This window comes from Oryctolagus cuniculus, chromosome 16, assembly GCF_051225735.1.
Source record: "Oryctolagus cuniculus isolate XC-2025 breed Fujian yellow rabbit chromosome 16, ASM5122573v1, whole genome shotgun sequence".
NCBI classification, from domain to species: Eukaryota; Metazoa; Chordata; class Mammalia; order Lagomorpha; family Leporidae; genus Oryctolagus; species Oryctolagus cuniculus.
Window position 1 is genome coordinate 68033846 of NC_142882.1, and position 72089 is coordinate 68105934.

Below are 72089 nucleotides of genomic sequence, written 5' to 3' on the forward strand. Positions count from 1 at the left end.
GATTAAACCCTCAGGTTCTGTTATAGTCAGATTTCCTAGCACTCTTCTCTGGGTACTTGGTCTTCTGACCCCCAAAGAGATAGGGGAGTGTGCAGGGTTGCCACAATTATTTGACCCCAGAATTTGTTTTTCTCAGGGAACACCTAAAGTGGCCAAGATACCACAAAGCATATTTTGAGGAATTCTGCATTAGTAGATATCTCAGTCTGTTTGGATTTCTCTAACAAAATATCTTAGATGAGTAACTTATTAAGAGCAGTAATTTACCTGTTGGAGTTCTAGAGACTGAGAGGTAGTCCATGATAAAGCTGCCGTGTGTCCATGGCTGGTGAGGATTCACATCCTCAAAAACGATGCCTTCCAGCTGTATCCTCACATGGCAAAAGGGGCAAGGCAACACTCCAATGCCTCTTTTACAAGGGTGCTGATCTCATTCATGATGGTTAACATCTCATGAACTGGTCAACATTCAAAGCCCTCATATTCTAATACCATCACCTTGGTGATTAGGATTCAACATATGAATTTGGGTCAGAGGTGGCAGGTGGGGGCAGAAACATTCAGACCATAGGAAGATAAACATACTCAGAAGGCCAGAGGGCTGTCCTTACTCAGCTAAAACTAGCTTGCACCTACAGTATTGTAGTTATTTTAAGAGGAATATGTCATAAGATGATAAATGCAGTCCCTGAAGTGGGATAGATGCAGAACTACGAGAAGAGCCTACCCGTGGTTTCTTTCTACTCACATATTGCCATCTCATTAGCATTTGAGAGTTTTCAGACACATATTCAAGACCCTCAGTTGTTCAGATGAGTTGAATAAAAGGAAAAAATGCACATAGGTGAGAGTGTGTGGTATGATATAAAGCCTAAAATCAAGACCCAAAATTATGTGCTCTCTTACCATCTGGTGAAAGAGCACTTAGTCTAACTGCAAGTTCCCTTCCCACTCTGTTCCTAGGAATGAAGTCCCATAGACAAACAATGCTCCTTCTTGGCAGGGACCTGACACGGGACACAGCTCCTACTATATCCTGAGTACCAATCAGTGGAGTTCAGGTTCCTGCCAGGCTAATCACGTCCTCCCAGGAGCCAGAGGGTACACACCCTCTGGGCGCTACAAAGCTTGCCTCCCACAGCTCCCACCCGCCACCTTGTGTGTCCCTGCAGGGGTAGGGTCTTCCTCTTCTGAGCTGCAAGGTGTATGTGAGTAATAAACTCTGTCTCATCTGTTCAGGACCGGTGTCTGGAGTGCTACCATGATCAGAGACTCTCTCTTCACCATACAGTGGGCTGTACAGTATATAGCTAATAGTTAACACTCTGAATAAGAAGGCATGGAGAATTTTTACAATAAACCCATTTTGAGAACTTTAAATGCACATCTGGCTTCCTTCATGGACTGGCTTACTACATTAACCTGAAGAACACTGGGCAGCTTTTTCCCAACCAGAAGGATGTAGTGACTACAGTGGTTTAAAATACATGTTTCAAGGTCAGATTGAATGGGATTGCATCTCAGCTCTGTCAGGTATTGGGTACGTGAACTTTGAAAAGTTATTTCAACTCTCTGTACAACGGGAAAAACCTGTCAGGGTCTGAGTCTGTGTCTTCCCCAGCCCCGTCCTAATTTATGTGACAGTATTCAGATGTAGGGCAGTTGGGAGTGATTAGATCATGCAGGGGGAGCTGCATGACTGGGGTTAGCCTCCTTATAAAAATGTATGGGGGGCTGGCACTGTGACTCAGTAGGTTGATCTTCCACCTGCAGTGCCAGCATCCCATATGGATGCCAGTTCAAGTCCTTGCTGCTCCACTTCCAATCCAGCTCTCTGCTATAGCCTGGGAAAGTAGTAGAAGATGACCAGGTCCTCGGGCCTCTGTGGGAGAGCTCCTGGCTCCTGGCTTCGGATCGGCCCAGCTCCAGCCACTGCAGCCATTTGGGGAATGAAGCAGCGGATGGAAGACCTTTCTCTCTGTCTCTCCCTCTCACTGTCTGTAACTCTACCTCTTAAATAAATTAATTTTAAAAATCTAAAAAAAATGTATTTGGGAATGTTTGCCTTCTCTCTCTCTTCCCCCATCATGTGCAGGCACAAAAGTAGACAACTTTCTGTGAATCAGGAAGAGGATTCTCACCAAACAGTAGGTCTGCTAATTTTTTCTTTTAAGATCTACTTTATTGAAAAGTCAGAGTGATAGAGAGGGGGTGAGTCAGAAGTAAGAGATCTTCCATCTCCTGATTCATGCCCAAAATTTCTGCAGACAGAAGCCAGCAGCCTGGAATTCCATCAAGGTCTTCGTATGGGTGCCAGGGTCCCAATTACTCAGGTCATCATCTGCTACCTTCCCAGGTACATTAGCAGGAAGCTGGACTGCAAGCAGAGTAGCTGGAATCTGAACCAGTTCTCTGATATGAGATGCAGGCATTCCAAGTGGTGGCCTAACCCCCATGGCACGATGCCCACCCCCAGATCCAGAACCTTGATCCTGTACTTCCCAGAATCTAGAACTGTGAGAACTAAATGTGTGTTATTTAAGCTACCTGGTCTATGGCATTTTTATTATCATAGCCCAAACTGACTAGCACAATACCACATCACAGAGTTATTATGAAGACTAAATAATGCCATACAAAACACCCAGCAAGTTACCAGCACATAGTAAAGGCTCAATAAATGTTAGCTAGATGATGTTTGTATTTTTTCATTAAAAATTCTCCTTTTAGAAAAGTAAATATAAGAGGTAACCATGAAACCATTTATTTATCTTAAATCCATATGTGAATTATTTCATAAAATCCTCTCCATTTGTTAACAAACATGGTGCTAAACATGGATTTGGAAGGAAGTGATAGATAAGGAGGAATATTATGTCCATGCATGAAAACAGAGCCCACCTGGCTAGTACACACAGTACCTTCTGAGAACAGTACATTGCTCCAGGTCTGACCTAATGCACTCACTCCTGTTGTGAGAGTTGTTGAAGAACAATGGCTTCGCTGACCTCTCCAGGGTCCATTGTGCAAATGGCAGCAATGAGGGCAGAGGATAAGAAAGTACTCTTAGGTACTAGCAACAAGAACTGGAGAAATTATGTTAGTAAAGAGTGAGGAGTACTAATTAGAGAGAAATCTAGCCTAAACTAACTCTAAGGAAGTTTCTAAAACAGGAGAACATGCTAGAAGCAGAGAGTTGCGCAGGTACAGAGGGGAGACATCAAGCAGCAGCTGTGCGTATTCTAGAATGGAGGTCATGGAAACACCTGAGCACGCTGGCGTTGAGGAGGCTTCAAGACAGGGAAACACTAAACACAAGACTGAGAAAGAATAACCTTGAAAAGTAGCCAAAGTAGAGAAGTTTCTTTTTTTAAAGAATTCCCATCCCATGCGAATGGAGAGAAGCTTCCTTAAGAAAGAAACCAACATTATCACTTCTAAGAGAAATAGAATATAAAACTGGATAGACCTGAGGAAGTACTATTAACTCAAACTCCTGTGAATTAATGGCAAAGAATTGCTGACATTACTTGCAAATCTGACAAAGCTCTAGGTTGCTTGCTTCAAAGTTCTCTTCTCTATCCAATGTACAGGACATCTGTATTGGTAAAGGAACTCTTCATTCAATGGTCAATGATAGTATCAAATACATAGAACTATAAAGTCTCAATGGTCATTAGAATTTTCTATCTCACTCTAACAGAAACGAGGCATATAGAAACAGCATTTTAATTTAAAACAGTCACAGTGAGGAAGGCCAAGCCCTATACTTCTGAACTGTTGCTTTGCTGTGTTCTGTTTGATGTTAACAACCATCTAGGCAGAGGCCGGGCTATTTCATTGTAAATGCCACTTGACATATGTGTTTTCTATAACATATTCAGGATAAGACAATGGACACTAGCACATTTTCAGGTCATGGGCATGCTGTAACAATAAACTTTAAAGCTTTATAGTTTCTTCTGTTTTATTGTTATTTTAGCTTTTAAGTATTCATTTGTGTGTTTTTAAAAATTATGACACTATTAAAAGAAATTATTTCTTTTTTATTTTATTTATATAAGAACAAATTTCATGTATTTCATATATATAGTTTCAAGAGCATAATACTTCCCATCCCACCCATCCTCTCTCCCTCACTCACTCCTATTCTCCCTCCTCCTTTTCTGATTGTTTTTTTAATTTTACAGTGATATATTTTCAATTTACTTTATAATTACAAGCTTAGTTCTCCACTAAATAAAGAATTCAACAAGTAGTAAGCAGAAAAACCACTGTTCCTCAAGAGTATGGACAAGTGCTATAAACAATAATCAATCTTAAGATGTCAACTTCACTCACATACATTACTTTTCTGTACTCTGTATATTAGTTACTACGAATCAGGGAAAATGTGATATTTGTCTTTTGGGAACTTGCTTATTTCAATAAGCATAATGATATCCAGTCGCATCCATTTTGTTGTAAAAGACAGGATTTCATTCCTTTTTATGGCTGAGTAGTTTGCCGTTATGAATCTATACCACAATTTCTTTATCTGTCCATCAGTTAATGGACATCTGGGTTGATTCCATATCTTAGCTATTGTGAATTGAATTGCCATACACATGGGGAGAAGAGATCAGCCTTTCATATGCTGATTTCAGTTCTTCTGAGTAAATTCCCAAGAGTGGGATGGCTGGGTCTTATGATAGATCTATTTTCAGATTTCTGAGAAATCTCCATTCTGCCTTCCATAATGGTTGTACTAGTTTACATTGCCACCAACAGTGTATTACAGTACATTTTTCCATGCATCCTTGTTAGCATTTGGTATTTTTGGATTTTTTTGGATGATAGCCACTCTAACTGGGATGAAGTGAAACTTCATTATAGTTTTTATTTGCATTTCCTTGATGGCTAGTGACCCTAAGCATCTTTTAATGTGTCTGTTGGCCATCTGTATTTCATCTTTTTTTTTAAAAAAAAAAGAAAGATTTATTTATTTATTTGAAAGGCAGAGTTACACACAGAGAGAAGGAGAGGCAGAGAGAGAGAGAGAGGTCTTTCATCTGCTGGTCCACTCCCCAGCTGGCTGCTAGAGCTGCACCAATCCAAAGCCAGGAGCCAGTAACTTCTTCCAAGTCTCCTATATGGGTGCAGGGGCCCAAGGACTTGGGCCATCTTCTACTGCTTTCCCAGGCCATAGCAGGGAGCTGAATTGGAAGTGATGCTGCCAAGACTCAAACCGGCATCCATATGGGATGCTGGCCCTGCAGGCAATGGCTTTATCTGCTATGCCACAGAGCAGGCCCCTGTGTTTCATCCTTTGAAAAATACCTGTTCATTTTCTTAGCCCATATCTTAACTGGATTGCTTGTTTTGTTGTTGTTGAGTTTCTTGAGCTCCTTATTATCCTGGATATTAATCCTGTATCAGATGTACAATTTGCAAATGTTTTCTCCGATTCTGTCAGTTCTCCAAGCACATTACACATATTAAAAGTGTTTGGAATCCCAACAGATCTCAAAATTTAGTGTATTAAGTACAATTTGTTCATTGAATTTAGACTAGTTCTTGGGAATTATATGCTGTGAATTTATAATCATGTCATGGGGCTTTCAACTAAAGCCTTGAGTTATGATATATTTTGTTAATAATTCACAGAGTGATGACTTGGAGTCTTGGAGGAACTGATTTATCATTCAGAAAGCAAAACTCAATCTGAATGGTAACTTGGCTATGACTACTCCCTAATCTGAAAATCTGTGATATTTTCTACACCATTTACCCTCTCACCTCCTTTATTATCTCAAGGACCAAGAGGAGTTGGGAAGTTATACTAGCTCCTCTCCCTACTCCATTTCTTCACTCAATAGACATCTCTCAAACACCTACTGAGTAGCTGCACTAGAATAGGCACTAGCATCACACCATTCACCCCTAACAAATATACTCTGACCTAGAGAATTTACCATTTAGTTGTAAATAAAAATACAGTGTGAGGGCTGCCCTACTAGAAATAGAAGAGTGATTTACACTATGTGGAAGAGCCAAGGAAGGTTGCCCTGATGGAATACAAAGAATTTCAATTGGATGGATGGGGGAGAAATTCTCCAATCAGAGAACAAGGGAAAAAGCATTAATTCCTAGCAGAGAAATCCACACAGGCAAGGTCCCAAGCAGGAAGGTTCTAGCATTTCAGAGTGGAAGGAGCACAAAGTTTTTGTGAGGAAGAACAGGGTGGAAGCCCTGGAAAAGAAGGTGGTGAATATATTGAAAAAGATTTGCATCAGATTTCCACCCAAGGATTTTAAGCAAGGAAGTGACAAGATTAGATTTGTCTTTTGGAAAGATAATATTTGCAGAAAGTTGAAATGGAGACTAACATAGTAGCAAGTAGAAATAGGAAGACAAAGAGGCTGTTGCAATATTTTAGATAAAAGAAATATTGCTGAACCAAGGCCTAGCAGGGGGGATGGAGAGGAGGGAATGTATTAGATAGTTGCAGGAGGTAGATTTATAGGACCTAATGAGATACTGGATGTGGGGGCTGATGGAGGGATTATAACTTTGGCAGATATGAAGATATGAATGCCCTTAAGTACATAAATACTACAAAGACAGTAGATTTGGGGAGAGCCAAAAAAGGCAAAGTGGGGAGAGTTTTATTGGACTTGTTGAGTTTCAAATGATAAACACTCACGTCTCATAGATATGTGTAATAAACAGAGGATCCGGGGCTGAAAACGAGTTACAAATAACGGATTGGGGGTAAATGGTGTGTTCTGCTGTGATCTGAATGTGTCCTCCCAAAATTCATATGTTGAAATCCTCATCCCCAGTGTGACAGTATGAGGAGGTAGGACACAGGGAAGGTGAATGAGATTTGTGTCATCCCTAATGTGTCTCTTCTAGAAGGGCGCTATATTCATTCTTTCTCTGCTCTCAGCAATGGGCTTAATGTCCTTATAAAGAGACCCCAGAAATCTCATTTTCTCCTCTGCCTTGCTGAAGTCACCTGAGAAGAAATTATCTATGGACCAGAAAGCACATCCTCACCAGACTCCAAATCTGCTGGACCTTGGGCATCCCAGCATTGTTTCCAAACGAACCATTTTGTGGTATTTTGTTATAGCAGCCAAAATGGACTAAGGCATAGCAGTTGTAACTGATATAGGAAATAAGTCACCCATCCTAAAATACACCTGCATGATGCTTGAAGAAGGTAAAGCCAAGAACGGAACTATAGTTAATTCCAAAGAGTGAGCCATCTGGCTTACAACCATTGATTAAACTTTTGGAATATATTAAAGTTCAATCATCTATACCATTGTTTACATACCACTGTTTAGGCCATCACTGATACTTGATACTTCTATTAATAAAAGTGATGACATTAATAGTAGTGAAATCTGATCTTAACAAGTTTATTGAAAACAACTCAATTACTTTCTTTTTATGATAGCCATAGTCTTAGTGTCTGTCAATTTCCAAATTATTTGTTAATGGCAGAATCAGTTAAACTCAGCCAAATGGTTACAGATAACTAGATGACATGTAAATGCAGACAGATATAACGTTAAGTTAAATAGAACTGTACATATTGAGATATAATTCAATATTTGTCTCCATCAGCAATTGCCTCTTCTAAGAACTTAATTTCTGCCTTCAGTCTTTGTGCTTTTAATCCTAAGGGAATTGCTAGGCAATAGCAAGTAACTTCCAGTTCATATTTGCTTTTCTTTTCGAGCTTTGCTTACCCAGTGAGAGCAACTCATGCTCTCTCCAGTACCTTTTAATTGTAAATAGGTGTAGGTGCTGTAGCAATGCCACTTTGATACGATGGGCAGAGAATGGCCATAGCAAAATTCTCAAGGGTATCTAAAGACTGAAGTTTGGAAGACCTTTTCAGCATCATACTTAGGTTAGACTCACACGAAATTTGAGTTAATTTAGGTCTTCTCAGTCAGTTGTTCAGCAACTTCCATTAACTGTGCCACTTTGGATGATTTTATTGCTATGACCCTGAACGGAAAATGGACAAGATTTTATTTTACTCCTTTTCTCTCTTTGCCCTACAGAGCAGTACGAGTTCATGCAATTACATATCCAAGCACACAGCCTAGGCAGATGTATATATGAGCCGTCACATAAAATCCCTACACATTTACACAGTGTATTTGGATAACATACACACATAATAAAGCTTTCCATAGATACTTTTTCATCCTATGTTCTCACTTCTAAGTGAAATGAAAATCAACGCAAGAGATCACTAGAATGTTTCACCCAGATGACATTATTGTCATGTGTGCTATACCATAATTCATACATTAATATGTAAAAATGACATTTTTTAATAAAATGTGTCACTTTAATTTAGAGCTGAAGCAGAAGACATAGGAAAATATTTTCCAATTCATTAGGCCACAGGCCCAAAGAAATAAATCCTTCTGATGAATCCTGTCATCACATTGTAATTCCAACACTTCAATATTCTGAAATTAACCAGACCCATGCCACCCTCTACTTCACTATTTCAGCCTAAAATGCTTCCAGAAAGTTCCCCAAGCACTAGCTGTGAAATTACATTGTGTACTAATGGGAGTCACTAGGCAGGGGGTAAAAGAGGGTTTTTTGCAGTATGTAACTGATTTCAGATAGGCGGTGAGCTCATGTATCAGCAAAATGACTTGTTTCCTTTTCACATTTTACATGGTGAAGCAGCCAAGGTAATTTTAGCAAGCAAGGATTTTACTGTTGCTCTTGCCGCTAAAGCCCTGAATGTCATTTTTTGAGGGGCTGTTCTCCACTGTGGTACCAGTCACAGGGTTTTATGGAAGATCTACATCCAATCCCCATCTGAGAAAAAAAGAAATCAGCTGGTTAGTTGGCTGCCGTGGTTCTATTGTCATTCCTCCACACTTCAGATTTCACATGCCTGTGGCCAGCAAAACGCTACAATAGGCTTTTGGAATTTTTTTCGTAGGCATTGATCTTTCAGAACCCACCTCCTAACTGTCTTCAAAAGACAGCGTCAGATCCTTAAAACCAAAGGGCCCTCAGCACTACTGTGTGTCAGAGGTTGCTCCCTATTGGCTTTGAGTATATTCCTTCAAAAATCTTCTGAGGAAAAGACTTGATAAGAAAATGAATTCACGTATGGAGCTTTGAGTTCTAGAGAAAGTAAAAGTCAGCACAAAGATACTTCCATCCTCTAAGTACTCTCAATATATTCCTCTTGAATGCATTCAGCAACATTTATTGAGCACCAACTAGATACTAGTTCTTCAGATATTTCTAAGAACAAAATGAAAATATTTGACCTCAAAAGTTTCCATGATGAAATAAATTGAAAAATTCTATGTTATAAGGCCCTTACCCTTGTTAAATCTTCTATGTGAAGATTTAATAGAGCTCTTAGCCTGCTAAAGAGTTTTATGAGGGGCTGGCAATGTAGCATAGCCTCTGCCTATGGCACTGGCACCCCATATGGGCATCAGCCTATGTCCCAGCTGCTCCTCTTCTGATCCCCAGCTTTCTACTTATGGCCTGTGAAAGCAGTGGAAAGTGGTCCAAGTGCTTGGGCCTTTGAACCCATATGGGAGATCTGGAGGAAGCTCCTGGCTCCTAGCTTCAGACTGCCTCAGCTCTAGCCATTGTGGCCATTTGGGGAATGAACCTGCAGATGGAAGACCTTTCTCTCTGTCTCTGCCTCTCAAATAAATAAATAAAATCTTTTCTTTAAAAAAAAAAAAAACACCCCAGAAGCACAGGCAGTCAAAGCCAAAATTAACATTTGGGATTCCATCAAATTGAGAAGTTTCTGTACTGCAAAAGAAACAGTCAGGAAAGTGAAGAGACAACCGACAGAATGGGAAAATATATTTGCAAACTATGCAACTGATAAAGGGTTGATAACCAGAATCTACAAAGAGATCAAGAAACTCCACAAGATCAAAACAAACAACCCACTTAAGAGATGGGCCAAGGACCTCAATAGACATTTTTCAACAGAGGAAATCCAAATGGCCAACAGACACATGAAAAAATGTTCAAGATCACTAGCAATCAGGGAAATGCAAATCAAAACCACAATGAGGTTTCACCTCACCCCGGTTAGAATGGCTCACATTCAGAAAGCTACCAACAATAGATGCTGGAGAGGATGTGGGGAAAAAGGGACACTAACCCACTGTTGGTGGGAATGCAACTGGCTAAGCCACTATGGAAGTCAGTCTGGAGATTCCTCAGAAACCTGAAGATAACCCTACCATTCAACCCAGCCATCCCACTCCTTGGAATTTACCCAAAGGAAATTAAATTGGCAAACAAAAAAGCTATCTGCACATTAATGTTTATTGCAGCTCAATTCACAATAGCTAAGACCTGGAACCAACCCAAATGCCCATCAACAGTAGACTGGATAAAGAAATTATGGGACATGTACTCTATAGAATACTATACAGCAGTCAAAAACAACGAAACCCAGTCATTTGCAACAAGATGGAGGAATTTGGAAAACATCATGCTGAGTGAATTAAGCCAGTCCCAAAGGGACAAATATCTATGTTCTCCCTGATTGGAGACAACTAACTGAGCACCAAAGGGGAAACCTGTTGAAGTGAAATGGACACTATGAGAAACAGCGACTTGATCAGCTCTTGTCCTGACTGTTGATGTACAATGTAATACTTTATCCATTTTAGTATTTTTTTGTTGTTCTAGTACCTTTGGTTGAACTCTGTAATTAACACACAATTATGCTTAGGTGTTTAAATTTTAACTGAAAAGTGATCCCTGTTAGGAATTTAGAAAACATTATGTTGAGTGAAATTAGCCAATCCCAAAGGGACAAATACCACTTGTTCTCCTTGATAGGTGACAACTAACTGAGCACCAAAAAGGAAACCTGTTAAAGTGAAACGAACACTATGAGAAACGGTGACTTGATCAGCCCTCACCCTGACTGTTGATGAGCAGCTTAATATGTTATCCCTCTTAGTATTTTTGTTTGTTTGTTCTACTTAATACTTTTGGTTGAATACTGTAATCAATACACAATTCTTCTTAAGTGCTGAAACTTAACTGAAAAGTGATCACTGTTAAATATAAGAGTGGGAATAAGAGAGGGAAGAGATGTGCAATTCGGGACATGCTCAAGCTGACTTACCTCAAACGGTAGAGTTAGAAACATACCAGGGGATTCCAATTCAATCCCATCGAGGTGTCATGTACCAATGCCATCTCACTAGTCCCAGTGATCAATTTCTGTTCACAATTGATCGTAATGATAGGACTAAGAACCAAAGGGATCACATAAACAAGAATAGTGTCTGCAAATACTAGCTGATAGAATCAAAAAGGGAGAGAATGATCCAACATGGGAAGTGAGATACACAGCAGACCCATAGAATGGCAAATGTCCTAACAGCACTCTGGCCTCATAATCAGCCCTTAAGGCATGCGGATCTGGCTGAAATGCCCATGAGAGTATTTCAGGCATGGAAAGCCAAGACACTCTGGGGAAAAAAAAAAACCTAAATGAAAGATCTCCACAAGTGAGATCCCAGTGGAAAGAATGGAGCCATCAAAGAAGGAGGTACCTTTCTCTGAAGGGAGGAGAGAACTTCCACTTTGACCATGGCCTTGTCTAAATATGATCAGAGTCAGTGAACTCAGGGGGCTTCCATAGCCTTGGCAGCTCATGACAAGAGCCTAGGGTGATTACTGAGGCCATAAACAAGAGTGTCAATTTGTTAAGTCAACAACAGGAGTCACTGTGCACTTACTCCTCATGTAGGATCTCTGTCCTTAATGTGCTGTACATTGAGATTTAATGCTATAACTAGTACTCAAACAGTATTTTTCACTTTATGTTTCTGTGTGGGAGCAAACTGTTGAAATCTTTACTTAATGTATGCTAAACTGATCTTCTGTATATAAAGAGAATCGAAAATGAATCTTGATGTGAATGGAAGGGGAGAGGGAGTGGATAAGGGGAGGGTTGCGGGTTGGAAGGACGTTATGGGGGGGAAGCCATTGTAATCCATATTCTGTATTTTGGAAATTTATATTCATTAAATAAAAGTTAAAAAAAAAATAAAAAAGAGTATTATGAAATTCCAAGAACAAAATTAAAACTCTATAGCTGTTCCCACATCTATTTTACTACAGAATATTTTTTGTTTTATGGGGAGAATCCATCAGAAGTAGGTTTTGGATCATACTGCTCTAGGTTAATAATATTTTCATTCCTATATAGCACATTCTAAGCTCTTAACCATGTTCATTTATTGACTAATCCTAAGTTTGAGCCCATCAACTCAGGGGCTAGGATGTTTTCTAATAGTATTTTTATTTAAGGATTGATTTATTTGTTTGAAAGGCAGAGTTACAGAGAGAAGAAGAAGAGATGGGGCGGGGGGAGATCATCCATCTGCCGGTTCACTCCCTTAATGGCTGAAATAATGGGGGCTATGCCAGGTTGAAGCCAGAGATAGGAAACTCCATCCAGGTCCCCTATACGGGTGGCAGGGGCTCATATATTTGAATCACCTTCTTCTGCTTTCTCAGGCACATAAACAGGGAGCTAGGTTGGAAGCAGAGCAGTCAGAACTCAAACTGGCACTCACATAGGATTCTGACATGACAGGTGGTGGTTTAACCCATTATGCCACAATACTGGCCCCTACTATTTTATTTAAAAGATGTGATTTGCCATGAATACTCATTGCATTTTGCATTTCACAATATTCACTAAAGTTGTCATTTACAGTTTTAATGATTTGGTAATATAAAAATGATAGATAGATGGTATCAGGTGCCACCTTAATACATGTAGTGGCCCTGTGCTGAGCACTTTCTGTGGGTGGCCAGATGCAAACTTAATCCAATAAGGCAGCAACTAATACTGTCTTCATCTCTTTAGAGGAGGAGAGCAAGACCCAGATAAACTGATGGCCCAAGGCCGCATAACTACACTGAAGCGGAGCTGAGGTTTTCTCACGCAGGCTGCCTCCAGATCCAGGGTCGGACTCCCCAGCGTGGAAAGTTACCTGTGGAGTCTTTGTCTTTGCTTCTTATCTGGACGATTTTAGAGGACCCTCTGGCCTTGCCCCATCTCCACAGTCAGTGACAGTAATCACCCTCTTCAGGGGGGATACATTCTAAGACCACCTGTGGACGTCTGAAACCACAGATAGTGTTCTTTTTGTGTACATACTTACAACTGATGAAGTTTATATTATAAGTTGCATGCAGTAAGAGATTAACAACAATAACTACTAATACAGTACAATAAAAGTTATTTAAAGCATATGAATCGTTTACTTCTGGAATTCCCACATAGTATTTTCATGATTAAAAGCGAAACCAGGGAAGAAGAAACACTTCCAATTGTTCTCATTTGCTCAGTCCTGTAGCTGTCCTTTAGAAAAAAGCCTTGCTCTGCTAATATGAATTTGTTGTGAATTCTTTTTTAAATTTTTAGAGAAAAGATGTTATGTATTTTTTTTCTGAAGGTGTCTACTGACTTTTCTTTTTTTTAAAAGATTTATTCATTTATTTGAAAGTCAGAGTTACACAAAGAGAGAAGCAGAGGCAGAGAGAGAGAGAGAGAGAGAGGTCTTCCATCCGCTGGTTCCCTCCCCAATTGGCTTCCATGGCCAGAGCTGCTGGAGCTGCGCTGATTCGAAGCCAGGAGCCAGGAGCTTATTCCTGGTCTCCCATGTGGGTACAGCGGCCCAAGGACTTGGGCCATCTTCTACTGCTTCCCCAGGCCACAGCAGAGAGCTGGATTGGAAGTGGAGCAGCTGAGACTTAAACCAGCACACAGATGGCACAACAGGCGGCAGCTTTACCCACTAAGTCACAGCGCCGGCCCCAATAATCATACTTTGCTCCCTCCCTTTCACCCTCAATCCCCCTCCTCCTTCCTTTCTTTTTTTCCTTTAATTTTTGCAAAAACATAATTTCAATTTACTTTATAATCACAGGCTCAACATACCATCATAATGTTCAACAAGTAAAAAAGCAGAAAGACCATAAGAAAGAAATTATTGTGATCTCTTTATAAGCATTGATAAATATTTTGTGTGTATCAGATAATTGTCTTACATAGATCCCCTCATCCTGGACTTCCTCAATTCCTTTGATTTATTTTATCTAAAGAAGTAGAGAGCATGGAGTAAAAGACGGTCATGGCTATTCATAATAGCCAAGAAATGAAACAGCAAGGAATTAGTTTGCTGTGCTGGATAGAGCAAAAATAATAATCACAGGGTTTGAATGTGGATTTAATATGGAAGAAAACAGGAATTGTCGAAGCTTTTGAGCATGAACGTCACCTTGGAAATACAGAAACGGAAGAAAACTAATCTAGCAATGGTGCACAGGTAGGTTGGAACCAAATTCTGAAGGTTTCTGGAATCATTTATAACTAGGATGGTGACGGCCTGGTCTGGAAGGATGGGGGAGAAAGAAAAGAGAAAAGGAACAAATGCAGGCCAAGCTTCATTAAAAAAAAATCTAAGGGAAAAAAAGAGCAGAAATAGGCAGGAACTAAGCAAATTACTCCTGAATAACCAAAGGATCAAGGAAGGAACTTAAAAATGCTCCTGAAACAAATGAAAATGGAAACACAAAATACAAAAGTCAATGGGATACAGCAAAAGCAGTACTAAGAGGGGAGTTCATAGCAACAAACACCTACATCAAAAGAGCAGAATGAACTCCAATAAACAATAAATAAACCAGGAACTAGGAACAAGAACAAGCCAGACCCAAAGTCAGTAGTAAGAAAGAAGTGATAAAAATGAGAGGAGAAATAAATGAAATAGGAACTTTGAAAATAAACAAAACAAAGAACAGGTTCTTGGAAAAGATAAACTTGGCACATCCTTAGCTAGAATAACAAGGAAAAATAACAGAAAAGACTCAGGAACAAAAAGAGGACTTGCAGAATAACTGGCTGAGCAGGAAAACGGGGGAATTAAAGGACAGCTCCAGCTGTAAGCTTAGGTAAGTGGGGAGTGGTGTCCTGAGACAGTGGGAGAGAGCCACTTTGAAGAATGAGACACGGAATTCTGTGTTTATGGTGTTAGTCTAAGGTGACAATATGACATTAAAGCAAACAAGCACATCAGACATTTACAGACAACGTACGGAATCCAAACAAGAAGACAAGAGGAATTCTCTTAAACGTTACACCGTCAGACAGACGAGGTCGGGCTGCAAAAGGAGTGACGCAGAACTGACGCGTGCTTTACTTCTTGAGTCTGAACAGCAAGTCCTGTCACCCCACCTCCACCTCCTGAAGAGGCCCCCTTCTCTTTGTCCTATTTACTCAGGTACTTTATGCCTTTTTTTTTTTTTTTTTTTTTTTTTTTTTACAGGCAGAGTGGACAGTGAGAGAGAGAGAGAGAGAGAAAGGTCTTCCTTTGCCGTTGGTTCACCCTCCAATGGCCACTGCGGCTGGCGCACTGCGGCCGGTGCACCGCGCTGATCCGAAGGCAGGAGCCAGGTACTTATCCTGGTCTCCCATGGGGTGCAGGGCCCAAGCACTTGGGCCATCCTCCACTGCACTCCCAGGCCACAGCAGAGAGCTGGCCTGGAAGGGGGGCAACCGGGACAGAATCCAGCGCCCCGACCGGGACTAGAACCTGGTGTGCTGGCGCCGCAAGGCGGAGGATTAGCCTAGTGAGCCGTGACGCCGGCCCATTTTATGCTTATTTTGCTCTAACTTTCTGCCATCTCATCTTTTTGCCCTCCTCCGTACGTTTCCTTCAGCTGTCAGGCTCACAGACCTCAGCCAGTGACTGGCCCTTTCTACAACACCATCGTGGCACAGATGCAAATCTCCCGCAAGCTTTCCTTTCCTTCCTAGCCTCCCTGGTAGTGAAATCAGGACCGTGGGCCCAGCCTTAGTGGGTGGACTGTGAGAAGCAAGGGTGTCCCTTTCACCTCAGGCAGAGTCTGTCTCCTTTCTGCTCCTCTTTAGCCCTTGCCACAAGCTCGGAGGCCAGGTGCTCCAGAGAGTCATTCCAATATGGACGCAAGCCTATGTGACTCACCTTGGACTTCACGTGAGCAAGGAATAAATCTTCACTGGGCCAAGACACTGAAGTATAGGGAGTAGTCTATTGTGACAATTAGAATTATTTACAGCAACTCACACTGAAACCTCAAGGATCTTATTATTTCATATTGAATGGGCACAGGCGCTGTGACGTAGCAGGTAAAGCCGCCACCTGCAGTATCAGCATCCTATATGGGCGCTGGTTCTAGTCCCTGCTGCTCCACTTCCGATCCTGCTCTCTGATGTGGCCTGGGAAAGCAGTAGAGGATGGCCCAAGTCCTTGGGCCCCTGCACCTGCGTGGGAGACCTGGAAGAAGCTCCTGGCTCCTGGCTTTGGTTTGGTGCAGCTCGGGCCATTGTGGCCAACTGGGGAGTGAACCAGTGGATGGAAGGCCTCTCTCTCTCTCTCTTTGCCTTTCCTTCTCTGTGTAACTCTGCCTTTCAAATAAATAAATAAATAAATCATTTTTAAAAATAATAAATGAGGGCCAACACTGTGGCTCACTTGGTTAATCCTCCACCTGCAGCGCCAGCACCCTGGGTTCTAGTCCCAGTTAGGGTGCCAGGTACTAGTCCTGGTTGCTCCTCTTCCAGTCCAGCTCTCTGCTGTGGCCTGGGAAGGCAATAGAGGGTAGCCCAAGTGCTTGGGTCCCTGCACTCGCATGGGAGACCGGGAGGAAGCACCTGGCTCCTGGCGTCAGATTGGTGCAGTGCTGGCCATAGCGGCCATTAGGAGAGTGAACCAACAGAAGGAAGACCTTTCTCTCTGTCTCTCTCTCACTGTCTATAACTCTACCTGTCAAATTAAAAAATAATAATAATAAATGAGTTGCTCAGTAGATAACTAAGACAAAGTCTTCTTTAGGGAAGAGAATCTGTACTGCTTGTATCCCAAATTTGCCCCCTCAAAATGTGTATGTTTTGTTGCCACTATTGCTCCATGAAGATTTGAAATAAATAAAACAATGTCATCCACTGGAACATAATCTAAGGCAATCAACCTAGAAAGGAGTAACACTCCTGCTCATGTAGTTATTCCTTAGCTTCTAGTAAGGCTTCACAAGATATTTATTATCACATATCCTCATATCTCTAAATGCTCTACAGTCAACACATAACCCTGCTGAATAAATTTTACCTGTAAACATTATTTTGAGGATCTCGTGTTGAACTAAATTGTAAACACACTATTATTATGCATTCACTCCCTATTATGGTCATTGAATACTTCTCAGATAAAATTCAATTAATCATGTGATAAACATCTTTAAAGAGAGTAATTATTGAGAATAAGGAATCACTTGGAAGTTTTAAGCCAAATCTGTCTTCTTGGAGTTAACCATATTTTCCTTCCCAACCCCCATAAATAGCTGAGGTTGCATAAATGATGTGCAGTATGATTAGGGTTTACTGAGCACAGGCATAAGCTATTTACAAAAATTTGGCATGAGCCGGCACCGCAGCTCACTAGGCTAATCCTCCGCCTGTGGCGCCGGCACACCGGGTTCTAGTCCCAGTCGGGGCGCTGGATTCTGTCCCGGTTGCCCCTCTTCCAGGCCAGCTCTCTGCTGTGGCCAGGGAGTGCAGTGGAGGATGGCCCAAGTGCTTGGGCCCTGCACCCCATGGGAGACCAGGAGAAGCAGCTGGCTCCTGCCTTCGGATCAGCGCGGTGCGCCGGCTGCAGCGCGCCAGCGGTGGCGGCCATTGGAGGGTGAACCAACGGCAAAGGAAGACCTTTCTCTCTGTCTCTCTCTCACTGTCCACTCTGCCTGTCAAAAAAAAAAAATGGCATGAAATATACTCTCAGCTAGTTATATATTTTCCCACACAGATCTGGGGAAAGGGCATCTGGTTCCTTGTTTTGTTTGTGCATGGGCTCTTCACTAGTCTGTGGAATTCCTAGCATATTAAAAACCAAAGTTCAAAGCTATAGGAAACAAAAAGTTCAATTCTTTCCATATTTAAGTTCAATCATAACACCACGTCCTCTAAATCAGAGTGATTGAATTGGTTTTCCAATTCTCAGACTGATTTAATAAAATCATCCTTGTAGTCTAGATGGTTGGGGAATGAACCATCCTTGAGAAGACAGCTGAAGACAACAGTCATTGTCAATGACTGCTGATATAATCTCCAAGGTCAATATGAAGAAATCTGGGATTTTGGAAGCTGGTGAGCTCAGCAAAATACAATAATTGCCTTAAATTTGGAGAAAATTTGGAGAAGCTACCAGCAAACAAGGGTTCTGATATTTAAATCATATTTTAAAGTAAAAGCTTTAGTGGCTAAAAAAAAAAAAAAAAGATCCAACAATAACAAAATGGAGCAGGGTTTGAATCTAATAGTGATAGCATAATCTCTCTTTAACTAGAGAAAGGCCATATTTATTTTTAAGGCCATATTTATTTATCTGTTTGTTTATTTGAAAGACAGAGCAACAGAAAGAGGAGAGACAGAGAGAGATCCATCTGTTGGTTCATTCCCCAAATGGCTGTAACAACCAGGGCTGCAATACAGTGAATCCAGGAGCCAAGAATTCCACCCTGGTCTCCTGGATGAGTTGCAGGGCCCAAGCACTTGGGCACCATCCACTGTCTTTCCAGGTGCATTGGCAGGAAACTGCATTGGAAACAGAGCAGTGGGAACTTAAACCAGCATTAGGCTATGGTATGCAGAAATCATAAGCAGCTAAAACACCAGCCCCAGAATTAAAGTTTTAAAATATTAACACAATGAGTAGTACAATGGGTTTTTACCCTAGTTTCCAATGGTAAAATGCTGATCTCAGAAACACCTCTCTCCTTCCATAGAGCCATCTTTTCAGCTGTGCCCTGTAACTCTTCAGAACCATATATGTACCAAGAGAAAGCCCCTTAGATCATTCATAGGGAATATGAGGAATTTGAATGAAGTCTTATTATTGGCTCAAGATAAAAATCACATGGATAATAATAGGTTGGTGAGGGTATGGATGGAATGACAAAAACTAATGTTGAGACTCAGTATGTGCCAAGCAAAATGTTAAGTACCAGGTAGATCTTAGCTCCTTGCTCCTTAAAACTAAAATAATTGTTCCCTTATTTTGGTGATCATCTGAGAATTTCAGAGGATAACTTCCTGTTTAAGTAGAGGTGATGGGATGTGAGCCAGATCCACGAAGTTCCAAAGCCTCCTTTCTCCTCAGCTTCTTGCTTTCCTGGGTACAGACGCCTAACTATGGATTCTGAACACTTGCATGCCAGTTTGCCACACCTTTCTTCCAACCACCTATGTACATACACTCACACACCAAGACTCAGCATCTAGGCAAGCCAAATCTCTAGTGCTTAAGTATTTTCTACAGTACTGTATTTCCAAGATCTCTTATTCATGTGGGAATGTGGCTTACCTCCAGGATCCTCCAATGCTGAGACCCTGCCAGAAATTCTGAACAGTGACTGGGGCTCTGCTTTCCAGCTGTGGCTCCTGTCATCACCCCCTCACCAGCACAACAGCCTTATACCTCCACCACAAGCATAAGCGGTTCTTATGGAACCGCTTTAGAGCAACAACTATTGGCTCCACCTTCCTTTAAAATTCTACCTGCTATAGTTTGAACATGACTCGATCCCCCAACACATGCAGATATTTATCTAAAAAATCTTACATGAATAGTTAATAAATTAATATTAATGGCTGATGAATTAAGGGTGGAGATTTGAACCAGTTATGGTGTCTGGGAGGTGGGTGTATTGCCAAGTTTTTACATCATTGGGAGCTTCTCCTGGAGAGGTAGTTCTCACAGAAAGGATTGGTTATGTAAACTGAGTTTGGTCCAGCTGTTCTTTCTCTGCTTTCTGGCTTCTTTGTGATGCTCTCTTTGCACGTGTTCAGCTATCCACCACCCTCAGTAGACTACTGTTGTTGGGGCCACCCAGTTATAGACTATGCACTACTGAATTTGTGAGCCAAAATAAAACTTCTGAGGCAGGCATTTGTGCTAGTGGTTAAGCCACTAGTTGAGTTGCCCACATCACATATCACAGTGCTGGGCTTTGTGTCTCAGTTCTGTTTCCAATTACAGTTTCCTGATATTGCACACTCTGGGTGGCAGCAGGTGATGGTTCAAGTACTTCAGTCTCTGCCACCCGTGTAGGAGACCCAGATTAAGTTCCCAGATCCTGCCTTCGGCCTATTTCAGCTACATTTGTAGGCATTTGGGGAGTGAATCTGTGGAGTGCCCTCTCTCTCTCTCTCTTTCTCTCTCTACCCAAACTCTGCTTCTAAGCTAACTAAATAAGTTTCTTACAAAAGAAAACAAACTAAACATTCCTTTCCAAGTAGTTCCTCTCAGATGTTGATTATAGCGATGAAAAGCTGGGTATCTTGCAGAGGTTTCCCCCCTTCTGTGTCCTGTCAGTCAAATTGGGTTCCCAGACCTTGACAACATCCAAAAATCATTCATGAGATTTAAAAGTGAACCCACAAAGGTTTTAAAGCTGCCTTTGTCAGAAAGCATCTCTGGCAGTGGGCATTGGGCACAGTGGTTAAATCACCACCTGGGATGCTCACATTTCACACAGAGTGACTGATTAAGTCACAGCTCAACTTCCAATCTAGCCTCCTACTGATGCACACCTTGGAAGGGAGCAGATGATGGCTCAAGTAGTTGGATCTCTGCTGCCCATGTGGGAGACCAGGATAGTTTCTGGTTCCTGCCTTAAGCTGGGCCCAGTCTTGGCTGTTATGAGCACTTGGGGAATGAATCTGTGAATGGAAGACCTCTCTCTGACTCTGTCTTCAAATAAAAAAAAAAAAAAAAAAAAAAAAAAAAAAAACATGAAATTAAAAGAAAAAGAAGGAAACCACCTTGGAAGCTCACATAATTCCTCTCAAGTCCACTCAGGGCCTGAGAAACCAGGTTCCCATTTAATCCTGTCTCCCTTCCACTTACTGATTTCCCCCCAACACCTCAACATTGAGCTTAGCACTTTGTCTTAACTAACCCAAGTACAGTAAAAGATCCTACCCAGGAGCAATTCTGGAAACTGTCATGTGTTTTCAGTGATGAAAAATATATAAAGCTATGGCTTATATTATGAGAAAATCTGGCATTTTTACTACTTAGGCTGATGGAAAGAATTAAGAGGAGGGCTTCGATTTGTCTGACCAATATGTGATACTTTGTAGATTGGCCCCTAAGACAGCCATCAACAATTCCTCCCATATCCCTTTTTCCAAGAAGAGAGGGAATCTATTTCCCATCTACTTAAATGTGAATTGACCTGTATATGGGATTTGACCAACAAGACACTATGGCAGTTTTGGGACGTGGCACACACCTCCTTGTTCTCCTGAAGCCCTAAGCCACAGTGCAAGAAGCATAACAAGCCTGGTGCAGGGAGAGAGAAGAAAGGGAAGAGACTCATACAGATGCTACCTGTTCCAGTCACCCCAGATGAAGCCATCTTGAACCTTCCAGTCCGAGCTGAGCTCCTACCTGTCTTCAACATGACCACCAGCTCACATCACATGGAACAGGGCAACCTCACCAAACCCTGCCAATCATGGAATGATAGCAAATGTCAAATCCATATTGCTTTGGGGCCAGCGTCGTGGTGCAGTAGGTTAATCCTCTGCCTGCAGCGCTGGCTTCCCATATGGGTGCCAGTTCTAGCCCCGGCTGCTCCTCTTCCAACCCAACTCTCTGCTGTGGCCTGGGAAAGCAGTGGCGGATGGACCAAGTCCTTGGGCCCCTGTACCCAAATGGGAAACCTGGAAGAAGCTCCAGGCTCCTGGCTTCGGATTGGTGTAGCTCCGGCCATTGCAGTCATTTGGGGAGTGAACCAATGGATGGATGACCTCTCTCTCCCTCTCTCTCTCTCTCTCTCTCCCTCTCACTGTCTGTGACTCTACCTCTCAAATAAATAAATAAAATCTTAAAAAAAATCCATATTGCTTTAAGCCATCAAGTGTTGGGGTGTTTTGTATACAGAAATATGTAACACAGACAAGTGCATACCATGTGCCTTGTGTCCTGCTAGCATTCAATATATATCTATTTCCATAAGTAATGGCAAAAACATTGTCGCCTATTGCTAAATCAAGAGTAAATACCTCTGGGGGGAGGATCTCCTGAATTCTCTAATTAACGTTCCCCTCCCCAATCCTGGGGCAGTTCAGAGCAGTGGGTGAGATACAAGCCAAGTACTTCCAAACCAGTTATTTGCCTTCAAATATTCATAGAAATTCCCACAATAGCCTGGCAGGCCTTAGGTTTGGCAGTGACTCTAGCTGGTATTTAACATTCCTAATTCTAAACATCATGGATCAGACTCTAGATTTCAATAAAAAGGGCAAATGTTTCCTGAGAAGTTGTTGTGAAAAGAAACCTTCGAGCAGGAGAATTACATTTATTTTCAGAGAAAACAACCAATGCCCATGTTTTTTAGTATTTTTTCATGTGTAGAAGGTCTTTATTAAAAGGTATATTTACTCTATTTTGAAGTAGCAAAAGGCCCAAAGTAGGAGCTCGAAGGAGGCCTTGAAAAAATTCTTTTGGGCTCTCAGGAAGCTTTTGCATAAATTGCTAAGTCACTACTCAGGATATGATGGTTTGATGGCCCAGGGAGTCCCTACAGGTAGACAGCTGTTAACTGTCCCTGATCTCCTCCAGCTCCTGGAAGTCAACCGAAGATGAAGCTGTTTGCAGCTGCAGTTGGCAGAGCTGCCATCTGCTAGGCTCCCTGGAACTGTTAGCCAAGGACTCTGTGTCTAACAGCTTCACAGCAGAGCAGGCAGTTTTCTGTAGGGAGTTGGCTTGAAGGTCACCTCTTTCCATCTCCAGAAGGCACTTCCAGAAGGAAGCACATGGCAGCCCTGACCTTTTGCAGTCTATCTCAGCTACTGTACTGAAACTGCTCCAAGGACAGGGGAGGAAATACAGAACACAGGAGATTTTCCCCAGCAGTGTTATCTTTGGCACTTTGACAGTGTAGCCATTCACCCCACCTGAAACCCCGTCTTTCCTGAAGTTTATCCATTCTGTGTCCTTCTCTTTGGTCTCCTCCCTTTGGGCTGCCACACTCCCTTCTCCAGCCCTGGAACAACATGGCCCCATGGGCCTGAGTCCTGTACTCTCTACTTTGCTTCTTCTGGCTTCTCCTTGCTTTGAGGTATACATTTCATCCCTCTCCACTCCAGCTATACCCCAAGCAAACATACCCCTATTTCAGTCCCACATCTCCAACTTCCAACTGGATGCCTCCTACTCGAGTTTTTATATTTTCCAAACCAGGATTTCTCAAGCAAAATCCATTATATTTCTACCCAAATGATGGCCAACTCCAAACTTTCTTACCTACTGATTCAAGTTTTTGAGTTCTGACTGTTGACATCCTGAAAGTTATTGACCTGTTCTCCTCTCAAACCCAATATTACAACTGTAAACTAAGAATTTCACCATCTAAAACAGGACACCTGTGGCAGTTTCCTAGTTTTTTTTTCCCCTGTTCCTGTTATTTTGGCCTTCAAAGCTACCTTATAAACTTCCAGAAGAATGTCTCCAACACAATTCTTATTTTGCTATTTTTCTCCTCTGTTCAGTATAAGTACCTTCATATAGGCATAAAAGGCCTTTTATAACACAGGCCCTATCTGTCTGTTGGGCTTTGTCTGCAACCCATGTGTTGTTTTTATACACGCCTATAGATATGCAGACTGAACCACAGTGTTGAGCAATCCCAGAGGTCACTGTATATGAGAATGCTGGTTCACAACGTTGCACAATACAGAGAACCTGGCCAGAATAAGCCACACATACTTCCCCCTCCAGACCTTTGCCTCTTCCATGTATTTGCCTACTCGTATCCTCTTCCTTTTTATGCCTTCTTACCTTCACTTTCCCTTTAACTTCCCAAACTCTAACCTTTTCAAACTCTAATCCTTTCCTCTGGGAAGAGAGCTTCCACGGGCTCCTGTCTTTACCCAGAGTTCTGGAGCAATTTATTGCTTACATCATTCTTTGGGCACTTTCCCTCCACCAAGTACTTGCTTTTGTTTGTTTGTTTGTTTTTTATTTGTTTGGTTTTTTGACAGGCAGAGTGGACAGTGAGAGAGAGAGACAGAGAGAAAGGTCTTCCTTTGCCGTTGGTTCACCCTCCAATGCCGACGCGGCCGGCGCGCTGCGGCCAGTGCACCGCGCTGATCCGATGGCAGGAGCCAGCTGCTTCTCCTGGTCTCCCATGGGGTGCAGGGCCCAAGCACTTGGGCCATCCTCCACTGCACTCCCTGGCCACAGCAGAGAGCTGGCCTGGAAGAGGGGCAACCGGGACAGAATCCGGTGCCCCGACTGGGACTAGAACCCGGTGTGCCGGCACCGCAAGGCGGAGGATTAGCCTAGTGAGCCGCGGCGCCGGCCCTCCACCAAGTACTTGTATTATGAATTTGGTCATCCTTCATGTCTATAAACTATTTCTGGGTTGAGAATGGAGTTTCCTAGATTGCAAGAACTGCCCCTGAAATTATGTGTACCTTCAGTGTTCCTTGATAGTGATGCTTATGATAACAGTTTCAGATGGTTTTCTCATACACAGATCATGGCTCTAACTAAGAAACTGTTGTTGTTGTTTGTATATTTGGGCAGAAAGATTTGACGAAAGAGAATGAATAGCTCTATACCTCCAATATGCCACCTCTTGATATCTTATATCCCCCCCGAAAATGATTCACATCAATCATGATGCAAATGTTAATATTAGCCAGCCAGTTGAGGGCTGGACTTACCTTATGGAAAATACTGCTTATGGCATATGGTGCTGCTGGCCAGCTCCGTGTTGAAATTCTCTCCTCCCTTGGCACCGGCCCTGCATGCCCCTGACTTCCTCTCCAGCCCTCCGCTCCAGCTCCTCACCTGGAAATCTTGCTCTTGCCCTTTCCCCTTAGGCCTTTCCTTTTGGCCCTCTTCTTCCCTCACTCCACTGTCCAGCAGGATGATTCCCAAGCCTGTCTCCAGAATTACCCCTTTCCCGAGCGCCAGATACGTTTTCTTCTGCCAGCTGGAGACCTCCTTTGAATATTCTTCAGGCACTTCAAGCTCAGTGCCATCTACTTTCCCCTTTTTGTTCCCATCTCTCTCGGTTAACAGCGCTGCCGTCCGCTCAGGCTCAGAGCTCAGGGTCATCTTTGACTCCTTCCTATTTCTTCCTGTCAACACGCATCTTCATAGTGTTTAAGTAGTTTTTCTGCTTCCAAATCCTGCCACATGTCTTGATTCAGGTCCTTTCTATTGTTTAGGATAATTAACATTAGCTATATAGCTGTAAAATTTGGAAATCTTAGTGACTTAAAACTGCAAAGGCTTGTTATATGGACTCTGATAGCTGGTAGAGGGTGAAGCATCTCTGGAGTGGCTCCCTGGAGGAACTCAGTTATAACAACTCTGCTGTCTCAACATATGCCCCTGTGATTGCTGATGGATGAAAGCAAAGAAAGGGAATGGAACAGGGGCAGACCATTCCTCTACTTCAGGTGGAATGTGACGTAGTTAGAAAGGTAGGCATAGCAGACCATTGGCTAGAATGAGCCACATGATCTAAGCTCACTCCAAAAAATACTGGGAAATACAGACACATGGAATGTATGATAGACACTAAGTATTAACTAGGCTCCTTTCCATTCTCACCTGGGCTAATACTCCTTCTACTAGTTTCCCTAATATCAGCTCTCTGTTTCATCAAGCCTATATACTTACATCATGGAGTTTCTATTTGTTATTAGCTCCCTCTTGTACGACTTGAAACTGATCATGTTATTCCTTATTCAGAAGCCATTAATGAGCTTCCACAGTTTATGGACTAAAAGCTATAGTCTTGTAAAATCTGTCCTCAATTTACTTAGACTTCTGTATCAACAAACTCTTAGCTAGAACTGAACATCCAGTTTATTTGCTCAGTTTCATGTCTTACAGCATATAGTACCCTCTTCCTGGAATATGTAGAAAATATAATTTGAATGTTTTGACTTCACTCTGAATTGTTTTGTTAATGTAAACATTGAATGTAGATCCATACAGAAACAAATAGGAGTAAATAAACCCAATTCTTAGTTTCCCTTATCAATGGAATACAACCTAGGGCTTAGTTTACTTCTTCCTTAAATTAAGAATGTGACCACAATTGGCTGTAATTCTAATTCTATGTGTATGCTAATCCCTCAAAAAGCCGTGGTGAATGATGCTGCTTTTCTGAAGACAGATTCCAGATCCCTAATGAGACTATTAGAGGAAAATTTGAAGATACTTAACAGCTGATGAATTTCATATAAGAAGCGGAGTATTTCCTTTTTGGTCCAATCCATGACCACACTAGCCGGCTTTGTCTGCCAGGAATTACCCCTGGGATCAGGTTTATATCTGGTTGTAAGGGAAGATGAGATCTTCGCTGCTGACAGCCTAAGCCACTTTGAGCTAAGATTATTTGAACACAAAATAAGGAAAGTTCCCTTGGGAAGCCAAGCTGCTTTAGCAACAAACCAAGGAATTAGTGGGAAGGCAGTGTAGCCTAGTGGAAGAAGCCAATGGGTCTGAAGACAGTCAAATCCAGGGTCAAATCTACTAAGAAGGTTTGTGAGCTCTGGGGGTTACTTAATTCCTCTAAACCTTAGATAGATTCCTCATGTACATCTAATCCAGAAATCCCGTGGTGAGGGCAAGAAACAAAAAATATGTCACAGATTAACTTTTTGAAGTGTTAATTATAATTTTCTCTCTGCACCTCCTCTCATGCATTTATCCATATACTCACACAGAATCTAATCTTTGGATTTCCTTAAGGAAAATGGTTTTCATTGCATGAAGAATTCTTTGTCTCAGTGGAAACACATCTCCTATCCTGTTTCATTGCCAAAATTCCCACAGAAGCTGTCACTGCAGAAAACAGAGGAACACTGAGGATAGGGAGAATGAAAGAGAAATTCATGGATTTCTTTGTGGCAGTGCCCTGGAGAGGCAATAAGACTTCAGAGGGTACCCAAAACAAGGTTGTGCAAAAGACAAAAGGGCTCTCAGCCTCCCAAACATTCCTGGGCCTGGGTCATATTGCTGAAAGTCCAAATCTACAGGAACTGGAGGTCTCAAGAGCATGAATGCAGCCTGAAGACTAAGGGCTGGAGGTGTCTTCAAACAGAGGATAATCGCAGGAAGGATGGGATGAATTTCCCCACCATGCAGGTAGGATGACAGTCGAAATCTAATTGCAATTTTTTAAAGGCCCAGAAATTCAATGCTTCTTGCCCTCTATGTTTTGGATGGTAAGATTTATGTGCTACCTGTGTGTTATAGACTGAACGTTTCTGTCCTGCCCCGACCACCAAATTTATATGCAGAAGTCCCTCCACCCTAGTGTGATAGTGTTTGGGGTGGGGTCTTTTGCAGCCAATTATATTTGGATGAGGTCATGAAAGCAGTCTCAATGACAGAATTAGTGTCCTTATGAGAAGAAGAAGACAACCCAGAGCTTCCTTTCTCTGCCATACAAGGACACAACACGAAGGCAGTTGTCTGCATGCCAGGAAGCCCTCCCCAAGAACCGAACCTGCTAGCACTTTGCTATTAGACTTCCTACCTTCTATAACTGTGAGAAATCAATGTCTGTTTAGGACATCAAGTCTATATTTTGTATTTTGTCACAACAACCCAAGATGATCAAGATTCAGTGTAAGGTCCTCGTACTTGATAAGCGGATGATCAGTAGATATTAATACTTCTCTTCCTCTCCATCACCTTTCTTCTGCTGTGAACATACCAATCAGTGCTCAGGTGGGTCTGTATCTACTACTACAGCCACACAAACCTATTCCATAGGAATTAAAGTCATTTATCATGGATAAAATCTTTCTATCAAAACCACATGGAAAGCTTATGATGTGAAATTTCTAAAACTGAACACTAAGTCACAAATCTCAGAAAAATAAAATGGTAAAAATGTATAATCATGCCCAGGTTCATCTTTTCAGAAGATTTAGCATGATTCTTGGGAGTAGGCTGACTTGAGTCTCAGTTTACTTACCTAGGTATTTTGTCCAAGGTTCATCTTCAAGATAGTTTCATGAAGGCGAGAGGACATTTCCTGTTTGTTGGGGAAAGGAGAAAAAGGGAAACAGGAGGCCCCACTCCACCATCACCAGGGCAGCCATTAACCCCACCCTCACCTCCTCTCCTCCTGCCATGGGTCACCTGTGTCCTTGGATTTGTTCCAACAACCTGTTGAAAACATGGTGGATTACTGTGAAGTTCTAGGTGTACAAAGACAGACCTCACAGGAACTGGCACTGAAGTGGCACCCAGATAAAAATCCCAAGAATAAAGAAGCAGAAAGAAAAATCAGACAAGTAGCTGAGATGGATGGGGTGTAATCTGATGTCGAAAAAAAAGGGGGGAACATCCATAGCAAATATGGCAAAGAATTAAAAGGTGGAGGAGGAGGTGGAAACCATTTTGGCCATCCATTTGAGCTTGACTTCACACTCAGTGACCCAGAGGATGTCTTCAGGGAATTTTTGGTGGAAGGGATCCATTTTCATTCCACTTCTTTGAAGACCTATTTGAGGGCTTTTGGGGGAACTGAAGGGCTCATTTTTCTCTGCCTTCAGTGGAGTTCCTTTTGAGGTAGATTTTCTCTTTTGATACAGGATTTACCTCATTTGGTTCCTTGAGTTGCAGAGGCCTCATCTCATTCTCTTCCACGTTATTTGGTGGATAGGCAACTTCAAATCTATATCAGCTTCTACTAAAATAGTTAATGGCAGAAAAATCACTACATGTGGAACTGTCGAGAATGGTCAAGAAAGAGTAGAAGTCAAAGAAAATGCTAAGGAGCAACCACTACACTTGGATAACAAGTAATTCAATTTAACAGAAATGTTAAATTCTACAAGCACCATTTTAGGATTAACAGGAACAACTTTTTGAAGATTCCAAATGAATTTGACTTTCAGTACAATTGTACTAAATCTAAAGTATTTATAAACAGCTCATGGAGCATTTATTTGTCATAGACTTGAGTTTATTGATGGGACCACATAATAGGACGATTATTTTTTGTCTTTAAAATTGTTGTAAATCTCTGTATGCACTTTGCTTTTTTATTAAACACAATCCAAGGTGGGGAGTGACTCTTCAGTAGTGGTAGGACAAGATTGTACAGTAACACTAGCCATGGATCTGCTTTTCCATTGTGTTTGAAATATGAGCCAAATAGTGTCAGCCTGCAGCAAAGTTAACATTGCCAGGATGAATCGGCTACAGAAATAATTTTAGTTTTTTCAGTATTTGGTAGTGAAAGTTATTAGTGTATTAATGGTAATACATTTCTAGTTTCATATAAATTAAGAATGTTTTCTAGTTGTGTACAAAAGCTGGTAATTTAGTAAGCTTTGACAATTGTTTAAACATGTAATGTCATGCTTAGCTTTAAAAAAGTAAAGATGGGTAAAATGGGTCTTTTGTCATTTGCATTTATTTATTCATTTATTTATTTATTAAGAATTATTTTACTTATTTGAAAGACAGAGTTACAGAGAGGTAGAGCCAGAGAGAGAGGTCTTCCATTCTGCTAGTGCAGTCCCCAAATGACCGCAACAGCCAGAGCTGAGCTGATCCAAATCCAGGAGCCTCTTCCAGGTCTCCCACATGGGTGCAGGGGCCCAAGAACTTGGGTTATCCTCTATTGCTTTTCCAGACCACAGCAGAGAGCTGGATCCGAAGTGAAGCGGCCTAGACTTGAACCAGTGCCCTTATGGGATGCCGGCTCTGCAGGCTGGGGTCTTAACACACTGCGCCACAGCTCTGACCTCATCATTTGTTTTTAAAAGGAAAATAAATGCCAATGTGTTTAGTGCCAAAAAAAAAAGGAGATGAGTAGAATGACCACCAAACTGTCACCATTTGCACTATCCCTTTTAGTTCTAGATCAGAGCTTGAAAAATCACAGCTCATAGGCCAAATCTAGCCCAGGGACAGGTTTGTAAATAAAGATCATTGGAACCCAGCTCTGCTCATTTGTTCAACTATTGTCTATGGCCACTTTTGAAGTACAACCAAGGAGCTGAGTGGTTGCCACAGAGGCTTTATGGTCTAGAAAACCAAACATGCTTACTATCTGGCTCTTTCCTGCCAAAATTGGTTGACTCCTGTTCTAGATTCCCAATGTGGATAGGACTGGTCACACAGATGGAACAAGGTGGACCCAGCAACTGTGGAGGAACATCATGGTTTGTCATTTTTGAAGAAGGGTATTTTTCAGTATAGGAGGACTGTAGTAAGATTCTTCTACATTCCTTCCTATAACACTCACCTCTGGACTCTACCCAGCTAAGCTCATTCCTCTGGAATCATATTTTCTTCCTCAATCCAACAAACTTCATCTAAGTACACACTGCAGCCGGGTCCCTTTAGGTGCAGTTGATAACAGAGATCCATAAGCATCATACTGACCTGGTCCTCAAGGAGCTTACAGTGTAAGGTCAGGGGTAAGCATCAATGAGAAAACAACATGTGTGTTGCATACGGACACTAGACTACATGATTGCAGGACCCTATCAGCCTGGAAGGCCTAGGTTTCTTTGTCTCTCATATTACAATAGAGAGTACCCTTAGAGTAGATAGCTCCTCAACATGAGCTCCCAATTCTCTGCTAACAGAGATGATAATAAGAGAAGGTAGTTCTCCAATTTCTCTGCCCAGTGTTCTTTCCCATATATTTCTTTTACTGTGAATAAATCAACAGAGGCTCAATTAACAGTTGGAGTATATGGAAAATGCATGAGGATCCACCTGTATGGCCAAAAGGTCTTCCACTTTAGACAGATCTATTTCACACCACACCTGTTATTCTAGCATAACCCTCTTTGACTTCTCAAAGAGTTCTGGCTTGACGTTAAATTATATGGTACTTTTACCTGTAACCAAACTCAGCCTAGCCAAGGAGTTTTTGGTGTACAGTGTAGGCATTATACAGCAGGAATCTGAAATTTTCTCCTTATCAATTCAGCATTTCATTAGGTTATTCTTCAGCACCAAATTTACCACTTGAAATTTTTTTCTTTCTGAAAGAACATTGAGCTCTACTTGCTTCATTGATTATACAGGTTAATGGCAAAATAAATCCAAAAATTTCTAGACTGGTTCCTGGCATACAGTAGAGATCAGATAAATTTCAAGAACATAAGACCTTTTAATGTTGTTAATTGACAGAATAAAGACCTGGGAAAAACAGATATTATATTAAGAGATGTAGTTAATAAATTCCCCTTAGGGTAATTTTGCTTGATCTTTTAAGTGCTGTCTACTCCCTGGAACTCTTGCACATCAGTTATTTAGGAGTTGTCTTATTTTACTGGCTTACTTATTTCTCATCTTTTTCTATTGGGAGAGCTTGAACTTTTAGTTTACTGCAATATTACCAGGACTTAATATAATATTTCAGTCATGGTTCTCTATAAAATATTTATTGCCTATTGATGAGTTCCTAAGATATAAAGTACAATAATATCTCAAAATATTCCAGAAAAAAATTATGATCATTGCTTTAACATTTTTCTTCAATTCTTTTTTTTTGCCCACAGTTCAGTTTCCCTTATAAAGGCCCTGTTCGCAACTTCACTATTTGAAGAGAGCAGTTGAATCATGATCTGAATCAGCCAGAAACCATATACTTTACACCCAGGAGAAGAATCACACCTAATTCTCTCTTTGAAGGACAGATAGTACCAATCATGTTATCCCTGGTTATTAAGTGGACAGGATGGCACAAAGAACTCAATGTTAAAACTTTGAATTATAGCTACTTGGCCTGCTCCTAATGTCTACCACCCAAGGACCACATACTTTTCAAATAAGAATCATTTAGGAGACAGGTTACTGTCTGGGCATTAATCAAGGTCCTTTCATAGTACTGAGTGTGAGACATGGAATGTCTCCTATGAGAAAGTTCTTAGGGAAAAACCGGAAGCCAACATATGTCCTCCCCTGAAGAAGAAACAGTCAGAACAAGTCATTTATCAGAGGGATCCTATACAGAATTGGCACATGTTCTACTGAAAATCATACAACACAGAGAAAGGATCCACTTCCAGAATGCATTTTCTTAACCAGAAACAGCTGCTGATGGAAGAGAACTGGTTCACCCATTGATGAGTAGGTGGTCAAAGTTAAAGAGAAATTTCGCAGAAGTGCAGAACACATGGAAAGAGAATGAGAACTGATACAGAGAATGTCATCTGCATAGAGGTAATTTTCAGAGACCCACAAAACCAAACTGGACAAGGAAGGAAAGAACACCTTTTGTGTAAGAGTCTGTAGAGAACTGTAAAATAACCATGGATTTAAAGGATGTGCTAAAACAGAAAAGACTCAAGTGAGGATATTCTCTATACTGACTGGGTCAGCAAAAACAAAAACAAACGAGAAACAGGCTTGAAGTGCATGATTCCTTCTGGGTTCATAGTGTGTTTGTTGTTACCCTCAGTCAAAAAGTTAGAGACAGGCCTGTGCCGTGGCTCAATAAGCTAATCCTCCACCTGTGGCACCAGCACACCGGGTTCTAGTCCCAGTCGGGGCGTCGGATTCTGTCCCGGTTGCCCCTCTTCTAGGCCAGCTCTCTGCTGTGGCCCAGGAGTGCAGTGGAGGATGGCCCAGGTTCTTGGGCCCTGCGCCCGCATGGGAGCCCAGAAGCACCTGGCTCCGGGCTTCGGATCAGCAGTGCGCCGGCCGCAGCCATTGAGGGGTGAACCAACGGAAAAAGGAAGACCTTTCTCTCTGTCTCTCTCTCTCACTGTCCACTCTGCCTGTAAAACCAAAAAAAAAAAAAAAAAGAGAGAGACATTTGTTGAATCAAAGAACAAAAAGTGAACAATGTGCCTACTCTTCAAAGGTCACAGATTTCATTCTAGTTATACCCATTAGGCCTAAGTGTAAGAGTAATGAGAAAAAATTCATGCTTCAACAAGTTAGCATTGTCTGTCTTTCAGCCACATAAAAGAGGCTTACGACGGGAACAGGAAGAATCCTGGACTGGTATGGCAACTGTGCCCCACCGAGTCCTCAGGGATCCAGGATCCTTACAGCTCACCCTTCTGCCATCCGTAGGGTGTCCTGTTGGAAACTGAAGCTGTAGGGATTGGAGTCCCTAGCTTGCTCAATGCCGGTTCCGCTTCTGTACTCTGGCTGCTTGCTTGCCTGCTATGCTCCCCTGGAATTTATGACCTCCTGCCCCCCACCAGCTCCTCTGGGATTTATGGCCCGATGCTTCCGGCCAGTTCTTCCCCGTGCCATCTCCTTTGTGTGGCCTTTCCACCACATAACATATATAGCCTTTACGTTTAAATGAACCAATGAACATGTTAGGTCCCCATACCTTGCCATATAGAGAGTGAGAAGGTAACCTACGTAGGAGATGACCTGCACCCTTGTAAGTATGAGGCTATAAAAACCTCTCTTATGCAAACTAGAAGGTCTTTTGCTTGTGCACTGCTAAAGGGATGTGTGCGGGTAGGGGGTCCCAGCCGGCTGATAACAAATAAACCTCTGCTTTTGCATCCGCAACTGTGCCTTGTGCATTGATTGGGAAATTTGGACTCTACAAAGCCACATTTCTAGCCGGGGAATTAGAAAAAGAATAAAAAGTGTCACTGAGGAAATCAGCTCTAGGTCACAGTTCTGTGTGGGATTTTTCGTTTGCAAAGCCATTCCTGTCAGGCCTCATTGGTGAATGTCGCCCTCCTCACACCAGATATGGCGCATGGTGAGATCATTTCAGTTCTCTTGAGAGTTGCAGTGAGTCTCAGCCCTCGCCTACACCCCACCCATGGGTGCTCACAGAATTCCTTCATTGCATGCGTGGGGGCCTCCATTCAGAGATCTCTCTATTGAGGACCTCAGTGGAGGCGTTCCCCGGATGTCACCGTCATGACCTCCTTTTCGGCTGCCTTGGCTGGGGCACTTTTCCCCACAATGATTCAGTGCTTTCCAACCACAAAGTTCCTCCCCTTTCCCTTTCCCCTCGTCTCCCAGGTCCATTAAAAGGCAGAAGTTACGAGTTAGTCACGCAGTTTCTCCCCTATGCACTGCACGTCATCGGGCCCTCACCTGCCGCCGCTGCATGGTGAAAAATGGGACACTTGGGAGACTGGTGCCCTCCGCTGTTGCCTCTTGCCTGGACTACCCTGTAAGTGAATAAAGCGTTGATTGACACCTTCAGTAAGGCTTGTCATCCTAACTGAGCATCTCAGCACCTGGTAATTCCATAGTCAGGTGCCTGATGTGTCTCAGCAAAGTTTCCCAAACTGCATTATGTCTATTTTTCTTCAGCCTAGAGGCCAGAACTTAGTCACATGGCCATAATCAACTACCAGGAAGGCTGCTACTGCAACGAAAGAAAAAAATAAAGGCTATTGAGAGAGAGCCAGCAGCCTGTGCCACATCCTTGTCTGTTATTGACTTACCTGAGTAAGCGCAGCAAGGAAAGCAACAGTAACAATGAGTTAAGGTCTCGGCACTGGCTGATGAAACACGGCACTCTCCGGGCTCTCTGCTTCAGTCTCTTGTGGACCGGACTACATCAGCAATGATAGCGAGTATTATACTTTATCATCCTTACTTGTGCTATTTTAAAGACAAAAGCAAAGATTTAAGCATTTGCCATTCAAATCTCATTTATGTGAGTGAGGACCAGGAATGCTCTCACCGTGGAGGTAAAGCACTTTAGAGATAACTTTTTTTATTTTTTAGTTTCTTTCCAGGTTAATGAGCCATTTATTTTACTTGCTTGTAAAGGGGTAACATTCACCTGAAAATTGTTATTAAATATCTTTAAATTGAAGAGGAAGCAAAAGGGTTTATCAATCCTGAGTCTATCTGAGACAATGTAATACTAAACTCCAAAAAGACATATGGAATTTGCACTTCAAAGAATACAGATACCCAGCCAAATACCCAAACTGTTCTTCAATGAGGTTGATTCATGAAATCAGCAAAGATAATATGATGATGTAAGAACTTTGTTTTTTTTTTAAGATTAATTTTTTTTATTTCAAAGGCAGAGCTACACAGAGAGAGGAGAGGCAGAAAGAAAAAGAGAGAGAGAGGTCTTCCATCCACTGGTTCACTCCCCAATTGGCGCAAAGGCCGGAGCTGCACCATTCTGAAGCCAGGAGCCAGGAGCTTCCTCCGGGTCTCCCATGTAGGTGTAGGGGCCCAAGCACTTGAACCATCTTCTACTGCTTTCCCAAGCCATAACAGAGAACTGGATCGGAAGTGGAGCAGCCAGGACTCAAACCAGTGCCCATATGAGATGTCCGTACTGCAGGCCAAGGCGTTAACCCACTGTGCCACAGCACCGGCTCCCAGAACTTTGTTTTCCACAGAATACTATGAAATCAATTCCTGAAGGAAGTCTTAAAGTTAAAATGTATTTGAGAACCTTAAGTAGAAAAGGCATTGATTCCAATGACATGAAATACTATTGCTCCTTAAGATATGGGCCTTGAATTACCCCCTGCTGTTCTACCTTCCTTCAGATGAACTTTTGGTAGGGCTAATTGCAGATGCCCATCTGTCATTGTCTATTCTTCGAAAATGAAATAGGAGACTGATTCTCAACATTACCTTTCACAGCAAGATGTCAGAAAATACATTTTCAAGGCCAACAATATCTATGTCCCTATAATCTTGGATGATTTTAAATTTACCCCTTTCTAAAAATCACAATTTAAACTCTAGAATAAATTAGTTTTTATCTACTAGTCATTTGTACATTTTGTCTTAAATTCCATTTATGTTGTTATAAGATATACCACATCATTTAGTCACCTTGTGGTAGTGGGGAAATAATTTGTTTCTATCTAGCACAAGGAGCTTGTACCAGATCGTGAGTCTGAGTAAGGAAGTATATCAGCACCTGCAGGGCAACAGAATCAGTTTAAAGCTTTCTCTCCCAAGACTCTTGTATGCATCCTTTACCTAATCCACCTCTCACACATGTTAAGAATTTCTACTTGGAATGAACAGAGCTCCTTGAAATCTGCTATACAATTTACAGATTCAATGAAATACCAATCAAAATACCAAAGACATTCTTCTCACATCTGGAAAAAATGATGCAGAAATTCATATGGAGACACAGGAGACCACAAATAGCTAAAGCAATCTTGTGCAACAAAAACAAAGCCAGAGGCATCACAATAGCAGATTTCAGGACATACTACAGGGCAGTTGTTATCAAAACAGCATGGTACTGCTACAGAAACAGATGGATAGACCAATGGAACAGAATAGCAACACCAGAAATCAATCCAAACATCTACAACCAACTTGTATTTGATCAAGGATCCAAAACCAATCCCTGGAGTAAGGACAGTCTATTCAATAAATGGTGCTGGGAAAATTGGATTTCCACGAGCAGAATCATGAAGCAAGACCGTTACCTTTCACCTTAAACAAAAATCCACTCAATGTGGATTAAAGACTTAAATCTACGACCGGACACCATCAAATTATTAGAGAGCATTGGAGAAACCCTGCAAGATATAGGTACCGGCAAAGACTTCCTAGAAAAGACCATGAAGGCACAGGCAGTCAAAGCAAAAATTAACATTTGGGATTCCATCAAATTGAGAAGTTTCTGTACTGCAAAAGAAACAGTCAGGAGAGTGAAGAGGCAACCAAGAGAATGGGAAAAAATATTTGCAAACTATGCAACAGATAAAGGGTTGATAACCAGAATCTACAAAGAAATCAAGAAACTCCACAAAAACAAAACCAACAACCCACTTAAGAGATGGGCCAAGAAACTAAATAGACATTTTTCAACAGAGGACATCCAAAGGGCCAACAGACACATGAAAAAGTGTTCAAGATCACTAGCAATCAGGGAAATGCAAATCAAAACCACAATGAGGTTTCACCTCACCCCAGTTAGAATGGCTCACATTCAGAAAGTTACCAACAACAGATGCTGGCAAGGATGTGGGGAAAAAGGGACACTAACCCACTGTTGGTGGGAATGCAAACTGGTTAAGCCACTATGGAAGTCAGTCTGGAGATTCCTCAGAAACCTGAAGATAACCCTACCATTCAACCCAGCCATCCCATTCCTTGGAATTTACCCAAAGGAAATGAAATTGGCAAACAAAAAAGCTGTCTGCACATTAATGTTTATTGCAGCTCAATTCACAATAGCTAAGACCTGGAACCAACCCAAATGCCCATCAACAGTAGACTGGATAAAGAAATTATGGGACATGTACTCTATAGAATACTGTACAGCAATCAAAAACAATGAAACCCGGTCATTTGCAACAAAATGGAGGAATCTGGAAAGCATTATGCTGAGTGAATTAAGCCAGTCCCAAAGGGACAAATATCATATGTTCTCCCTGATCGGCAACAACTGAGCACCAAAGGGGAAACCTGTTGAAGCGAAATGGACACTATGAGAAACAGTGACTTGATCAGCTCTTGTCCTGACTGTTGATGTACAACGTAATACTTTACCCATTTTAGTATTTTTTCTTTGTTTTGTTCTAGTACTATTGGTTGAACTCTGTAATTAACACACAATTATTCTTAGGTGTTTAAATTTTAACTCAAAAGTGATCCCTGTTAAATATAAGAGTGGGAATTAGAGAGGGAGGAGATGTACAATTGGGACATGCACAATCGGACTTGTCCCAAATGGTGGAGTTAGAAACATACCAGGGGATTCCAATACAATCCCATCAAGGTGGCAGGTACCAATGTCATCTCACTAGTCCAAGTGATCAATTTCAGTTCACAATTGATCACACTGGTAGGTCTAAGAGTCAAAGGGATCACACAAACAAGACTAGTATCTGCTAATACTAACTGATAGAATCAAAAAGGGAGAGAACGATCCATCATGGGAAGTGGGATACACAGTAGACTCATAGAATGGCAGATGTCCTAAATAGCAGTCTGGCCTCAGAATCAGCCCTTAAGGCATTCAGATCTGGCTGAAGAGCCCATGAGAGTATTTTAGGCATGGAAAGCCAAGACACTCTGAAAAAAAAAAAAAAAAAAAAAAAAGAAGAAGAAGAAGAAGAAGAAGACCTAAATGAAAGTTCTCTGCGAGTGAGATCCCAGTGGAAAGAACGGGGCCATCAAAGAAGGAGGTACCTTTCTCTGAAGGGAGGAGAGAACTTCCACTTTGACTATGACCCTGTCAGAATAAGATCGAAGTTGGCGAACTCAAAAGGCTGCCATAGCCTTGGCAACTCATGACTAGAGCCTAGGTGATTACTGACGCCATAAACAAGAGTGTCAAATTGAATAGTCAACAACAGGAGTCACTGTGTACTTACTTCTCATGTGGGATCTGTCCTTAATGTGTTGTCCAATGTGAAGTAATGCTATAACTAGTACTGAAACAGTATTTTACACTTTGTGTTTCTGTGTGGGTGCAAACTGATGAAATCTTTACTTAATATAAACTGAATCGATCTTCTGTATATAAAGATAATTGAAAATGAATCTTGATGTGAATGGAATGGGAGAGGGAGCGGGAGATGGGAGGGGTGCGAGTGGGAGGGAAATTATGGGGGGGGAGCCATTGTAATTCAGAAACTGTACTTTGGAAATTTATATTTACTAAATAAAAAAATAAAAATAAAAAATAAAAAAATAAATACATTTAAAAAAAGAAATCTGCTATGACCTGCTATGTGAATAATTCCATGTCATGTGAAGATACTATATTACAAAGCTATCATACCACTTTCATAATATTTAATTATTACTTAATGAATGTATTATATGGCAGGTTCTCAAATACTGTTTAATGCTGTGAGTTACATAAAAATGTACTTGTAATGGTGAAGAATAGAAACCTAGTCCCTTCTTGTTTCAGAGACTCTTTTTGGCTTACTGGATATCTATTATCTCTTCTTCCTTATCCACAGAATTCTAGTTTGTTTAGGAACAAGGGAAAAAAGCTTGAATTTCCAGCCTCAGGAGTTCATTTCATTCAAATGGACAAATCCCTAGGAAAACACAATCTATTGCAATGTATTCAAGAAGAAAGGGACGATCTGAATCAATTTATAACAAGCAGAAAGTTGAGTTACAATTCCAAGAAAAGCATAGGCGAGGATGGTTTTTATACTTAATTGAATTGAACATTTAAGGTATAATACAATTCTTCAAAAACTAGACTAGAAGAAAGCACATCTCAATTCATTTTATGAAGGCAATATTATAACCCTGTTGCCAAAACCAACTGAAGAGATCACAAGAAAAGAAAACTGTAAATCAACATATTTTAGGAATATGGATGTAAAAATAATTAAAAACATTCTACCAAACTGAATCAAACATCATATAAAAAGAATCATTTATGATGACCAAGTGGGATTTATCCTGAAAATGCAAGCTCCATTGAACATCTGAACAACAATTAAAGTTATGCATCAAATCAATAGAATAAAATGTGAAAATCACACCAATGTCTTATTGAATAAAGAAAAAGTGTTTTCCAAAGTCCAAGCTATTTCTTACTAAAAATACCAGCAAACATGGAATAGAAGGGAATTTCCTCAACCTAATAAAAGGCAACTACAAAACATCCAAAAAATGTCATAGTTTATGGTAACATGCTAGATGCTCTTCCTTACAGCTAGGAATGAAACGAGATACTTTCCCTTGACAGTTCTGCTCAATAATATACTGAAGTCCTAGCCACAACAATTACGAAAGAAAAAGAAATCAAAGCATCCAGATTGGAATGAAGTAAAGCTACAGTCACAGATGACATAATGTTACAACAGAATCCAAAGGAATCCACCCAAAACAAATTGAATAAGCAAGTTCAACTAGTTTGCAGTATATATGATCCGTATATTAAAATAAATTATATTTTTATACATTTATAATGAATAATTTGAGAATAAAATTACCAGTACAATCATAGTAGCATTGGGAAGTACTTAAGCATAAATTTATAAAAGAAATACAGAATTCAAACTTTATTAAAAGAAATTAAGGAAGATTTAAACAGAAAAGTGTTTCATATTTACAAAGTGAAAGATGAAATGTCAGTTCTCTCTAAATGATCTATAATTTCAAGGCAATTCCTATCTGAGTCCCAGAAATCTCAGTTGCCCTATTCATAAAAAATTAAAATTCTGCTATACAATTCACAATTATGACAAGACACAGAATAGCCCATGCAATTTTAAAACAGAAGAAGAAATCATTAGGACTTGCACTTCTTGATTTCAAATTTTACTGCAAAACAATGGTGATCAAGAAGGTGTAGTACTGGCACAAGGATAGACCATAGGTCTATGAAAATGAGCATCCAGAAATAAACACACCAATGTCAATGGTCAATCAACTTCTGATAAGCCCATCAAGACCATTCAATGGAGAAAGAGCCATGTTTTTCAACTGACAGTGCTGGGAAACTGGATAGTTACGTGCACCAGAATGAACTGCATCTTTACCTAACTCAGGCCATACACAAAAATTAACTTAAAATAGAGAAAACCTAATGGTGCCATTTTTAGAAGAAAACATAGGGGTAAATTTTTTAGCATGGGATTTGGCTAAAATATTCTTAGATACAATGGAAAAAGCATGAGCAATAAAATTAAAAATAGATACCTTGAACAAGTGCTTTTCTCAGGAACAGAAACATAATAACCCAGATTGGACAAGTTTTTCCCAAGGTATACAAGAAATATAGAACAAATCGCACTGAATGGTGTTTCAGCTCCGTGAAAGTGACGATATAATAGAATCCTACAAAACCTGGATTGAGGTTTCAAAGTAAAATTTGAAGAATCAAGAGCTGTGGTTTCTGTGTATGCGTCAAACGGGAAGACACGGCTTTTCCTGATCATTAAATGGCTTAGGAGCTACTTAGAGAGTTCCTACAAGTTGCTGTGTTGTACAACACTAAGAAGAATAATACTGAGTAACACAGAATCAAAAAGGTGAAATAAAAAATTCTCCATTAACATCCTCATATCCTCTGAAGTGTGCTTAGGAAATTTTAAACTGTTGGATGATATCCAAGAACACAGAACTATTGATTTTGATGTGGAAATTCTCCAGGGTTTTGAGACATCCATGTAAAACAAGATCTTTTCTTCATTAGAAAATACAATTAGCATGACACACACACACAAATACCAGCATCACATCTGTCATATATGTACCTTGCTACTGCCTCTCAAGGGACAAGCATTTATTCATGGATGGTAGTGGCAATAATGGAAAATTATAATTACTCACTCACGATTCATCTGTCTAACTGGTCCCAGAACTGCAGAAGTATGGTGTAGTTTAGGGCAGATCTATCTTATTTATTGATATTAATTGAGTACCTAACATGAGCAAGCCATTGAGAATACAAAGGAATTCTTAGTGCTCCCTTCTCTTTATACTGTCGGTGCTGACCTAAGGAGTCAGGACGCAGGAAAAGCTCAGAAACTGCTACTCAGTGTTCGCTGCCCGCTCCAGAGCACACAAGCAGGACTTCCAGGGATGCTGTTACTCAAACGAGAAAGAAGCATGCCTGTGGCTCTGCCCTCCGTGCTAAGGTCCCCTGAGAAACTTCCTGCAGGGGCTTCCTAAGCCACAGGGAGAAATGTCCAGAAATTCCTGCAAAGTCCCTCCACTCTCAAGATAGGTGGGGCGCAAAGCTGATGGGAAAAATCTCTCACTCTGAAGCATGAAGATATACGAAAAAGGGTCTGCGTTGTGATGCAATGGGTTGAGCTTCTGCTTGCAACACAGGCATCCCGTATCAGAATGCCCATTGGAGTCCTGGCTGCTCTGCTTCCAACTCTTCTCCCGGGGAATGTGCCTGGGAAGGCAGCAGAGGGTGGCCCAAGTGCTTGAGCCTCTGCCACTCGTGTGGGAGGTGTGGCTGGAATTCCTGGTTCCCAGTTTCACTCTGGCCCAGCTTTGACTGTTGAGGCCGTTTGGAGGGTAGACCAGTGGATGAAAGCTCTCTCTCTCTCTCTCTCTCTCATCTGTCTTTCCTTCTGTCTGTCCGCCTTTCAAATAAACAAATCTTTAAAAAAATTGCACAAGATAGTTTACTTCTTCTGGGGGAAGAAGCCTGGGTCCCTAAAAACAAAATATTAGTTTATCTCTTCTAAGGGAAACCACTAATTTTTTATTGTCAATGCATAACTAAAAATAAACAAAGATATGCTGATTATGAATAATATACTTAATAGACAATTAATTCTAGGTCACAAAACAGTGAGTATGCCAAATTTCCAAAGGTCAATGTCTATTTACAAAAATTTATACTGTATTAGGCCACAAAAAGTGTGAATAAATTTTTAAAGCATGTAATTTGTCCAATAATAGATTGTATTATTCAAATATAGAATATAAATATAAATACATAGTAATGGAAAATTATATGTGTTAAGAATGTTCTTGTTTGTAAGCATGTCATTTCATGCTTGTTATGTCTTTTGGGAAACATAAATCCTCTGTGGTAAAATTTATGAATCTTTATCTTTTTTGGTTTAAAAGTTAGCTTCTCCTTTTAGGAATGTTTCTTGGGAAACTGGGGTTGAGTTCTAGTCTTCTGGCTTCGGCATAACCCAGCCCGGGCTATTGCAGCCATTTGGAGAATAAAGCAGTGAATGGAAGATCTTTCTCTATCTCTCTGTCTCTCTTCATACGACTTAGAGCCCTTGCCAATATCTTAACTGCAGTCTTATAAGACACACAGAATCAGAACAACCAAACCAAATTGCTCTAAAATTTTGAACTTAGAAACTGTAAAATTATAAATGTTTGTTGTCTTGAGCCACTGAGCTTTATATTTTATATTTATAATTCATCAGTAGTTCATTATCTTTCAGTATTTATTTGTTGTTAATGTATTTCTGACTATACATTTTTCTCTAAATTTTATTGAAATTAAATCCTATACTTTTCATATATTCTTTATTATTTAGAATTAAATACTTTTGAGTTTCTTTTGTAATTCTTTCTTTGCTCCATAGATACTTAAGTATCCTTAAGGATTTATTTGTCTTGGTTATTTATTTATTATGATTTATGAATGATATATTATATAAAATATACTAAATATATTACTAATTTTAAAGCAGAGCTGCAGAGACAGAAAGTTACAAAGAGAGAGAGAGATGAGATTTTCCATCTGCTGGTTCACTCTCCAAATGACAGCAACGATCAGATCTGTGCTAGGCAAAAGACAGGAGCCAGAAACCCCATCTTGGTCTTCCCCACGGGTGGCAGAGGCCCAAGTCATTCAGCCGTCTTCCATCGCCTTCCCAATTACTTAAGTAGGGAGTTAGATGAGAAGCTGAGTAACCACGACTCAAACTGATACTCCAATATAGACACCAGCATCGCAAGCAGACTTAACCTCATACACAATAATGCCAGCCCTTTAAGAAGTATTGTAAAATTTCTAAACACATGAGCTTTTCAAAGTCATTTTTGCATTAACAATTTCCAAAATAATATCACCGTAATCCTACTTTTTGGAAGTTTTTCTATATACCACTTCCTTGCTGTCCACCAGCACATTGTTAGTATCTGCTTAAAAAGAAGAAATATTTTGGTAGGTACAGTACCCCATACGTCTTGAAGGTATGTTATTATGTGCATACAGTTTTAAATTATAGGTCTTAAGAATATAATATTTTAACTACATGTAATGCTTTCTTTATTGTTAGTGATACATTTTGTCATAACAACTGTTTTGTCTGGTTTTAAACCCATACCACTTTGTCTTTAAATGTGATTAATGTTTACCTGGCCTATAATATTTTTTATCACTTTGCTTTTCTTTTGATGTGCTTATAATTTAACTAAATTTATTTTTAAATAGTAAATTCCCCTTTTTTTCTTTTACCAGGGTTAAATTTTAGTTTAGTTTGTACTGGGAAATCTAGTTTATGAACATGGATTATGATTGGCCCTATATTTGGGTGCGTTTCTTTCAATTTATTTTATACTTCTTAACCCTCCTTTTTTGTGTCAAAAAATAACATAAAATTTATTATTTTAACCATTGTACATATAAGAAGCAATAGTAAATATGTGTACATTGTTGTGAAACATATTTCTGAAACTTTTTTTTCTAATAAACGGATTAGTCAACAACTTCTCTTCCCCTCTTCCTTCAAAAAGTAGAGTGGTTCCTTAGTAACCACTAAGGTTACTTAGTAACTAAGGTTCCTTAATAACCACTCTTCTTTTTGTTTCTATGACTTTGACTACTGTAGATAAACAATATTAAGTGTAATCATATAGTATTTGTCTTTGCCACTAGCTTCTTTCACTTAATATGACATCTTCAAGGTTAATCCAAGTTGTAGCATGTGACAGGAATACCATCCTTCTTCAGGCTACTGCTATATCATTTCTGTACACCACATTCTATTGTTTTCATTTATCTTCTGATGGACATGTATGTTGCTATTGTGAGTAGTGCTCCGTGAAGATAGGTATACAAATATCTCTTCAAAACCTTGCTTTCAGTTGTTTGGGGTATGTGTCCAGAAGTGGAATTACTGGATTATATTATACTTGTATTGCTAACTTTTTGAGGCATTTTCACACTGTTTTCCATAGCAGTTACACCATTCTATGTTATCACCAACAGTATACAGTTTCTCTACATCCTTGCCAACACATGGTATTTCCTGTGGATGGAGCCCATTCACTTCACATCAGAGGGGTTGATGTATTTTACTCAAAGTATGCTAGTTTCAATGTTAACCATATATGAAAAATATCCTCACAGCCATATCTAAACAAGTATTTGATCAAAAACTTCTGTGGCCTAGTCAACACATGAAATTGTCCATCAGATTAACAAAAGAACACGTATCCACAGAGATTCTCTTACATTGTTCCTCTCTTTTTTCATCTAATTATGTTCCTTCTCAAATTGTTCTCTTCATTAAAACAGTCCTGTTAACTGGATCTCAAAAGTTGTCACCAACACTCTCAAAGATAACTGAGAACTAAACTGGTAAAACTTAGATTTTCTAAGAAGACCTTGAATCAAGGCTCAAAACATACCCTTTCCCCTTTTCAAAACCTCTTTTTTTTCTTTTGATTTTGGAAGAAAGATGGTTTTATGTATCATTTTGGAATATAAGAGATTTTTTAAAATTTGAGTGAAGAGCAATAGAATGAAACAGGTAGGGTAGAAAGAGAGAGATTAAAGTGGTGACTCAGGGAAGAACTAACAGGACATTTGAAAAGTGAAAGAGGATTTAGATCTGAGAAGGTCAGGGAATCCGTTCCCGGGCTGCACTGGCTTGGAAATACTCGCAAAGCCTGGGGTGGGTGCCTCCGTGAGCAGCAGTAAGTGAAAAGTTCACAAGTTTTTAGTACTGTAAATGATACTTTGATAGTTTGAATAGAGAGAGAGGGCCAGGGATTCTGAAATGAGAATTTGTCATGTCTCAGAGAATTATGTTCCATTATCATATCATAGAGAATATTGACCATAAAGGTTAGATTCTTTTCCTCTATATTTCAACAGTGTGATTTTAGTCAGCTTCTTCTAAGATTCTAATTCCCTGTGAATTTAACATATCCAGTTTTATAATAAATATCAGCAAAATAAAGAACTATAGCAAGACAGTAATCTTGCAAAGTCCCTGAAACATAATTTTTTTGTTCTTTTGTAGATGGCTTTTTATGTTGCATTGACAAGGAACTCGATATAATGTAGTTTGTTATTAGCAAGACATAAACGTTCAAGGGTACTGCAAAAAGTTCATGGAAAATACATATCATGAAAAAATTATCTATGGATTTCAAGACCTTCTTGGACCAACGTAAAAATATTTCATTCCATTTTTCCATGAATGTTTTGAAGTCCAATCAAACTACTCAACAAAGTAATCTTGATGCTGTGAAGAATGAATTAAAACAAGTATGATATTGTAATTGTTTCTTAATATAGTCCTTCAGGATAGCATTGGAAAATACAAGGTAATGTGTTCTACATTTTCTTCCACTGTTTTACTGAATTTCTTAGCATTTCCTATGAAGTTGTGGTTTAATTTCTGTATGAAAGTTTCCATTGATGGGAGATACACTCTTCAAATGGGCCATCTAAAATTCAGCCAACTTCTACTATAATTTCTCCTTTGTATTGAATTGTAATCTATCCCTGTAGCTGTAGCTACTAGATCTACTCTTTATATCCAATTATAACAAATATAATAGTCTGACTCCTTAGTATTTAAAATAATTGATGAAAACTATCATTCCCCCTCCTCACCCTTAATTTGGAGCTGCGTCTTCTACAGAGTAAGCACCCTTAATATCTTCAGTTGTGTTTTATTACCCAGTATCACACATGTATGCTTTACAGATTACTTTCCTAAAAAAAATTTTAAATAAGTAAATTGTCTTCTGTGATCTGACCAGCAGACAAGAGTAGAAAACCCTTTAAAAAGTTTACCACTTCTATTATTCCATTATCATATCTCTTTAACTTTTTGGTTTATTAAAAGTCATTTTATCCCGTGTACTGAGCTACATCACTTCCAACTGCATTTGGGCAGTTGGTTTTTGGACCCAAGTGTAGGATCTTATGTTAATCCCTGTTAACTTCTATGTTTTTAGAGCTTCATCCCATTGCTGCAGACTGACAAGCTTTTTTTTGTTGTTTCAATTCTGGTTCTGACATACAATGTGTTCATTCTCTTGCCAGGCTTCATGCCATCTACATATTTGATAAGCACGCCTTCTGTGGCTTCATACAATTCAATCTATAGGATTATACAGTCATAATTACATCTTTTGAGAACTTTCCAACCTTCTAAAGTTATATTTCCTCTCAAAACTTCATGTTATGGAGTAATGCAAACTTTTCAGTAAACTTTGAGAAGTTCTGCTTTCTAAACTTTGTAGTATATTCTTCCTTTCTTTGAATACCGTGTATTCTCAGATGAGTCTTTCAGGTTCTCAAACCTTGTTCGTTTCATTAACGCCTAATCGTTTTTCATAATCATTACCTATGCATAATTTTGTTTTGATTGTAGGTAAAACTTTGAAATTGTGCTGCTTGCCCATTGCTGTTAGGACCAACTTCTGCGTATTTGGTGGCTTAAGGCAGCAGTCACTTACTATCATTCAGTTTGGGAGGTCAAAATTCACAGTGGGTTTTACTGGGCTGAATTCAAGGTGTTGGTGGACTGCGTTCCTTCTGATGGATCTTTCAGGGGATCCATGTCTGTAACTTTTCCATCTTGTAGAGCTGTGTACGTGACTTGCCTTGTGGTCCCTTTCTCCATCTTCAAAGCCAGCAGTGTAGCATCTTCAAGTCTTTCTGTGACTCAGATCTCCTCTTCCACTTGAAAGGAACTTTCTGATAAGGCCTACCCCCACAAGCCTGGAAAATCTCCTTATTTTAAATTCAGTTAATTAGCAAACTTAATTCCATTTATTTTCTTTATTCCCCATCACCATGTCACATAACATATTCACAGGTTCTGAGAATTAGAACAGGGACAACTTTGGGCATAATTATGCTGCCTAACACAAAAGTGCCAGTCAGGACTTTTTGGATTATTTTTGGCACAAATAAATCACTAATCATAGTTGTAAATACTCAAAGTCAGGACAGGTGTAGTGGCTCAGCAGTTAAAATGCCAGTTGGAAGCTTGTATTCCATATCAGAATTCCAGGGTTCTTCCCAACTCCACTCTCAATTCCAGCTCCCACTAATGTGCACTCTGTGTAGCGTACTTGGTTCTCTGCCGCTTACAAGGGAGTCTCAGACGAAGTTCTCAGACATCGGCTTTGGACTAGCTCAGCACTTTTAGTTACAGGCATTTGGGGTTTGAACCAGTGGATGGAAGATCTTTCCCTATCTGCCTCTCCATCTCTCTCTCTCTCCTCCAAAATAAATTTAAAAAGTCAATATTTTTTTAAAAAGTTAATGTCACTAATCATGCCTCTAATTTTTTTTTAGGAATAGACTCTCCTTATTTGACCAATGACCTGAAGTGGACCTTTACAATAATGTTACTCTCCCTTCTCCTGCCAACCACATGAATATGACTGAACATTTGAGAATGTTCCTTAAGGATACACATTTTCTGAAGTAATATATTATTTACCCTGGAGAAATGCTTTTACCATTTACCAGCCCTTGCTAGTCCTAGCACATGTTTCTCTATTTGTAACCAATTACCATAATTTGTTATCTGAATAATATTAGTGTGATTCTTACACTGTAAAATCCATGAAAGGAGCATCAGCTACTGGTCTACAGTCAGCTATTACAAGCTTAGGAAGACAGAAGTTTAAATTCAGAAAAGGAGACTAGGACCTAGGTTACGTTTACCACTAAGAGGGAACTTCTAATTTGGACTTAGTATGATCACGTGGAAGATGGACTGCTAAGTAAAATCGAATTCATCAACCTCAGAAGGATGGTGGAAAACTCATTCCATAGTATGAGCATATGTCTGGGTATGCATCCTTTTTTCTTTTTTTCTCTAGGAATCTTACTTACTGATATTTCACACTATAAACCACCATGGCACACCTTGGAAAATGTAGGACTGCAACTTGTTAAGTATAACCTAGTACATACAAGGTTTGAGGTGTGCATGATAGTGTTGCAATGTTTGCATCAACTATGGGCTTTATTCTAAGCTAGATTTTAGTTTAGAAGATTTTCCCCAAAGTCATTTATTTTACCACTAATGCAGTTTCCTTTGTCTATTGTCTAAACTTGGGTTCTATCCCTTTTATCTTAGATTTATTGGCTTATTGTATCTAGACCTTTGGAGTCTGAAATAACATTGGGTCCTTCACTGGTTTAGGGTGAAGCTGAAAGAACACCTAAACTGATCCCAAAAAAAAGCCTATCCCCAAATCAACCTCTGTAAGCTGGGAGAACTCATTTTATCTTCAGCCCCAGTTTGCTTATCTCTAAAATGTGTCTGTAAAATGGGGGATCCAGAGTGTTTCAGTGTCGGTTGTTTTCACACAGGGTGATGTAGACCCTCAGGTCCAGGGAGGTGCCTTGGGCACTGTTAGGGTAGACCAGAGTGAGTGAGGGGAAAAGTGGGGGAAATGGTGTCCTTTGCTGCTCATTACAGGGTATAGATGGCAGAAGTCTGATTATATATAAAAATCAGAAACTTGGATAACTTGTGTTTCTAAGGAATCTCTAAATGTTCTGTTAGTTTTTTTTTTTTACCAAAGTTATGTATTTCAAAAGCTGAAACTTCTGTATAAATTGATATTCTAATTCCTAAATTATTTATCTTTGATAGTAGGCTGATCAACATTCCTATAGGTTAAAGATGTTTGCAGATGGAGAAAAACATAAATCCATAATCTTCAAGCTATTTAACAAATTCAACAATTAGGAATTAGCCACACCCTTTTTAAGAAATAGAAAATTCCAGGAAATAGCCACACCCTTTTTAAGAAATAGAAAATTCCAGGACTAGGTCATGAAAAATACAAGATGAACCTGGAGAGCATTGTGGTGTCAAGGAGTGAAAAAAGACTTAATAGGATAAAGCCATATCACAAAGGCAAAGGAGCACAAACAGCACAATCACAAAATAAATAACAATAGCGTTAGATAGAGATCCACAGTCTGAAATAAATATCCATGAGTTCTTAGTATCATAAATAAATAATTGAATAAACTAATGTGGGAGAAGGGCAAAACTTCTTCATGAAGGATTCTAACCAATGATTGCAGAAAGAACAAGAAAAATCACCATTGGAACCCCAGAGTTGTCGGCAAGACTCACCAATGCAAGAGAAAATGGCACCCCTTATTTGGGTTCAATTTCCTGTCCCAGCTGCTGATGCCAACACCCGACTGATGCGGGCCTGGGAAGCAGAAGTAATGGCAACAGTAACAGCCATATATTTAGATTTCTACCACCCACCTGGGAGACTAGAATACAACAGTCAATAGAGCTAAAATGCTCGATACATGAAGCTTGCTCTCCAGTGGGATGGTCTGGGTTCAAGGCATAGGTAACAAGCCAGTGCCTAAGTACTATTTAAGAGCTTGGTAGTTCTGTACTGAAAGATAATGTTGGCCAAGGGGACTGAAAGGACCAGAGCGTGAGAAAGTTATTTTGTGTCAGGTGGTTACAGAAGGCTCTGATGCTGTATCATTTCAGCAGAGACATGAATGAAGCAAAGGAGAAATCTGGGCAGATGTCAGCAAAAGGAATTTCTAGATGTCAGGAGAAAGAAGGGAAGGTGGATCAAAACTTTAATATGGGCATGCAGGAGTCCAGGCATGCAATGACTTGTGAGGACTCCAGTGAGAAGTGCATAGATAAGTGGATTTGGGCTTAGGATGGGGTTGGTGCTTGAGGTAGGCCACTGCAAGAACAGTAGTACTGAATAAAGTAGGATGCCCTGGGTGGGTTTTGAATGGAAAATATATTTGCATTTGTTCAATAAACATTCATGACATAATGACTTTGTGCTCCGTACTGTTTCAGGTGCTAGAGACACAGTGATATATAAACCCCAAGCCTCATGGGGTTCAATTTAGCTCAAGGACAGGCACATATTAAATGAACAAATGTATGAATTATCAAGGCTGTGGATGATGATAGGTGCTGTGGAGAAAATAAAGCGGCTGGGATACAGAGTATCCAAAGAAGGCTTCACCAGAAGTTGGGGCCTGGTCTGGCCTTGGCATCTGAAGTTCATTCTGCCTGTTGGTGGAGAATCCACTGGGGCCTGGAGCAAGAGTAAAAATGGGACAAGGAGACCACTGTAGCATTCAGGAAGGAGGAGGCACCTTCCTAAATCGGGGCAGGGGTGGGGCGAGAGGGAGGCTTGTAAATGTTTTTCAGGTAGAGCCAACAGTATGTTTGAGCGTGTTAATTTTGAAATATCTTTTTAGAGATCCACACAGAGATAAAAGCAGGAAAGCAGACATGGAATCTGAGTTTTCAATGTGACTCAAAAACCAAATGTTATCAACCTGTTTTCACACCTGGGAAACCCAGAGTCATTTCCAAGTTCACCCAGGGGGAGAATCACGTGGCCATCCCGTCTCTTCCAATCACTAGACCATACTTGCCTTGGAATAGAAGTAAACGAGAGGGATAGGGGCATAATACAAGGGGCTTTAAAAAATTCATGGAAAATTTATATTATGAAAAAACTATGCATGTGTTTCCAAATTTTTTTAACAATACAAACATCTTTTTTTTTTTTTTTTTTTTTTTTTTTTGACAGGCAGAGTGGACAGTGAGAGAGACAGAGAGAAAGGTCTTCCTTTTCCGTTGGTTCACCCTCCAATGGCCGCTGTGGCCGGCGCACCGCACTGATCTGATGGCAGGAGCCAGGTGCTTCTCCTGGTCTCCCATGGGGTACAGGGCCCAAGCACTTGGGCCATCTTCCACCATACTCCCTGGCCACAGCAAAGAGTTGGCCTGGAAGAGGGGCAACCGGGACAGAATCCGGCGCCCCAACTGGGACTAGAACCCAGTGTGCCGGTGCTGCAAGGCAGAGGATTAGCCTAGTGAGCCGCGGTGCCGGCCCAAACATATCTTTTAATTCAGTTTTTCCATGAGCTTTCTGAAGTACCCTCCCACGAACACAGGCATAGGTGAACGTCTGAAAACATGGAGAGAGCAAGACTGTGGTGAAGGACTCCAACTGTGCCCCAGCTCAGCTATTCTGCATTTCAGTGTCCCTCTCTTCCCGGCCCTATACCTGTTTTCTTCTCCCGGTCTCTCTCTTTCAGTTTATATTGAGGATTCATGATGGAGACCCGCTGATATTCCTGGGGAGACAGTAACACTGGCCATGAGAAACCAAACATTCATTTGTCTTTATGTTTACTTTATTCCTCAGGCCAGACCTGTTCTGGTATTGTTTCTAAATAAGAAAAAAGAATAATTTTTGTAGATCTTCATAGAAAGCTTGTTCTTATAAAAAGAAGCATTCAAATTGAAGAGCATCATTGTTTGCTGATGTATAAGTCTGTAAGATGACCCATCGTGCCCATTTTCCTTGGTCATCCCATTTTTAGCACTGAAAGTTCTACATCTCTCAGCACTCCTTGGTCTCAAGAAAATAAGAGGAATAGTTCTTTTTATTTGCTTGTCACTGGCCAACACCATGGGAAAAAATAAAGCAAGAAAGTGAAGTAGAGGAGGGTGGAGGATGGGAGAGATGAAGATAATTTTTTGGCTTAAATTAGAAAATATGTCAAGTAGGATGCATCTGGTTTGACTTAGTATATCTTAAATCAAATGAATTTGAATAAAAGAAGTATTATTTGACAAAACAGGACCTCCAGAGGCAAGGGCTTTTCAGGGTGGGCTGAGCCACAGTGTACCAGTTCTTTCTGATTCTCTCCTCTACTCACTGGGTCATCAGCCTCATCCTTTTGCTGGCTTCCCATGACGAGAAGGTGGCCATCAGCAGCAGTGGGGATGGCAAGATTTCTTGTTGACAAGGTGACAGGACAGGGGATACTTGGAGTCTATTTCTCACAACCTGGATTATGCCTCTGCTTATATCCCACTGCCCCAAACAGCCTTAGGCCTATCCATCCCTGCACCCATAACCATTAGATTTGGGCCAGTTATGCAGCAAGGATAGCAGCCCCAGTGTCCACCATAGAGGGAGGCCAGAAAGGAGTGTAAGGAGCATATGGCATAGGCAATAAACCAGCAGAAGCCAGGGTTCAAGGTTACTCCTCCAGCAGTGGGACAACTCAGGGTAGGTAGGAAAAACTACATTTTAATCCTTGAAAAGAAGCAGCCAGAATGATCACTGTGGGGTGGTCCATGCTGACCACATTGGGCTAAGTTGGGCTGGAGGAATGGATCCAAGCTCTCACTTCTAGGGAGGACTCTTCCTTGAAGCAGCATTTCAACCCTACGCACAGATAGGAAAAGAGGGAGGGAGAGAGGAAGAGACTTGGGGAGGGAGGGAGGGCAGGGGCGGCCCGGGGAGACAATGTTCCTGTGGGAAACTTGAGGACCAAGAGGAGGAACCAGCTGGGTCTTCCTGCCTCCCAGGTTGCCTCGGCAGCATCTCCAAGGAGCAGCTTCCCTTTTAAGGTGTCTAGCACTAAGATGGATGCTGACTTATCCCAACTAGCTTGAACTGAAGCATTCCCTACTGTTGTTTAAAGTCTTTAAAACACCCAGAGAGAATTTCTCTGACTCCCAGGGCACTGCCGGTGCCCAGCGAGGCTATAATTGTGCCCCCTGAAATGTGTTTCTGCAATGCCTCCATGGGAGTGGACCACTTAGGAGAAGCTTGGAAATTTCACCAACACAGAGAGCTGCGTGAATGGGAACTTGTTGGAAATGTTTAACATAGGAAGTGCTGTGTGCCAACCCTTACTGTAGACAACGATACTTTAATGTCTGTTATAAATTGGTTTCAAATGGTTAACATACATAATGACATTGAAGCAAGCTACGTTTTTCAGCGCTTTGAGGAATTTCAGACACACAACTATTTATTTGTGGGAATAGGCTGACTTGCTTCCCTCCAACCCCTTTGAAAATGAGCCCCTGTGTGTTCGTATAATGTTGAGATCGAGAGAATTCATAACAGATTTAATCATATAACCCACTTGGCGCTGTGTCGGTGCCTGCAACAGTGGAAAGCGCTCTCATCTTGGCTACCCTTTGGGGCTCAGCTTTTAGTTTTCTCTTCTTGAATGTTCAAAAGCACTTCCCCACACGATAATTTTCATTCCTATAGTCTAAAGCTCTGCAAAAGAATATGTACTTACTTGTTTTTTTCCTATTTCTCTTTTGAAGTTCTTTTCCTTTTTGTTGTCTTTTTCCTCCATGGCCCTTGGAGAGGTTCCTTGTCCTCCCCTGTGGCATGTGCCATTCCTAAGTGGCTGCTCACATGGGTACTGGGTTGTCATTTCTTTTCTGTCACTGAAGGCCTTCTCTTTACACCCTGACTCCATTTACCTCTGTTTATTCTAGAACTGAATAAAGGAGAATGTGAGAGCAGACTTTGCTCAAGTTAAAAAAAAAAAAAAAAAAGTACACTATTGACATCTGACCAGGCAGGGGTCTATGCTCAGAACACAGGAAGAAGTATTTTATTATAATGCCAACTCTAACGGGCAATTCCAGATTCCCATGCTTCTCCAAACTGACTTTATCAAGAAATGGAATTTGTTTTTCATTTGTTTAGCTTCCTCCACTTATGAATTTATTTCTATTGTAGCACCTGTAGCTCATAAATTTACTGCCATATTTATCAGTCGCATGGGTTTTTTTCCCCATATGACAGAATTTTGTGAGGGGCAGTCTTTTTCAAATATATATATTTTTTAATTCTTAAAAATAGGGCACAATTTCAGGCATGGAAAGCCAAGACACTGTGGCAAAAAAAAAAAATGGCTTACATGAAGGATCTCTGTGAGTGAGATCTCAGTGGAAAGAAGGGGTCATCAAAGAAGGAGGTACCTTTCTCTGAAGGGAGGAGAGAACTTCCACTTTGACTATGGCCTTGTCTAAATAACGTCAGAGTTTGTGGACTCAAAAGGCTTCCATAGCCTTGGAAGCTTATGACAAGAGCCTCGGGTGATCACTGACGTCATAAATAAGAGTGTCAATTGTTAAATCAATAGGAGTCACTGTGCACTTACTCCCTATGTAGGATCTCTGTCCTTAATGAGTTTGTACTATGAGAATTAATGGTAAAACTTGTCTTCAAACAGTACTTTATACTTTATGTGTGTGGGTGAAAACTGTTGAAATCTTTACTTAGTATAGAGTTGATCTTCTGTATATAAAGATAATTAAAAATGAATCTTAATGAAGAACAAGATAGGACAGGGAGTAGGAGGTGGGACAAGAGTGGGGGTGGGAGGCTGGGTAAGGGGGGAAGAACTGCTATATTCCAAAAGCTGTACCTATAAAATTTATATTTATTAAATAAAAGCCTTCAACAATTTTTTAAAAAATAGGGCATAAAGCCAGGCATACAGAAAATATCCAATAAATATCTTGAATTAAGGAATAATGTAATCAAGCAGTTGAAAAGTAATAGGGCTGACCAAAAAAATGAGAAATTTTGTAACGACCTGCAGCTCCAAAACCAGCACTCTGGTCTTATGACTCTCATCACAGAACTCTAAAACTCACTGACAGCATTGGTCAATGTGCAGTCTGCAAAAGTCAGGGTTGTTTCTCATTATGTCCTGGATGTTTCTTCTTCTGGTTGTAACTATTTTTATTTGTATAATATGGAGTCTAGGCTTCAGTATTTATATTATATATAATATGCTAAGTAGCTATACACATAGGTAACATCATATACATAACAAAACATAAATATACTTCTTCAAAGGAAAGGAGAAGGTGTTAGGTCCTCCCAGTAGACAGCCCAAGTTGTTTGATATTCCTAAAATATGTTGCTTTCTCCAGTGAGAATCCATCTCTTTCTAAGGAGATATAAGTACTTTAAGGCTGCAACCCTGCCATTAACCCAGGAACTTTGCTCCTGTTTCTTATATGTTAAAGCTTAGTTGATTTACCAATCTGGTTGATTCTGTCCAGGCTCTTTAATCAGGGCAAAGTAAGTGGGATCAGTGCTTCTTTTCAACAGAACAAGCGTGAGGTCTCACGGAATCGCACCTGCCAGGGAGTGGCCTTTTTGTTTCTAGCTCTTCCTCTTCTCTCAGGGGCAATCAAGGGAATTTCTTGGTTCAACGAAAAGAAAAATGAGCGCTCACATGCCCAGTGGCTGGCTCATCTGCCTGATTTTAGAGGCACAAACACGAGGGATTTGCTGGGAGCCTGCTCCTCTGTCACCAGCGGCAAGCGACAAGAGGGAGAGGCCAAACACAGCCCTGGCTCAGTCGTCACAGCAAGCTCGTCCAAGACAGACTGAGAAGATGGTTTTGTAATTTTAGAAATGGTTCTTTTGATGGCACATCTTTAAAAGATAAAATAATGAATTAATACGTCCTCAGGGAGTCACTTGGCTAAGGATTAAGGAGCAGCGAACAATTATTTGAAAAGTGAAAGTCTGAGTGAATTAGCCAATTGCTTTTGTGTTCACAGAACTCGTTTTTTGTCTTCCCCTTCTTCCTCGCTCCCTCTTTCTCTCATCACACCCACACCACGGAGGTCCTTAAGTGACCGAGAGTAACACGATCGCAGGTTCCTTGCCCCAGAACTTATTTGTGCTCACACTCCAAAGCTCCAACATGACAACATCTCCACCCAATTTCCACAAGCCACCAAACCATTGCCTTTGGAGCCCCCGTCCCCACCCCTGCTTATAACCAGAAACAGTGACAGGATTATCTTGAAAACGAAGTAGCTGCCAGATCCTGTTAAAATTTCCAGACCTTGAAAAAAATGCATCTTCTGTCCAGATTGTGCATTCGGTTAACAGAAGCCTACATGTGACCGATTCCATGTGCTCCCTCAAGTTTTTGAAACATCTGGATGAGGCCTGCAGCTCTTCAGTGCTAAGTGCCCATTTATGCATCGTAAAAACAATGTTGCCATGTTATAAACTGAAGACAGAGCTCTCCTTTATGGTCCGACCTAAGACAATGAATTAAAGGAATTACCTTTTCCTTCCCAGGAACAGGTTTGGGTTCTGGTCTAAAAATCTGTTGTACAGCGTCAATATGAATTAAGAGCTGCCAGGGAACTAAAAATTGCTCTTTCCAAGGAAAAGTCACCAAGATGAGATTCCAAGATCAGAAATAAAGAGCTCGAGGCTTTGAAACGTAGAAGAAGAAAACCAATTCCAGTTGCTTCCTGTAATAGGTTCATTTTCCCTTGTGGAAAATGATGATTTCCAAACACAACACTCTTGTTAATCCAAGAACCTGGCTGAATATTTGCTCAACTGTTGTCTGAAAAGAGTTTGGCATTCACACATCACTTACCACCCATGGATTCAGAAGAGACTAAACAGGCTGTGCAGACATATTCTCAGTTATGAATAAGTTTTAACCTGGTGACTTTCAATCCATCTTCTACTGAATGTTGATCTTCCACAAGTATCTTTAGAAACAAAAGTTCCGAAACTGCAGAATAAGTTCACATCTATATACACCAACAATGATGTTAATATGCATAATATTTTCAATATTCTAAATATTCTAAAGAAAGTCTTATAGTTTATTTCTCTGATTATACAGTTTGTAATATCTGCTATTTTCAACACTATGTGAACACAACATATGATACAGAAAAGTCAATATTAGGAATAAATACTTGGTAAGTGACTATAACCTCAACTCCTCATTCTGATATCTATTGTGAAAATTGATAGTTAAAAGAAAAGATTAAACATTAACCCTTCCTCTTTAAGAAGAAATTGTCATTTATTCTACCTTGATAAAAGAAGTTCTTTTTTGTATCAGAAAAATTCTAGGTAAGAAATGGATGATGTACACAAGGAGCATTGCTTGGGCACACAAACTCTAAGATGAAATGTTAGGGAGCTGTGATGTTCAGAGGCAGCAAAGAATCATCCCAATGAGCCCTTCCCAAACACAAGGTGGGAAACGGACCCTAAAATGGGGTGAGGTTATCACTTGAACCAAGTTATCAAACCTAGCAACATTGCTAGAGCAGAAACAAGGAAGGATACAGTTCCTGCTAATACAGAAAAGAAGGTACATATGATGTCACCCTATTCTTGCTGAAAAGATTTAACTTCAATTGAAACAAGTCTTTATACACATCCAACATCTACTTCATAGGAAATACAGATATGTTAGTGAAATATGAGGAAATAATCAAATTGAACTCCGGATGTGAGAGAACTAGACTGATCCCTTAAAAAATACATTTGGAAGACTGCATTTTAAAAGACTAAAGGAATAAAACAAATGCAATGCACAAAACATAATGAGATTCTGTCTCAGAAGTTTACAAAAAAATTTGGGTACCACTGAGAAAATTTGAATATGGATAACTATTTTTCTAGAAAATATTAAGAAATCATTGTTTATTCTCTTAAGTGTGATATTGACATGGTGACCATGTCAGAGAATATCATTTGTTTTGGAGATGCTAAATTATTCAGAGGATGATAAGTGATAATATCTTCAAGCTGCTCAAATGGTACAGTATTGTTCATTATATTTAGATCAGCATTTCTCAATCTCATCATTGTTGCCATGTTGAATTAGACAATTCTTTGTTGTTGGGGACTAACCTGTGCATTCTAGGATATTTAATAAGATCCCTGGCCCTTACCTTTTAGACATTGGTATCACAAACTACCCTGTCTCCAAATGTGATGATCAGAAATGCCTTCAGTTTTTGTTAAATGTCCTTTGGAGGGGTGGAATTGCCACTGGTTAAGAATCACTGACTAGACAAAACAAAAATGTATAGTAAAATGGTTTAAATATGGCAAAATAGTAAGAGTTAATGGGTCTAGATATATAGGTGTTGGGTTATCATTAAGATATGCTATGAGCATTTTTTTTTTTTTTTTTTTTGGACAGGCAGAGTTAGACAGTGAGAGAGAGAGAGAGAAATGTCTTCCTTCCGTTGGTTCACCCCCAAATGGCCACTACGGCCAGCGCGCTGCGCCGATCCAAAGCCAGGAGCCAGGTGCTTCCTCCTTGTCTCCCATGCGAGTGCAGGACCCAAGCAGACAGCTGGACAGGAAGAGGAGCAACCGGGACAGAATCTGGTGCCCTGGGTTGCCAGCGCTGCAGGCGGAGGGAGGAGGATTAGCCTAGTGAGCTGTGGGGCCGGGCCATCCTATTCTTTCGACTTTGCTGCTGCTTTGCAAAGTTTTCTAGTAAATGGAGGGGGAGTAAAATGATGGCTAGCCCTCACTACCAGAGATTCTTAATTAACCTTGATAGGGCTGGACATTTGTATATTTCAGAACGTCCCCAGGTGATTTGATTGCGTAGGCAGGGTTAGGAACCCCTGGATTTAAGTGATTTTGTAATATACCATCAGAGTTTTGAGATGGCTGTAGAAAATAGAGGAATAGGAAACATAAGGTCATTTAATTCATACCTCATGTATTTTAAACAAAGGAAATACCTTTTGCCGGTTCATATACACAGAAGAATGTGAGATTGGGAGCAGATAGTGAGGTAACCACTTGCTACTCAAAGTGTGGCCTGGGGAATAGCAGCATCAGCATCAGTCTGGAGCTTCTTAGAGATGGAGAATCTCAGACCCCACTCCAAACCTGAGTCAGGATCAGAACTGGAGTTTAGCAAAATCCCTGCAGGTGATCTAGTTAACGCCCTCAGAGATAGCTGAGATAATTGTGTCTTCTTGTAGTCATGTCACTGAGAGCTCAAGTTAACAGCCAAACAACCAGTCAAAAGGGATAAAGTATTTGGTCAAATAACCATGGTGCATAAGATATGATTTAACCAACTGACTTTTTTTATGAGGTATATAACCCAGTTTCAGAACTGTTCTCTCTCTCTCTCTCTCACCAACTGTGATCCTCTCTTTAGGTAATCTTCTGTTGTGACCAATGGTCCGCTGAATCACTACATTCTCAAAATGTAAGGAGTATTATTCCTTTATTCCCATAAACTACCTGCACTCAGTAAAAATAAACAATTTCCTGCTTATTTTTCTAAAGCTGGAAATACTAAAGGAATGATCTGCTAAAGGAAACTAAGTAGCAGAAAAATCAAGAACATATGCTTTTCACTGCATACGATTTATCTCCGCCACTTCCCATCCAAAGATTTGATTTCACATGATGGCGTGGCTCATGGTCTCTGTGTTGAGAAATGCCTTGTCTTTGCCATCACTCTCTCCACCTTACTAGTTGGGGAAAAATAAAGGGCAGGAGGATGCATGATCTTCACTCTACACATTCGAAAAAAGCTTTAAGATACACTTTCTATTCCTGCATCCTTTGCTCTGTTAAATGTTTCAAGAGATGAAATATTCATTGCATCCCTTTGACTACTTCTGAGCACAACAGGCTTCTCGTTAGGAAATATTTTTGGTAACTCTAACAAATTTTTTCCGTGTACAATTCCATCTAATTATCCTGTACTACAACCATTTAGAGTACCCAAGCCAGCCCTTCTCCTTCACTGTTGCTACACCCTCCAAATATAGCTCTTGCAGTCAGAGGCAACTATCTCATCCTCTCTTAGTCATGGCCCAGGTGCCCAAGAAGAGTAGAACGTATCTGTCAAAATGAATCAACAATAGAAATACTGAGTAGGTGAAATACTCCTCTTTTCTCTTTACCTCCTACATTTCATCTCAAAGTTGAGGGGGAGAAGAATTCTGTGTAATTTCTCAAGGAGAACAGGAATTTACCTTTTACATTGCTCTATGATGACGCAACATCTTATCTATCTTCCTTCTTAGGGATTTAAAAGTTTTTTCCTTGTTGTTAAAAGCCAGATAATTTGCACCTAGATTTTTCTCTTGACTTCCTGGCTTTCCAAGGATCGATGGTTTGTAGAGTCCTCCATTTGTGGATAACATTCAAAATTCCAGTCATCTTATGTAGCTGGAAATGAACGTGTGTGGTGAAGGGTCAAAATGCTCATCTCTAGGAGATCTTCACTCTGTAATTTCTTTTTCCAATTTCATCTATCTGTTTCTTCAAAAGGATGAACTCCTAGGCCTAGGGGGTTAATTTTCTGTTAGAATTGAAAGAAATGCAAATGACGCAAAGCAAACAGAAGTAAACATTTAAATCTTCTGGTTGGAAAAGGCTGTGTAGTTAATTAAAAAAAGAGGAAGCCACCACTGGTTTGCATGAGAATTTGTGGGAAGGCTGCCCATTGTTAAATTAGGATCATCCATTCATTGCTGAATTTGATTTCACCACACTCCTTGCTTTAGTTCTTGAGTGGGAACTAAGCCAGTTTTGAGATTTACAGTCTTCCCCATCTGCTTGTACCAACACATGGGTCTTGGGAAGGTGTTCCATGGTGTTCAAGATGTTTTCAATAAGAAAAACCCGTCTGTGGGGTAAGTTCACTTTTTGTCCCCTCCTTTTAACTTTCATTTGGCTATGAACTTGGCTTCTTTGTTCTTTCATGACTAATATTACCATCTGTGACATTACATATCAACATAGCAATGTAACATATTAAGCACAGGAAAACGCGGAATGCTTGAGTTCATCCAAGCATTTGTTATTTGAAGTTTCAGGCCTGCTTTCAGCCACCTGAAGTATTTCTCAAGTTCCTACCAACCTAATAGAATTAATCAAAGCATTTTTGTCTCATTAGAAATCAGAGCCACAAAACCTCTAGCATAGCAAGCATTTGGTAAGCTGTCTTCAAGCAGCAATACTTTTGCCATTGTTGACTTAACAGGAAGGACTTCCTGGAGTTCTCCAGACTCTCATGAGGGGTCTTGATTCCCTTTTACAAATGAATCTAAGGTTCTATATGATGATTATCACACATGTCAGCATCTATGACATCATTCTTTATGGATCATGGGTACAAAGCAGGTCTTGAGACAAGGCCAGGAGATGGACGAAGAAAGACATGCTGAGTTAATGGTACAGGCATTGAGTAATTATTCCAATAGATTGATAAAAATGGACAACCCAAATTATGCTTAGATATCCACCTACCTTTCTAAACAACATCATGGTTTATACTTATATGATCCAAAAAGTTAATCGCGCTTCTTTTCCATTCCATATATTTTCATACAAGTAAACTGTGCTCTGAATTCTGTTGAATTTACAAAGGCAGGGCCTGTACAAAAGGCTGCAGAGTGACTGAGCAACCCTCAGCCTTTGTATTGACAGCAAGCTGCAAGGCACAGTGTCTCTGTAAGCTTATGCTAATGAATGTCTTAAGTTGTTTTAAGTTTAGGTTTTTATTTGTAAATGAGAATATAATGAGGAAAGTTAGTTGCCATCTTGGGGAATCAGCAAGTGGAGAATTGTTGCTCTTTGTTAATGTAAAAGCCGATGAGTTACACACTGTTTTAGTCAGCTCTTGCTGCTATTACTAAACCATAGACGCGGTGGCTTAAACCATACACGTTTATCTTTCACAATTCCGGATGCTGGAAAGTTCAAGATCAAGGGACTAGCTGATTTGCTTCACTGGTGAGGGCTCTCTTCCCAGATTGCAGATGGCTGCCCTTGCACTGTGTCCTCCCATGGTGGAGAGAGCTCTCTGCTCTTCCTCTTCTTAAAAGAACAACACTAATCACATCATGGGTACTCCATCTGGGGATTCTATCTAGACTATCTGCTTCCCAAAACCTCACCTTCAAATATTATCACAATGGGGTTAGAGGTCATCAACATATGAATTACGAGAGACACAAGAATTCATTCATAATACTCACTTATAATGAGGAAGCATTTTAATGACGTTGCTGGTAAAAGTTGCTAGGTCTGGAACATCTCAAAGCAGAATAGAGACAAAGATACAGAATTGCATAGCTATAATTGGATTACTAACATTTTCTATGACTATCCTAAGTATTGTCAGGGTTTTTTTTTCTATTGTTTATTCATAAATACATATTTTTATTAATAAGTTCATCCATTAACTCTTTATTTACTATTCAGATTAATGTGGTCAATCTGAATAAGACAAATGACAAGAGGCAGAGGGACAGACAGACTGCTAAGAGAGTTCCCCTGTGCTAGTTCACTCTTCCAAATGCTCAAAACCTCCAGGACGGGGGCAAAATCTGGGAATGGAGACTCCCACATGGGAGCCCTCACCTGCTACTTTCTCCTGTCTGTGTTGGAAGAAAGCTAGACCCCAGAGCCTAAGCTCAGAATTGACCCCAGGCACTGCAAAATGGACACAGACATCTCAACCATTGGCTTACCAATTCTTTACATAATTTCATGAGTGAGAAGAATTTTATATCCTCTGAGAAAAAAACCCTGGCTACTTAAGGCAAATTTTAGCCCGTTTCTACTCCTTTTCCCACACCTAAGTCCCAAACATACCTTTGTTTTAATGTAAGGGGTCTTGGGAAAACAGTTTTTAAATATTAAAAAAAATTAAAATATAGGCATTTATTAGACAGTTGGGAAATCTTTATGGGACTAGAAAAGAGTCTAGTTGAGTATTTAAAGTCAAATATGTGTACATCATTTTTGCATATGTAATTTCTTAAATCAAGTTTTCATAGATGTGCAGAGAAGTTTTTAAAAAATTCTTACACATTTATTTTTCTTTAATTTCACAGGCAGAGGGACTAGCTAACAGAGAGAGATCTTCCATCTGCTGGTTCACTTCACAGATGCCTACACCAGCTTGGGGTGGGCCAGGCTGAAGCTAGGAGCTGGGAACTGAATCTGGTAGCCCATGTGGGTAACAGAGACTCAAATGCTTCAGCCACCATCTGCTGCTTTCCAGGGTATGAATCAGTGGGCAACCATGTAGGAAGCAGAAGAGCTGGAACTGATGCAAAATTCAGGTGTTCATTCCACAACTGAACTGCTACACCAAAGGCCTACCCAACAATGAAGCTTTCAAGGCTCTTAAAATTCCCAAGAATGGTATTACTCTGCTGCCACTGTGGAAAGATAGGGAAGATTAATAACAATTGATGTGCTCAATCTGAGTTTGAAGCCTTAGATTAATGAATGAGCAGGACCATTTGTTGATTTTGCCTTAAATGAACACATGTCAAAGCAGGAGTAGGTGTGAACCTGTGAAGGTTAAGATGAGACCATTCTAGAATCCTGGAAGTGTTTCCACATGCTTGTTTTATTTGTTTGTTTGTTTTTTACAGGCAGAGTGGACAGTGAGAGAGAGAGAGAGCGAAAGGTCTTCCTTTTGCCGTTGGTTCACCCTCCAATGGCCACCACGGCTGGCGCGCTGCGGCCAGCGCACCACGCTGATCCGATGGCAGGAGCCAGGTGCTTCTCCTGGTCTCCCATGGGGTGCAGGGCCCAAGCACTTGGGCCATCCTCCACTGCACTCCCAGGCCACAGCAAAGAGCTGGCCTGGAAGAGGGGCAACCTGGACAGAATCCGGTGCCCCGACCGGGACTAGAACCCGGGGTGCCGGTGCCGCAAGGCGGAGGATTAGCCTAGTGAGCCGCGGCGCCGGCCTCATGCTTGTTTTTCCTAGACACTCACTTCCCATGTAGTAGCATTGAAACCCCAGTGAAAGTGGCATTCCAGAAACTTCTGGTCATCAGAAAATAAGTAGTCACAAAGGATTAATCGAGCTGAAATTCTAATTTCACACTCTACCCCAAGAATTTTACAAATGAGTCCCGCAGCCTTGTATTGTTCCATTCCAATTCAGAATAAATTCTCAGAGGACAGAGAAGATAACCCTCTTTCCACCTTCATTTCAACACAACATTTTTCCTAATTACACTGGGAAAGTGGGTACACGTGGGATAACAGGAATCTGACCTTCCTAAATGTTTCTCCAAAATATTCTGCTTACTGCTGAGTTTCCTAATTTCCCAATGCACAGGGTCCATTGAGGGACCAGACACTTTGTTGTGGGAGGGCTTTTCTACGCATTGCAGGATGACTGGCAGCATCCCTGGCTCTACCCTTTAGATACCAGTAGCACTCATGCCCTTCTCCTACTTCATGCCCCTACTTCACACGCATCCACCTTATCTGAAAACCACTACCCTGGGAAACACCACTACTTTTAGGGACACTACAACTGAGAGAACTGTTCTGTCCCTTCCATTTTCTGGATCTGTGAGCACAGGACCACCATCTCCATCAAACAAGGGAAGTGAAAGAGACTGTGTAGAAATCAAGAACTTTAAATTTAGAGTCAGTATTTTTGTTGTGCCTTTGGTTTCATAATTCTATTTAAGAGTCACATAAAAATACCTGTAGTTTACCATTTTGACCCACAAAAATGGCAATTTTGTATAGTCAAAACTGCCATCTTATAAAAGTACAAAATTTTGTACTTCTTCACAAGCTACCCTGAGTGCTAGATATAGGAGGGAAAGTATGACCTAAAAGATCATCATGGAAAACAGAACCCTCAGAAATAGGTTACAAACATGAAATAGTCATTCAAATCCAACTACATTCAACACATGTACATTTGGAAAAGCTCAATGCACTCTCCACACTTCTTTTTAAGCCAGCCCCTGTGTGAATAGTGAGGACAGCAGGTGTACTGGTGGGAGCAGAAGGTAGAAATTTTATGCCCACTCTGTGACATTGTGTTGGAGTAGGTGGATAGCAAGACTGAAGAGAAATGTCCTTGGATTGTGCTAGTTAGTACTTGTTGGACTGATGCAACACTGTGTGAAGCTGCGACACTGATGTCAATTTAAGGTGATCCATGACCCCCACCTGCAAAAGACCACCTTGTCTTCATGATTTGGTCACCTCCATGGACTCCACTATGGAAACCAAGCATTACAGCCTTTTCTCAAAGACCCACCATCTCTCAGCAGTTTGGTCATCTACTGACTCTAGGGATAGAGCCCAGGAGCAGGGTGGGCTGGTGCCCCAAGTAGTGCTGACTGTGTGCTGCCTAAAGACATAAGTTCATAGGCTGGTGGGGGCCAGAATTGAACTTCGGATCTTCTTGCCAGGCGATGGCTCTGGAAGCAAGCTGACACTAATGGGAGGAAAGGATGCTTGGAAAAAAGCCATCTTTCTAGAGAGAACATCTTTCTCTAATTTGCACAAAGGTCTAGGAGTGTCACGGCTCCATCACTCAATATCCCTAAAGACCCTGGAACATAAACACAGACCCAGGAACAAAAAAGATTAGGAAATCCCAGATGAATTGTATATCTGCCAGCAGATTGGCAAACAAAATAGAAATTGAGTTGTATTTTATAAATAAATAAAGGTATAGTACTTAAACTTACAATTTTGTGGCCTCAGATTTCTGCTCACTACAACTACTAGAACCAAAAGAGGACTTTAGGTGACTCTGGTCCTCACACTTTGCACTCAGGGAAACTGGAAACCAGGAGCCAAAAACCGACTTCCTCAAGGTAGCGAAGGAACCGGGCATCCAGAGTCAGGCCAAAGCCCTTCCTTCAGACCCAGTCTTCTTGCCATTGTAATTTCAAGCTCTAGCATAGACTGATGGCATCATGATTCTGAGTGCTCGCTGGTGTGCAGTAGTCTGACAACAATGAAATCATGGCAGATAGATTAGACGTGAAGGCTGCATAATAGAACCCATTGGCTGAGTGCCCCAGGAAGGATCTGGCAACAGGTGCTTGTGGCAAGGTTTCTGCAAGGTGGATCTGGAGAAGGAGCTGGTTTCAGGGGCGGAGTAAGGGGCAGTTCTGCCCAAAAGAGGGAACAAGTTCCTTTTGTGAGAGCAGCAAACCTTTCAGCTCTTCCAAAGCCAAGTCCACGTTATCTGGGTTGACTATGATGTTCTCAGGGTGGAGGAGTGACCTAAACACGAGGAGGAGGTGGTCACATCTCCCTGATGAGATCTAATTAACTGAAGAGGCATATCACATGCCTAGAAAAGCAAAACAGTTTCAGGTAGTATATGGGCTTGATACAATCACACTCAAGTTCCCATGAGGAGTTTTGTTACAGGAAAATGTGTAAAATTATTCTAAGATTCACATGAAAAGTTTTCCCAGGTGAGAGCCACTACAAACATTTTGAGAAAATAAATGATTTGGGAAGTTTTCTCTAAAAACCATAAGATATTAGGTTAAACTGCTTAGGCTGGCGCCACGGCTCAATAGGCTAATCCTCTGCCTTGCAGCGCTGGCACACCGGGTTCCAGTCCCAGTTGGGGCGCCGGATTCTGTCCCGGTTGCTCCTCTTCCAGGCCAGCTCTCTGCTGTGGCCAGGGAGTGCGGTGGAGGATGGCCCTTGGGCCCTGCACCCATGTGGGAGACCAGGAGAGGCAGCTGGCTCCTGGCTTCAGATCAGCGCGGTGCGCCGGCGCAGCGGCCATTGGAGGGTGAACCAGCGGTAAAGGAAGACCTTTCTCCCTGTCTCTCTCTCTCACTGTCCACTCTGCCTGTCAAAAAAAAAAAAAGTTAAACTGCTTAATGGAATAGAACCTGAGAAATCATTGAAAAATAATTGCTAGCTCTAAATGAGCTATATAAACATGAAAACTTAGTCACACACTTATGTATGTACATACTGTGAAATGCTCGTTTAACCAGTAATGTATAATCTAACACCCTCCATTCTCTCTACAGGGCAAAATGACCAATGCCCAGAACTCAGCACACTCAGGAATTAAGCAAGCTAACTAAATGTGCATATGTATGTGTGCAAGCTCTGTTCTGCTGGCAGGGTTAGTACAAGTCAGTAATGCCTCTCTACAGCTTGTTTATGCAGATTTTTATATTATACTAATTACTTCATTTCATTGTTATGTAGAACCAATGACACAGGATTGCTATCAAACAGGGGAATTGCTGACGTATTGAAAACTAAGTTTTTTTGAATTATTGTTTGTTTCTTTGAAAAGCGGAGAGACCAGCAGACAGACTCTCATTGGTGGGGCCACTTGTCACTGACTACACACCTTAACTGAGCCACGTCAAACCAGGAGCCAGGAACTTGACCCGGATCTCAGACATGGGTGGCAGGGGTCCAGACACTTGAGCCATATCTGAGGCCTCACAGGGTGTACATTAGCAGAAAGCTGAGTCAGAAACAGAGCCAGGGTGTCAGCCCACGCACTCTGACACAGGATGTGGACATCCCAAATAGGGTCTTCACCGAGGCATCAAGCCCCTATCCCCCTGAAAGCTATGTTCCAGGCTCCAGAAATACTGTGTAAAACCTAGTCACTCAAACTTGCGTATTTTCTCTCACACACAGAAAAGTATTCTGGGCTTTGTGGTCTTGGTTTGATTCTGTAAGTTTGTTCTCTCTGTACATTAAAGTAATAAATTCATAGGGTAGGCATGTTGGTGCAGTGGATTAAGCCACTGAGTTGGATGCTCTGATCCAGCTTCCTGCTAATGTGCACCATGGGAGACAGCAGGTGTTGGCTCAAATACATGGGTCCCGGAAACCCACTTGGGAAATGCACATGGAGTTCTTGGCTTCTGACTTTGGCCTGGCCCAGGCCTGGCTTAAACTTAAACTTACAATACAGATATTTGGGGAGTAAACCAGTGGATGGCAAATCTTTCTCCCTCCCTCTCTCTCTCTCTGCCTTTCAAATAGGGGGAAATAAATTATTAAAAACTTAAAAAGAAAAGTAAAAATGACTATTAGCGTGTTGGTAAATGTTTAAACACCTGATCTCAAAAATAAAAACGTGTAAAATAAAAAGTAACTAAAATAAAGAAAATATAAATGATGTGATGAGTATAGTTTACACAAGGCAAGGGATGAAGAATTCCAATGAAATATACTGAAAAGGACCTTGGAACCACATTAAAAGATTGGCAAATTAAGCACACTCATACAGTAAAATATTCAAGGAGGGTAGGAACCATTTCTTACCGTAATTTAATTACATTTTCTGGTTTATCTGTTAAGTAGCAGCATCAATAGAATTATAAGGTTGTTTCTCTCGGCTGGCGCTGCGGCTCAATAGGTTAATCCTCCACCTGCGGCGCCGGCACCCCGGGTTCTAGTCCTGGTCGGGACAACGGATTCTGTCCCGGTTGCCCCTCTTCCAGGCCAGCTCTCTGCTGTGGCCAGGGAGTGCAGTGGAGGATGGCTCAAGTACTTGGGCCCTGCACCCCATGGGAGACCAGGAGAAGTACCTGGCTCCTGCCATCGGATCAGTGCAGTGCACCGGCCGTGGTGGCCATTGGAGGGTGAACCAACGGCAAAGGAAGACCTTTCTCTCTGTCTCTCTCTCTCTCACTGTCCACTCTGCCTGTCAAAAAATTTTAAAAAAATAAATAAATAAAATTTTTAAAAAATAAGATTGTTTCATAGCTTCTCAGCCTTTTGGCTAAGATCAAGTATACATACATATTTATTATATAACATATTAAATGTCACAAAATAATTAAGACAGAATAAATGATTCACTAAATTGTTGAGGGGAATATAGCTATTTAGAAAAGATCAAGCAGGTCAGCACTGTGGCTCACTTTGCTAATCCTCTGCCTGCGGCGCTGGCACCCCAGGTTCTAGTCCTGGTTGGGGTGTGGGGTTCTAGTCCCGGTTGCTCCTCTTCCAGTCCAGCTCTCTGTTGTGGCCCGGGAAGGCAGTGGAGGATGGTCCAAGTGCTTGGGTCCCTGCACCCACATGGGAGAACAGGAGGAAACACCCGGCTCCTGGCTTCGGATCAGCACAGCACGCCAACAGTAGTGGGTGAACCAATGGAAGGAAGACCTTTCTCTCTGTCTCTCACTGTCTATAACTCTGCCTGTCAAATTAAAAAAAAATCAAGCAAATCTCCTTTTTAGATTTTATGCCAAACTCAGTTCCAATCAATTTAATAAAATAAATATGAAATTTGAATTATGAAAATATAAACTGCATAAATGATGAAAGGATATTAAGGGGCATGGTCTTTCATTATATTAAAGCACATTGGGAAAACGGTTACAATTTCAAAGGTGTGAACACCACTTCACAAACAAAATTGAAAAAATTATAAGCCGGACAGAAAACTGTAACAAATAGACAAAATGGCGATATCGTAATACTCAAAAGGCTCTAGAGTTCAATCATGTAAGTATTGACTTCTCAGTACCAAGATGAGCGGGGCAGGCATTTGGCCTAGTGAGTAAGAGGTCAGTTGAGCCACCTCACCCTGTAGAGGAGCTCCTAGGCTCAACACTGGGCCCAGATTTCTGACTCCAGCTTCCTGCTAACGTGGACCCTGGGAAGCAGTGGTGATGGCTCAGGTTGGCTCCTGCCACGCACGTGGGAGACCTGGATTGAGCTCCCAGATCATGGCCCAGTCCTGGTCATCACAAATATTTGGAGAGTGAACCAGCGGATGAGATTTCTCTCGCCCCCCACTTCTCTCTCTCTCTCTCTCTCTCTCTCTTCCTTCCCCCTCTCTACCTCTTCTTCTGTCTTTTAAATGAATAAACTTTAAATAAAAATAAACATGAAGAAAGTTTTCAAAGAAAACAACAGACCAATAAACATATAAAAAAATAATCAATCAATAGTGATCATAATGCTTTAATAATATCAGCAGGAAGAAGGAAAAAAATAATAAATACTATCAAATTTGTAGTAAGGTTGTTATTCTGTTGAACTGTTAATGAAAGTAAACTGGATAATCAGGTAATTAATTTGTTAAAATTCATCATGAGGGGCAGGCACTGTGGCATAGTGGGTGAAGCCACCGCCTGCAGTGCCAGCATCCCATATGGGCACCAGTTCAAGTCCCAGCAGCTCCAATTCTGATCAGGCTCTCTACTGTGGACTGAGAAAGCAGTGGAAGATGGCCCAGGTCCTCAGGCCCCTGAACCCATGTGGGAGACCTGGAAGAAGCTCCTGGCTCCTGGATTTGGATCGGCACAGCTCCAGCCATTGCAGCCAGTCGGGGAGTGAACCAGGAGATGGAGGACCTCTCTCTCTTTCTCTGCCTCTCCTCTCTCTGTGTAACTCTGATTTTCAAATGAATAAATCAATCTTTAAAAAAAAATTCATGTACTTTAATTCAGAAATTCTACATCAAAATCTATCATAATATATGATCAAGAATAAGATAATCTATTTATGAAAATGCTTATTATACAATATTTACAAAAGAGAAAAATTAGAAGTAGCTCAAATGTTCAATGAAAAGAGAATGATCCATTTAATACAGTCAGTGGATTAAGCCATCATTAACTTAGTCCATGTGATGTATTACGCAGCGACTTAAAGTCACATTTTTAAAGCTTAAGATGCTCTCTAGTCACATTATTTTTATGAACACAAAAAATATATATATACAATATAATCCCTTTGCATTGAAGAAGTATGTATATGTGTGTGTGTGTGTGTGTGAATTAAAAAAAAAAAAAAGACTAGAAAGGAATATATCAAAGTAACATTAGCCAGAGCTGGCACTGTAGTGCAATAGGTTGAGGGCCCAGCCTGAAACACCAGTATCCTATATGGGCACCAGTTTGTGTCCTGGCTGCTCCACTTCCAATCCAGCTCCCTGTTAATGCACCAAGGAAAACAGCAGAGGATGGATCAAGTCCTTGGGCCCCTGCACGCACATGGAAGACCTGGAAGAAACCCCTGGCTCCCAACTTCAGATCAGCTCAACTCTGGCAGTTGTGGTCATCTGGGGAGTGAAACAGTGGATGGGAGACCTCTCTCTCTCTGTCTCTACCTGTCTCTCTGTAACTCTGTCTTTCAAAAAAATAAAAGAAATCTTCAAAAAAAATAACATTAGCCATCATCAGAGTAGAGTTATTAGGGGTAATTTTTGATGTTTTCTCTTTAGTTGTTCGTTTTACATATTATTAAACCTTTCTTACTTTGAAACTATGGCTTCCAAAGTAAGAAAATGTGATTACTAAGATGTATAAATTATTTCATTTAAATGAAAGTACATTCACCAAAAGCAGAATCATGAAAATCGCTATGGAACGTTTAGGAGATGATAAAACTCATTATTGCTAATGGTTTTATGTAGTAATCATCATAATCTCATTTATGGTACACTGCTCATTTGACTTCTAGGAAAGATCCATGAGGTTCACCCCTTTTCATATCCAGAAGCCTAGGGGAGTAACCTCTATATATTGTTAGTTCTTAAGTGGCACAACCAGGCCACAGGCAAGGCCCATTTCCTTTCACTGTTGTGATATTGTTCCACTGACCCCCACTCAAAGGGTTTTAGCAAAGGCTAAACCAAACCGCAGTTCTCCTCTCAACTTTACGATGACCTTATGAATGACCTCATTCAGGGCAACCCAGGGCTGAAGGTCCGATGTAATGTCTCTTCTACAAGAATAGCCAGAGTGCATCCTGCTGCTTCCGTAAGTCACAAGATAGAAGGGACAGAAAGGGAACCCAACCCAGCATTTTATTAGTTGCCTACCCTTTCTTGATGGTCTTTTAGACCGCCTTTAGGTCACATCAAGGAAGTTTAGTTCAGTCTTTAGGTCACATAAATGGAGTTTTAAAGTTCAAACACCACAGTATAGCACCAGAGTTTCCTCTGTTCTA

General features: G+C 40.7%; 1 pseudogene; it reads left to right on the top strand.

The window, feature by feature from the left end:
• The first annotated feature begins 28309 nt into the window (after positions 1 to 28309).
• LOC100344993 (dnaJ homolog subfamily B member 6-like) lies at positions 28310 to 55964 on the top strand (annotated as a pseudogene).
• Positions 55965 to 72089: the final 16125 nt, after the last annotated feature.